At 40.3% G+C, this 72,089-nt stretch overlaps 2 protein-coding genes across 3 annotated transcripts; both read right to left on the reverse strand.

The window, feature by feature from the left end:
- Positions 1-6,179: 6,179 nt before the first annotated feature.
- Positions 6,180-51,414, reverse strand: EFNB2 (ephrin B2). The gene is made up of 6 exons (XM_059839316.1): positions 50,971-51,414; positions 50,536-50,729; positions 28,993-29,276; positions 12,499-12,591; positions 11,631-11,744; positions 6,180-10,032 (listed from the first exon to the last, which is right to left on the reverse strand). The coding sequence occupies exons 2-6, from the start codon at positions 50,661-50,663 to the stop codon at positions 9,650-9,652; spliced, it is 1,002 nt and encodes a 333-aa protein (XP_059695299.1). The 5' UTR covers positions 50,664-50,729; positions 50,971-51,414; the 3' UTR covers positions 6,180-9,649.
- A 7,410-nt stretch (positions 51,415-58,824) lies between these two features.
- ARGLU1 (arginine and glutamate rich 1) lies at positions 58,825-68,164 on the reverse strand. 2 transcript variants are annotated; one of them, XM_059839317.1, is made up of 4 exons: positions 67,558-68,161; positions 63,392-63,617; positions 60,965-61,048; positions 58,825-59,698 (listed from the first exon to the last, which is right to left on the reverse strand). In XM_059839317.1, exons 1-4 carry the CDS (start codon positions 67,911-67,913, stop codon positions 59,534-59,536), a joined length of 831 nt encoding a protein of 276 aa, XP_059695300.1. In that variant the 5' UTR covers positions 67,914-68,161; the 3' UTR covers positions 58,825-59,533. The 2 variants fall into 2 exon arrangements, 1 of the variants encoding a protein (XP_059695300.1); XR_009485428.1 differs by having other exon boundaries at positions 59,661-59,698; positions 61,476-63,617; positions 67,558-68,164.
- Between the last annotated feature and the right edge of the window lie 3,925 nt (positions 68,165-72,089).

Below are 72,089 nucleotides of genomic sequence, written 5' to 3' on the forward strand. Positions count from 1 at the left end.
CCGAAATCAGTCGGCTGCACCAACGAGAAACTTCACTTTATGCTTAAGAAGTCATGGTTGGGCCAGCCGCTGTTCCAGGAGCCGGCAGTAATGTTAAAAGTGGGAAGTGTAAAGCTTCCCGGATCTCCGTCTGCGACCCACAAACAGCCTCTCCAGAGAGGTGCCGCCCTGCGGGTCTGCAGAAGATGCTGCTGTGACAGTCACAGCTGCTTGTCCCTGCATCCGTCATTCTCATCGCCCGGGAAGCTTCCAAGGGTTTAATTAAGGCGGATCCTCCTCATTGTTCCCTGCAAAGCACGTCTGGCAGAGCGGTGCAGCAGATGAGCTGAGGCACGCCAAGAGCCCGGGATCAGCCCCCACGTGCCTCCCTCACGGGCTCTGCCCACTTCCAAGGAATCTCTCGGATTCCAAGCGGTCTCTCTCCCGGCCGTGCACAGAAAGCTGCATGGCCGAACCTCATCGCCGGCAGCTCGGAGCCCGGCCAGAGCTGGGTGAGGCTCCTGCCTTGTGCACCACGGAGCAGCTCTGCCCTTTGCGCAGGATTTATCAAAGCGCTGGGCACTGAATCCTCGCCGCCTCCTCTCCGCCTCCCTGCCAGAGCCTCGACAGCAATCCCTGCCTCCCTGCAGCTGAAAGAGAAAATAAAACCGGTCTGTCTAACTTTGGCCAGCACTGATGAGGCCTTTCTGCAGCAAAGTGTGTAGGCTTTTCAATCCATCAGTGGCGTGACACAGCTAAAGTGCAGTGGTAAGATGTCTCTCAAAAAGCTGGTGCAAAAATGAGTCTCCCAAGTCTCCTCTGGATGCTTGCAGGCACCAGACTATTAATGGTGTCTTGTGTAAAGAGGATGCTGTGGAAACATTGCAAGCAGCCAGCTACACAGGGAGACAAAAATGTTGTATAACTTGATAAATATAGTTCTGATGCTATCTTTGAAATATTTAGGCTGAGTAAAAAATCCAAAGTAAAAACGTCTGCTGGTTTGAAATGCGGCACTAGAATGGTGTGGAGGGGAGCTGGCAAAAGGGATTTATATCTCTTCTGCAGGAACAATGTCCTATTATAAATCCCTTGTGTTGTGTGTAATCACATAGGTTACACCTTTCGGTGGCCAAAGCATCCAGAATTCAGTTTTATCACTGCTCGTCATAAGGGACTGAAAGGACAAGGCTACATAAAGAAGCTGGCTGCCACCAGACTGGTTCACTGACAGTGAAACCAACAGCACTTTCTCCTCTCCAGTTTTGAGCTGACTTGAGGAAACAAACCAAAACCAAGTATTGGTTATTGCCAAAAGTCATTCTGTCTTTTTCAAATATGCTCACTCAGTTTTGCGTGGCATGTTGATAACTGCTTCTTAATTGTGCTCAAATGATGCTTTCCAAAGTGAACTGCTTACACTTTTCTGAGAAGAAATAATAACATATTTGATAAATTACAAGAAGCAAGACAAAGCAATCTGAGATATTTTTAGCTTAATGTATTGATAAATGAAAATGTAAAACCAAGTGGATTGAAACAAGCTATATTTAAATTGTATTTAGGAATTTTACTGCATGCTAGATGCAACTGCATAAATACAAAAGGAAAAGATAAAGCCATATAAAAATTCAGACTAAAGCTGATTGAAACATAAGGGGCTTACAAGAAAATACACTCTTGGTACAGGGACGGTTCCTGTGTTCCATCAGAACCTTACTTTTTTCAGGAAATGTCATCACCAGCTGAAATCCAGAGACAGGCATATAAAGAGAGGACAACCTTGGGCAACATTTGAAAAGAAGGTTTCAGGGTGAGTAACAAAAGCTTTGTCCAGAAATTAAACCTTATTTGGGAACATATGAAGCCCCAGCGAGGGCTGGTGTGATGGGCAGGTGATCAGGGCACGGCATCTGGGTGTGCAGTACGCAGGCTGAAGGAAAGCAGCTAGCATTTACTTAACAGTGGGAATTTGAGAAAAGACCTACCACATGAATTTCTACAGCTTGGACACTGTTTTGAGGCCTGGAAAATTCAGATATGCTTTGCTGGTTATGTACGAAAAGAAAACATAACACATAATGAAGGGAAAGTGTGAAGCAAAGGCAGCACACACATGATTTTTAATTCTTTCATCATTTGGATTTCCCCAAATCTCAAAATCTTTTAGTGTGACAAACAAAGGGCTCTTTTGGCCTCCTGGCCTCACATCCTCCCATATTTCTCATGGCAATGAAAGCTGAAGTGCTATTGATTCTGAATGATTACTAAATTATTCATGTGGTCATACACATCCAACAGCTGAGTTTAAAGACAGTCAGAATTAGGTATGTTGAACAAATGAAGAGATTTGGAAAGACTAGAAACATAGCATGTGGGCATGAACAGATAATGTAATAACACTGCACAGCTGACCTGCCTGTTAAGCATAAGGAATAGAACTGAAAGCAGGAGTGGGAAGGAATGAGTTTAAATATTAAAGAGAGGCCAGAAAGACTCATTAAAACATGAACAATTTTTATTACACATTTGCTAGTAATCCAACCTACTTTTAATGAACAGATACAGCAAATTGCTGACAATGTTCAATAAAATACAAAATACAATTTTTATGGCATTGATAGCAGTATTTTATAAAAGCAAGTCACTGTTGGTATGCTTTTGAGTACAATCTTCATAATATTCAGAACAACACTCTTATAAAGCATTTTCTCATAGCTGAGGGCTATAGTAAAATCTGTATGAGTATTGCTTATGCGTGTGCAATTCTGAACTGTGATAAGTAGGATCAGATATCAAACTGAACTATGCTAATTTATATCCACTGAAGGTTTGATCTAGAAGCAACTATCTTCCCGCCCTCAACAAATTCCCCATATTATTAATTTAATAATTGCACTTCTTCAGCAGTCTAAGCACATGAGGGTTTTTCATAAACTTGTGTTTATGAAAACACAAGTTGTATTCCAGCTGTCTATGACAGCTGTGCACAAAGTTCTCTGCCTTTTGGAGTTTGACTAGTCCTACAGTTCTTGCAGATCCTTGATGTCTTTTTCACAGGATCCAAGGCTACAAAAAACACTGAGTTCTGGCCTGGATTCTCCTCCCTATTTAGGCTCACTCTCCTTTTAGTGTCTAGCAGAACAACCTGACCTGATCTCCTCACCTACCTGAAACAACAACCAATCCTTATCAAACACTACACTCGCTTTTCATCTGTCAACACTTTTCTTCTGCATGTGTTTTCCACCAAAGCCTTTCCCGGAGCTGTGAAGACCCTTTTTCTCTACCTCCAGAAAGCAAGCTGCCACCTTGCTCTGATTTCTCCCTGGATTTTGTCATTGCAGATCTCCCTGAGCCTCCTCCTCAGAAAGTCACTGCCCTCTCACACACTTTCCCTCTCTTGCCTCATCCCGCTGTTCCACTGGCCTTCCTCCAGAAGCTGCCACCGGCAGCTCCACCTCCTCATCCTCACTGTGTATGGGCAGGCTCTTGCACCTCCTTCTCAAGAGGGTTTCCTATGGATTGCATTATGCCTTAATTATGCATCAAAGTATTTGCATGAATCATGCGAAAGACGGGTATTATTATTTTGTTTCATAGATGATAGCTCAGTCAGCTGAATCCAGCACCATTTGGATTATGAATAGCACAACCATTAATACACTGTGCTATATGCTCCAACATCCATTTTTTTTTCCAAAACAAATATTACTTGATTTCTGGTCTGATGCTTCATGTAATGACATACCAATTGTGTAAGGAGTTTGTTTGGTGTTTTTAAACCCTGGGCATTTTCCCCACCAACATTTGTATTGTGGCTGTGAAGATGGAGAGCGGCAGTTAGAAAGACTGAATTTTCATTGTCCTTTATTTTGCTAAGCACTACAAAATTTTAAGCTTTTCTGCAAAAAGAAAATTTATGGTGCCCATAGAATCAAAACGAGTGTGCTGCTGACTGAGTGAGCATTTGATCAATGCATCACAGCAAAGCTAAAGAGACAGGCTGAACAAGAGGTACAAGGTTTTAAACCAAGGCAGTAACATTGTTATGCTTACTTTGTGAGGCACTATTTTATATAACAGATCCTAATTCCACTCTAGATGGATAACTACTGTGAATTATAATTTTATTTTCCACTTAGTGGAGCCTATTGACTTGGACTAGCTCTTGCCAGAGAACCAGTTTTGTAATAAAGGCAGTAAATTCTGATTTTGTGCTTGTTTGATAATTAATAGTGAGGTGTCAGCAGCAGGAAAAAAATGAAAGTATTTTTTTCCTCTGCAAGTTGTAAAAGATGGGTTGTAAGATAATGACTTTATGCTGAGTGTCTAAGGCATCTTTTACTAAAATTAGTTCAGCAACTCAGTAGAGGTTCTGCTCTGTTTGGGAAGGTATGCGTGCAAGGCACTCCTGTTAACCAAGCATCCTTGGCCCCAGGCATAAATATACAGATAGTTATTACACTGGCAAAGGATTTTTCCCTCCCAGTGGAGACACAGTTTTTTAGCAACAGCAATTTTCCCTTGTTGCTAAGACAGTGGCAAAAATAGGTGCCCACAGGTGTCAGTATACATGCTAGTTATAAATATATATTATATGTTTATTATACTTGGAAAAAAGAGGCACAGCAATGAAAACACCGTGTAAACTTGACACTATTGAAGTATTTGTTTATCAACAGCTTCCAGTATTTAACAAGGATTAAAATACAAACAATAGCCTTGGCCTTAACTAAGCTAGAGCCACAACTCTAACAGATGGCTGTGCCAGACAGGCTTTCAGCACAGACCAGACCTGAGCACCTCACAGCAGATGACAACGTGGGAGCCCTCACGACAACGCACCGAGATCAGCAAGGGGAATTGCCGTGTGCAGCCATGGAGCAGGGAGTGAAACCACAACCCAGCCGAGTAGCTGTGTGCTCAGAGAGCACAAGGCTATCTCCTCTGAAGGGGCTTCCAGACTTAAATAGAGGATTAGGCCAAAGATTTACTGAGATGCCAGAGGATGCTCGCATGTTTCACTCTTATGCCTTCCGCTGGACCAAATCTCCAAGGTCATCTGTACCAGAGCCAGGAGGTTAACCTAAGTGGCACTGTGACTTTCCTTTTAAGGTCAACTTCCAGCACAGATTCTGTGAACTGGATCTCCAAAATGAGCTCCATCTGCAAGAAGTCATACTAGTTCAACCATCTCCCAGTCCAGGGCTTTCTGTACATCCCATTTCAGAGTACTTGTGCCATTGCGACACACCAAGTGTCCTAGCCATACTGTCATTTTTCTCTGATCATTCAGAAAACAAGAAATAATTTGACAAACGGGCATTGCATCACCCACACTACAAATAGCTAACTGTGAAATTTCTATGGCTAATTGGCATCTGTTGCTAAAGTGACAAATGCATATTTGCCCTCTGTAGACCTTCCCACCTGTTACTCCATGGACCATCATACCATTTATGTGCTGCTAACAAACGGAAAGGTGCTTCACTTTCAGGGTGATTGAGCTTTGTCAGAAAATGAAGGTATTATTTATTAAGTGAATTTTTTACCCTAGTGAAAATTAGGGCAGCAGAACCAGAGGAACTGTATTAAGGCTTGTGCTACCTGCACGTTGGCCCCCATCTCCCCTAGGCTGCAGTGAAAGAACCATGAAGAGATGTCTTGACTTGGCAGCACTTCCAATCCTTTGTCATCCTCCCAATGTCTTTCATCTCCTGTCCCTTCTTGCTCAGCCCTGTCACCCCAGGATCAACACTGTCCCTCCTAGGAAAAACCTTACCCAGAAAGCTTCAGGTGTTTTTTTTTTCTCTGATTCTGCCCACAGAGTACATCCACCACATAATGTCTGGGAATTATTTATGTGGTTGTAGTCTCAACTCCAAGATCATCCAAGAAACCTGGCCACTGCATCTGACTGCAGTTCACTGACTTCCAAGGGCATCGGATGCCCAGGTGTTTCCTGAAATCTGCTGATATATGGAAGAGAGAGTTTGAAAGAAGTAGGTTAACAGAAGTCAGTGTACTCTAAGAAGATTTCCTATAAACCACTAGCAATCAGGTTGGAGAGAGGGGGGAGAGGAGGAAGAGAGAGACAGGAGGAAGGCAGGCAGGCAAGCTTGGTGACATTCTTATTTTCATCCTTTAAAAAAGAAACAAATTGCAAAACTAAAGAAGAAAATACTTAGAAGGCAACATTTCCATAGGAAAAAAATATTTTATTTTTTTAAGAACAAATTCAGTTTGAAACAGATGTGGAATGTGATTTTCATAATTTTCATTTTCTGGGAACAAATTGCAATGTGGAACTAAAGCAGATTTCAAACTTATGACCGGCTAGTTTTAATACAGAATGAAACAAACAAACAAACAGAACCAAAAAAATAAAATTAAAAAAGAAAAAGAAAGAAATTATTTATAACTCAAGCATAATACTGTGTTACTTACAAACTGGACAAAGAAATTCTTAAATAAATATTCATGGTACACAATTTCAGCACAAATATGCGGCAATTTGGCAACCTTTTATATAATTTTTTTCCTCAATACAGTGCAAAGGGGAATGACACTGCCTTTAAACAAGCTGTAGCTAAATACATTGCAAAATTCAAATTTTATACAAAACATCTTGCTCAGACTTTATAAAAAACCAACATTGCTCTATATACACAATCTGGTTAAGAAAAGCCTTTTTTATCTTGTTTTCATGTGGGTTTTTTAATTATTTAAAAATGTGAATAAGGCTACTGTAACACCCCAAATCCATATACAGTAAATCTGAACCTATTTACAGCATCTTCACTTAGACATGATGGTGCAAATTCCAATTTGGGTGACTAGGGATGATCATACAAGCAAGGCATTTACAGTAACTTTTCAAAGCTGGACCAACGTCAAAGAAAGGAACAGTTGGTAGATTGTCATAATTCTGCACCAGACACAAAACAGACGCACAGTACATTTTTTTTTTAAATTGGCTGCAGGTTGCTCTTGAGCAATTAGTCTGATTTTTTTTCACAGTTTAGTATATAACTAGAATGTAGCCAACTGATGAAGCATAGCTATGATTTAATAAAAATAAGGATCAGTAAGCCCATCTTTTCCCTTCCCCTCCCCCAAAATAAAATCTTAATGACTTACAATAGAACCTTGTATGGATGGATTCATAGAAAAGAAGGGTTGTTGAAAAGAATTACATATGTACTGTAGTTAGTCACCATGGTAACCTTCCACAGAACCATGGGTTGGAATTTTTTTTGTTTTTTGTTTCTCTCTTTTGGACCAACATCTCAACATTATCTTCAGGTTCAGAAAACAAAGAGAGTGATCATTTCTATGACAAATATTTTTCTTTTCTTTCTTTTTTTTTCTTTTTTTTTTTTCTTGCAGGTGCTCACCAGAGGTCTGAGAACCCTAAAATGCTGTTGCTACATTTTCTTTCCAAATCAGAAAGCGAAGTGTTACCATAGTAACATGACTATGTTAGAAATGTCTATTTGCATATTGCATAGCACATATAAAAGTAGAGGTTTTTTTTTTTTTATTTCCTCCCTAGGGTGGGAGCTTTAGGGGAATAGCCATGCTAAAGAGAAAACTTTAACCTGAAACCCCCCTCTACGAACCTCAACAAAATCTACAGAACACATCAGCCTGTAAGGCAAGGGAAAACACCACACAGAAAATAAATGCCGGCACATCTTGTTGCTGTTAAATATGTGATGCAGTAACACTGAATTCCTGATATTTTGGACCTTACATTTTCTACTTTCCTCTTACAAGATGCTTTGGAATTTTTTTTTAAAACTTATGCTCCCACTGGTGGTTTAGGATAGCTGTTTTTTTTTTTCCAGAAGTAGTTTATTTTTTTTAAAAATGTGCACATATGCATACATATATATACATACGTATGCATATATAGTTATATATGTGTGTATATACATAGACACACACACACACATATATGGAAAATGATGACAAGTTAAGACTATGCAATTGCCGCAAATGATTTTCACATCTTCTGGTGTAGATTCTGTGCAATCTCAAAATATATATTAGTAAAAAAATCCAAATCAAAAGTAAGAAAGAATGAACAAAAGAAAAACTCTCACTTTATATCCCTTGTGTTCTATACACCTATTATAAATAAGACATATTTTCCTTTTCCATCTCAGTGTCATAATTTATTTTACTCTTACAGACTGCCAGAGGTTTGCCATATGTGCTTTAACTTTGCAACAGAGCACCAATGAACTGCTGTGTCAGTCAGTACCTACACTCACTGTGCAGGGACAGCACTACAATAAGCCAAAGTGCCAAAAGGGTCAGTCACAAAGGAATTCTGCCTTACTTTTGGAGATGAGCAAGGTTTTGTGGTTTGTTGTTTTGTTGTTTGTTTTCCCCACAACTTTATCAGTGATAGAATTATAGCTCATTTGACCCACTGGCTTATAATCATCTTGGGCACTTGGCTCTCAGTTGTTTTCTTAAATGCTTTCCCTGTGTTTAGTATAATGTGATAGTATAGCAGCTGAGTCTGCTTAAAAATCATCGAAGGCAGACTATGTTTTTGCTACAGCTTCAAAGCCGTGTATTTTATTGCCAGTACCACAACAGCCCTGCCCTAATACATCCTCAGTGGCCTGCTATTGTCTTGTCTTCTCCAGGCTTGTTGACTTACTAACAATACCCCTTTGTTCTACTGTATTGAAGGTACTATTTTTTTCTGCACACTGGTATTTGATAACCGTGAATTCCTTCAAATGCAGCCTTAACCCACTGCACATGTTATTGTGTTCCCTACTTGCCTCTTAAAACTTAGCATACCAAAGTGCTGTGCTACCTAAATGCATTTTTTTTTTCTTCCCAGCTTCTATTTCTGAGGCAGCAATATTGAATTGCAACCTCAATCAGCCCTTCCCTCCACCACCCAGTCCTGCTCTTGACTTTGTTGACAGCCTAACTTTTTGGCTGGAAGGCTCCTTACTATCAAACACAATTTTTATAAACGCATTACCCATTCGAGTGAGGCTGCTGTAGCAGATGGATGGAGTGCGGATCTCCAAACATTAATGTTCCATTAGTGATTCGGGAGGTGGAGTGAAAGGAAATCTTATGTGAAGGATGGCAGAGCCCCGGATAACAGAAACAAATGGAACAGTGACGGACTAAAAGCAAGAGAACTTTAACAAGTCTTACTTAGACACCAAGGTCTGTGTGACAAATCCAGTACGCACTGAGAGAGACACACAAAAGTCAGAAGATTGCATTTCAAGCTTGATATATCCTAGAGCACCTTCCCAGGATGCCTAGAGCTATTAACATCCACGGATTGCTCCATCTTCCCTTGGCTTTTGTACATGCCTGAATGCCCACAGCACATGGCTTTGAGGATGATGAATGTAACAAGAGTACAGCAATCAGAATGGGCATCTTCTACATAAAAGTCTTCCAGCTTTTAGTGAATACTTATTCACCGAGATAGGGATTCTACAGACTAGGTAAGCTGTCCAGCTCGCGTCGGTTCCTGGAGAAAGAGCTGTTGCCTTCTCCCCCCTGTGCTTAAGTCAATGCTAGCGCACAAGGCGTCATCACAAACCCCAACAGAAAGCATTTGACCAGTGAGTTTCCTCTACGACTCAACTGTACCACAGAGCTGGTTGTGTGTTCCTCAGACCTTGTAATAAATGTTTGCTGGACTCTGAGGAGGCATCTCTTGAACTATGTACACCGGATGTCCATAGTCGCCGCTGACCTTTTCATAGTGGGGGCAAAAGACACTGTCTGCAGTCCTTAGAGGAATGATAATGTCACTGGGCTCAGAACCATTGTTGTTGCCACTGCGTTTTGGGGTGGCTAATGTACTAAGTGATAGAGTTGTCGTGTGTTGCGGGGAATGCTTCCTGTGTCTTCTCCGGTACTTCAACAAAAGAACCACCAAAGTGATGATGATGACGATGAAAATGATGCACCCTGATGCAATCCCTGCAAATAAGGCCACCTCTGAACCCAGTATACTGGAATGCCCAGCCTTACTGCCATCTGTGCTAGATCCTGGAAAGAATGGAAATACAATAGACAAAAGTTATTGCCATCCTGTGACCCATTTATGTTGCTTAAAAATGTGTAGAGTAAGCAAGACTGGAAGAATTAACTGACAGCTAAACTTTGACAAACCAATTACCCTGTTAGATAGCTAAATGCAAACAGCCGAAGTCAGCAATCGATATAAAGCAAGACTTTGTGCCTGTTGGTCTCACTTTTGTGTTGCTCCCAAACCAGCCTGTTTCATACATCATCATCCATCAGCAGCGAGAACTGTCACTGACAAGGCAGCCTTTGATGCACACGGCATCTTTTAACAGATGCAGGCCAGCCCCAGGCACAAGAGAGGGGTGGGATAGGACTGGAAGGGAAAATAACACAGGGAAATGACAATTCTCAGAACAACTGGTACTGTTCAGTGCCACGCTGTTCCCTCTGCTATTTTATCTTTCGCATATTGATTTAAGTTAAACCATCCTTAGTGCCTCTTTACAGAGACTCCTCTTGCTTGGAAATGAAACTAAGGAGCTTGAGGCAGCATGGGAGACAGACAGAACAGTAACAGCATGTCTGTTAGTATTAACTTACATTTACTTAAAAGAAAACAATACCCCGCATTTGGTCATCAGGAAAAGCTCAACAGCCTGTTGAGTATTTGCCGCTTATCACACCATCATATTATTTTTCACAAAAATTACATGAATGCTCATTGACACTTTTTCACTTCTAAAAGTTTTAACCTATTTCCCTCTCTTGTTGTTCACTCACAATGGAAAAATGATACAGATGCTATATTCACATAATTGTTAACTCTTCCCACCAAAGCCTCTGCAGGGATCAGCTGAAGCCACTCACTGTATCAAAGATTTGCTAGCCCAGTAACTAAAGACACAGCTGGCAAGGAAAACCTGTGGCCTTTTTTGGGAAACCCAGAATCACCTTTGTCAGCAAAGTTTTGCTTTGTAGCATTACTAATTACTGAATTTTCTTCTGTACAGCTTGAGTCTTAAGAGTTAGGTTTTCTCTTGTTCACCCTATGAGTGAAATGCATCCTAAAGATATTTGTTTCGAATAATCTATTTATTTTGTTCAGATAATTATTAAAAAAAAATAAAACAAAACCCCAAAACTTTACATTTAGTAGAAGACCAGCCATACATGTCTAGACTTCATATGGTCAGCTAAAACATCAGGACATTAATTATAGATGCCCTGAAATAAACTTTATAAATGGCTGTCAAGAACCACTTGATAATGTATTATGCGGGAAGAGAAAGGGACTCGTTCATCTGCCAGAGTACTAAATGTAAGGCAGCACTGACCACTGTAAAGCTTCTTAGCAAATGTCCTATCCAAAAATTTTCCTGTAAATGAGAGACACTGTGACAAGATGTAATTAACTTCTACAGCAGAGTGGAAGAGGGGAGAGAGCAGCTGTTGCCAAAACTTGCAGCTCCCACCCACTATCCACCGGGGCAATCAGAACCGGCTTTTGCTTCATCTCACGATGAAAACATTTGCTTTTCTGGCATGTTAATGGTAAAATAAAACACATTTAGGGACAAAGGAGGAGAAGATGTTCCAGGGCAAAGTCCCACCACACCCACCTGAGTGGTCCTTCACAAAAGGGCTGGTGGTAGAACTCTTCCCGTTGGTGCCAGCTTCCTGCTCGGGGCGCTTGGTGGGATCCGTGTGCCGTGGCTGCCCTGCTGAGTTGGGATCTGCGGAGAGAAAGAGGACTCATGCAGCTTTGGCACTTGATGGTGTGGAGCCTTACAAGCTGGCTCTAGGTACCTCGTGAGACACAAATGGCTTAACAGAAGAACCTTTATGCAAAGGACTGGGAGATATAAGAACGTAATTTTCCCTTTAAAGCAAAATGGTTATATTAGTTATTTCAGGTTTAAATTGTGAGGCCATCTGCAGAAACTATAGGGTCTCCTGTAATTGGCAAGAAAAGCTTAGCAGATGACATTTCAGTTTAACTGAGGAAGTTGATTGACTACTAAACCAACTTCTACTTAGAAGAATAATTCTTTCTTCCTGCACAATAGGTTATCTATATGTGAAAAGAGACAATGAACAAAAACCTCTCTGTAATCAGAATTCATAACAAGCAAACTATAGAAATATTAGCTTCCCTCTTTTCATGTATTTTAAATAATTCTGAGCAGCAGAGTTGTGGCTTTTGTTTTTAAAATAAAAATAAAAATGACTGAAACACACTACTCCCAGGTGACCTTTCCTTCTAGGGATCTCTCCAATGAAGAGATCTTATTACACTAACCCTCCTTCTGTAGAAATCTGTCAGTAGCCGAGGAAGAGAAAATAGGCTGCGCTTTCAGACTGTAAGGGAGGAATGACCACACCAGGCTTGACTGCCTCTCTGCTCTACACTGCTAAAAGAAGCCTGAAAACTAAAAAGGACATTGAGACCGATCAAAGTGATTTCATGAAACAGCAGATGGTCTTTACCTTGTCCAACTTTCATGAGGATCTTCATGGTTTTTGTCTGGCACACCCCTCCCTCCTGGTTATCCAGGCCCTCCAAAGACCCATTTGATGTTGCTGATCAAAAATAAAAGAAAAATAAATAAAAATAAAAATAAATAAAAATCAGGAAATCAACAGGCAAAGTGATGTGAATATGAGTCTCTGAAAGCAGGGATCTTTCAATCTACCAGGACCTGTTTTTGTTGCTCAGGCTGACCTATGGAAAGTTGTGAAATGCTGAAAGCCAAACGAATGAATACACTGGTAAGCTGTACAATATATACAAATGGAGGAATGTGTTATCAAGGTTTCAAATTTACCCAGCAGCCTTTTATTTTCCTATGCACAATTGACTGACTGACTGACTTGGACAAAAACACACCATCTTGCTAAAAAGGTGATGGAGTCAGCTGAAAAGGAAGCTCTGGCAAGCTCAGAGGAGAAAAGCACTGAAAAATCACTCTTTTTTTCCCCCTCCCAACAGTATCTTTATAATCACCATGTTACACCTGCTTCCTCTATAACAAATCTCCTGCTGGAATAAGTGAACGCATACAAAAGACCCAGGTGAAAGCTAAGATTCTGAACTGATTGGAAAACCATTTAATAGTTTAAAGCACAATCTCACTTTCCTCAGCACTGAGGAGCCTCTGCGGGGGCGGGTGGCAAAGGGGAGTACGCTCCACTCTCAGGGAAACCTTTTAGCTCACACAAACCACGGGCTGCTTTCCCCTGCGTCTGCATTGTTCTGGCTTATCTAGGTGCCAGCTGCAGCCACGCGATCCGGGCGCAGGCTGACACTGCCGTGCCATGCTCCACTCCCTTGGAGAACCCACAGGGCTGAATCACGGTGCATGGGTGCGCCGCTGCCGCCCCAGCCAGCTGCTGGTTGCAAAACAGCTGCTGGCAAAGGATCCGGCAGCTCCCCAGCAGTTGGTGGTGTGGCCACTGCACTGCACTGAGCCGCTGGCCACCACGAGTGGGACACAGCAGGGGAGCAGAGAACCTACTCTGGTTCTCCTGGGGATGGAAATTTCACTGTCATTTCTTGGAGCTGTTTATCTGAAGCCCGAAATAAACTCATGAGAGGGCGCACTGGGCTGCCAACTGGAGAAAACAAACGGAAAATGCCATGCCAGGGAGCTCACTGCTTGGCTTGGCGTGGTGGTGGTGAACTGCTTAAGCAGCACATGGCTCCCTCTGCCCCTCTCCTTTCAGCCTGTGGGCTTTACACTCTTCAGGTCTTTGTTTTTAATTCTCGCTCCTTCTCTTTCACCTTCCTTGGGGATTTTCTTTCAAATGCAGTCTATGTATATTTCCTTTTTCCTTCACAATGTCTTCCTACCCCCATGGCAGTATTTTTCTTGCTCTAATCTTCTCTCTAGCCGTAAAGATATAAACCCCATACTGCTGAACCCTGCTTCCTAGCCTTTGATCTGAGTCTTGTTTTTGTTCCACTTCTGACTCTTTTGTGACCAACTCGAATTACAGCCACCATACAAACTTCCCAAACTGTGCTTTCTTTTCCTAAAACTCCCCTCTCCTAATACGGGGTCCCTCCCAGTTCCTCCTCTTGTTCCCTCCTCCCTGTAAAAACATGACAATAGCTGTATGGCAAAAAGACTTTTCAAAATACAAAAGAGCACGTTGAGTAATTTAAGATAAAAGCTGATCTGAAATGTGTCACTGCATTGCCAGGCTTGGAAAATAATGGAGACATATAGTTTTGTTTTCTTCTGTTTTTGTTTTTTTTTCCAGAGGGGGGGAAAAAAAAATCAATACCAAGAACCCATCCTGGACATAAATCAAATGTGTCTTTGCTGAAAGTGTTTTTTATGATCTATTTGCCAATGTACCAGCACAAGGACACAGAGAAAAAAATGCAGTAAATAGAAATACCAAAGCTGAGCACCGATTGAAGGTATAAATAATAAACACTGACTTTGTCTTGTGGTTTTGTTATTTGATTCTTTTTTTAATCGAGCTGAAGGGAATCACATCTCCTTAAACACCTTCTACTTGATTTTAATTGACTAGAATGCTGCTTCCTCTGAACACCAATGCCTTTTTATTCTTTAAAGGCCTACCCACTTAACCCATGGAGCAGGAGACCCCAACAGGATGCAGAGGATGCAGTCTGACCTCAGTACAGAATAAGAAAGTAAGATGAAAAACTAAAATGCAAAAATTACTTCAAATACAGACTCCAAATGGGAAGACCCAGATGTACAATGAGTCTGGTTGTGTGCCTACGCCAGCGCAATCCGCCTCGCTTGCTTGCTAAAAGAATGCTTTCAGAGCTTTGATGTCAGATGAATGAATTTGCAGAAGTATTCACTTTTTCCACAGTTCTTCTAGGGATTTTAGGAAAGCCTATGTTGTAGCTCAGAGTACAGACTGCTACGTCCTGAGGAACAGGGAATTTTCAAAGAGAAGCATTTCAGTGACAAAGCAAGTTTCCTTCTCAGCTTTTCCTGTAATTAAACTGACAATTACCCAAGGCCACTGGAGGAAATTATTTTTTGAAATTCATTAAGACTACCGAAATACAACCTTGCGTATCCCTAGTGTACCAGGAAGAAAGTGGGTAGCTTTAAACACATCGTTTAAAGCTTTGAAAAGCTTCACTGAGAAAAAGAAGTAATCTGGGACAGCAGAGAAAACACAGTTTCATACTGCTAATGCCCCTTGACAGTGCAGTGTGCAGAAGTCAAACAAGGGAATGAATACAAAATATTCCTCAAACATTTGCTGTGGTCTTTCTATATTGATCTCCAAATGAAAATTACACCCACTGTCATTTTAGCTCCTCCACTGCATCCACACCTCTGTGGGAAAATGACCCAGAACTTGCAGCTCTGCTCATGCTGAAAGGATATTAAAAAAAAAAGCGCCCCTGATATGAGTTTTGGATTTAAACACAAATGTAACATAAGTTTCTGGTATCCAAAATAGAAATGTTATTCTCCAGTGTGTTTATATAATCAGATTTGAAATTTTCCATCCAATTTATTCTTATATACATATACATACACATACACACACACACACACACACACACATATATATATATATATATATATATATATATATATATAAAAGAACAAGGTTTTTTTACATTTTGGTCTAAATATGGATGCATTTTAAAGTCAACTACTTAGATGAGTTTCCATACAAAGCCCTCTGCTAAGAAGACTAAATACTTAAATATTAACACTAATAAGCGTAACTAATGATTAATATGAAGTTTCTCATTAGTATTAGTATGTTCACAGGATCCCACACTTCACTTTCTATTAATACAGCAATACATAGGAACGTAGAACTAAGTAAAATGTTGCTAAACAGGCAGCAAAATATTTTAAAATCTTTTGATGGTTAAACACCTCTGATTTTCTGAGACCTGTCCCGCTCCACTGGTGTCAACTGCAAAACTAATAATTACAGCCAAAACCACATTAAATTATTCAACAGTTTGTCTATATCTAAAAAACCCCACATATAATTGTGCTGAAATCTCTACTAATTTTAAGACTTTCTAACAAAACTGTAATAACTTATAGGCCATTTTTACAGTAGTTTATCAGACACCGTCTGTCTGCCTTCCTTGAATACAACACCAGCTGCCATTTTATAAGGAATGCAAGTTTAGCTTTTCAACATTCAGAAAACACTTACCTGTAATGAAATTATGGTTTAAGAGTCTTGCTGATACATACCTACTTTAGAGAAGCTAGTATACATTTGCAGGTTCATAACACACTACTTTAACATACTCTCCTCCATACACACGGGAGAAATTAGATTATTCAGAGCAAAAAACCTCATTCTGATCTGCCTCCCTCTCTTTGAAATACATGAATTGTATAAAAACAAACAAAACCCCCAACAAAACAAACAAACAAATAAAAAAGGCTGGAACTCATGTAAATCAACGTATAATGTTTTACATTTATTTGCTTTTAAAACTCCACAAGTGCTGTTTATTGTACAAAGTGCATTAGTCATAAATGCAGAGGCAGGGAGTCAGTGAGCATAGCAGAGTCAGCTGACAAGAACAGTTCCTGGCTATGATTCTTATACAGTCCCCATGGAGAGGAAGTAATATTACATTTTAATATGTCTTCATTTGATTGTTATTACTCTGCCTCCCAGGAGGCTACACCACTGCATGGATCATGGCTGTTTTCAACCTACCAGGTTGGTAACATTGCTCTAATCAGACAGAGAATTAAGCTGCTGGATTTGTGCCTGTATATAGCTTTTCATTCACAAAGAGATTAGAAATGAAGGCACAGTCACAAAAATTCAACTTCCTTCACTCCTAAAAACACACATTAGTTACAAAATGAAAAAACGCCATCACAATTACTTAAAACACCAGCAGACAAAAATCTCAGCCTTTTAATTCTGCTACAGTTATTACCCACAGTTTCATGTTTTAGGATTATGAAAAACATTGCCTATTTGCAAATTAAATGACATATGCTTTGAACCAAGACAACTTTAAAACACATCTGTTTCTAGAGCTTGAACATAAAATGGACTACATAACTGATGAGAGAAATGATCATTGTATTTAATTTTCCTGTGAAAACTAAATGGACCTTAAACCACAGACTATAGGAATAAATGAGTGATGTCAACTGATGGGCAAGGGCAAAATTGATTTTGTCCCTCCTTAGTGTGCTGGACAAAAAAAGTCATTTGGCAATATATTAAAAACACATCTCCGATGAGGTCATGAAGAATTAATTGCTGCTGATGTGGATCTGTTAATAGCAAATTGAGAATTACAAGTTTTTCAGGGGCAGATCAGTACTATCCAATAGTACTAATTTTCACAGTTTTTGTTCATAAAATACTGCTTGAATACTGCATCAGAAAATAAATTTCTCAAAATCAGAATAAAATAAAATCAAATAATATTACTCATTTCCACTTTTCCCCTGCTGTGAGAAGAATGAAAAAAACAGCAGCAAAAAACCACACGAGCTTAAGATCCAACAGTAGTAAGAAGTTATTCTTAAAACAAAGTTGCACTCCATCTCACACGCACTCTCAGGATTACTAAACACATGTAAAACTTTTGAGTTTTTTATTTTATCAAGTAATAGAACACTATTTTGGCCAGGCATCATTGTTTGTGCTCTGCTTTCATCTGCTTTTGGTCCTTTTAATGATCGTCTTAGTAAAGCACTGAATAATACTTCTTCTTTTCCATAAATTTAGATAATTTATGGGAGAGGTTTAGGAACACCAGAAATCACACACTGCAAAACCACAAATCACTGATCACAACAGGGAGGTTGTTTCGAAACTACCCACGGACGAAAGAACAAGATAGCTAAGAGAATAGAAAGAGTGTTTTTATTAAATGAAATTTAATTCTGCCCCCCAGTAACAATGCCAGATCTGCATGGACATCTGAAACAACAACAAAAAAAAATTGTTCAGGCCTCTCACCAAACAGGTAAGTTTGGCACACATGACTCTGGGCGAGCTGAAGAATGTTTAGAGAGAAGAGAAATACACTAGTTTCAAATACTAGCAACATTAGTTGCTAGTTGCTTTCCCTTCTCTTGTAGTGATGAAAAGATTTGACACTGAAACCTTCACTTTTTAAAAAAAATTAAACTGTCTTCTGAAATTTAACCATCAGCAGTCCCCAACCTGGACCGTAAGTACTAAAATGTAAATACATTATGAACAGTTGAATGGAGTGCTGTTATGTGTTGACTGTGTTTTTAATCAACAGACAATAAAATCAAAACTTTCTACTGATCTTTTAGAGACAAAGAAATGATCCTAAAAAAACCCCAAAACCAACAAATAAAAAACCTGCTGAATTTGCTCTATATAATTTAGGACCCCAAGCTGTATAAAAGGAGCTTACCAATAATTTTGCTTTTTTCTCATGTCTGGTTTTTTATTTGCAAAGGCAAGGTGACAGAATTTTGAGGAGTTTCTCAGCCTAAAAACCATTAAAAAAACCTCTTATTCTACCTTACTCCACACATTCCTAATTAAGATAGGTTTGTTTTCCCTTAAACTAGGGCTCATCGAGTGTTTATAAATACTCCTGATGCCAGCCTTTTTTCCCCTCTATCCACATGTGAGGTAGAACTTCAACGAGAGGGAAAGGACAAGAATTCTCTATTCTTTTTTTTTACTCTGCTTTCTTGCTTTTTAAATTAAGTCCTATACTGCGTGTCTCAGGATTTATATATAAAGAAGATGCACAAATAATATTCTCTACAGCAAGTAAGCAGCAATGCCCTCTCCAGTCAAGCTAAAACCAGAACAAAATAAAGCAAAATAAAGAACAGGCCTCCTTTTGCCAGGAAGAAGCAAAGGCTCTGCAGCGAACCTTTGTAATTCACTTTTCTAACCACTGCTCTGAAATGTGTCTTGTCCAGCTGCGAATAGCAGGACTTGTGGAACTTAGATGGGACTCATGATACAAGGGTATTTATATAATTCCCCATAAAAGTCTCCATTTGTATTCTTATGTTAAGAGAGGGACAGATTCTATTACTGTTTCAATGTTTTTTTGAGGATGCAATGTGGAGGACACAATCAAGACAGAGCCAGCCAATCAGTTTTGTACTGTAATATACTTTGGTATACACCAGCTGTATGATACCAGGGACATCTCTGGAAATCCAGAGACTCTCCTTCCCACATCTCATGTCATCCAACAGCACAAAACAGGGACAGAATTGTAAAGTTTCTTACCATCAGAATTATTTTATTAATTCCAGGGAGGCATGGCACCAAGTAAGAAAAATATATGTAGTTAAAAAAAAAAGTTGCTTATGTCAACAAAGTCTTTCCATAAAGGGAAAAAGAGACAGTGAGAGAGCTGGAAAATATAAATAAAAGCTGTGAATTCTGACTGGTTACTGCTGCCTACCATTTTAAAAACACCACCACTTTCTCACTGAGTTAAGGAATACCACAGCTAAAGTGTACTGAACAGTAAACTATTTGCTGAATTATTATCCATTACTGAAGGTCACAGGTTCCACCCACCCACAACAAAATTCTACTTGCTTCACTGCTGTCAAGTGCAGTGCCCCTTTCCAAAACTCCCTGGGAGTGATTTAGAGATTATATAAAAACAAACCAGAAAAGCATCTCAATACTGTATCACTATGAACAACAAATCTTTCATTACAGTTAAGTATTTCTAAAAGAATTTCAGTTCTATATTTCACATACTCTGAGAAATGTTGTCAGATAATGATCCACTGCACACATGGTTGCTTCTAGTTTACATAAACAAATTATATATTTGTGAGTGCTGAAGTAACTGTGGCAGATGTAAGCCCACTAATTATGATGTATTTAGTGTATACCCAAAAGTATGCATCTAAAACAGATTACTAGTTAGTTGACTTCACCATCCACAAACAGGTATTTTACGCAAATCTATCCTCTCTCCCAGCACGCTACTGAGAAAAGCTTGTCATGGATGGGGAGAAGTGTCTCCCACTACCACAGCAAGCTTTGCCTAACAGTTCAGCTGAACAGAACTAATGGAATTAGTTAGCATTCAAGTTACACTGATTGTTGCTAATGACAAGAGGGCTTGCTGGAAACAAAAGCAGAGGGTTTAACATTAAATGAGGACCTACTTTCTATATCATACAAATTCAACCTCGCTCTACAAGGATGTTCAGCTGCCTTGAAAATCTCTGTTTTTTGTCTGTGGCACTTGGAAAAGAAAGGGTTATAGTGAAAGTTCATATTAAATAAATAACAAACCTCTTGCTCATTCTACTGTCACTAATTGCATGCAATGATATTAATGACCCAGTAATTGCTATACGAGTAGCACTGAAGTGGAAAACATCATTTTGAGGCAGAGTTCATCTCTAGGTGGTAGGACTTCACCAGTGACTGAGTTAATGCCTAGTGACAGTTTAGAATATAACACTACAGATGAGAAAATGTGCCAGTCTCATGGTTATAACAGTTTAGATGGACATGATGTTATTTGCTTTGACCACACAGAGTCTAGGAGTAACCCCAATAAAGTACCACAGTCAGACTTTGCCCTGTAGATGAACCTCATTCCTTTCAGGGGAGATGCTCTGTACTATAACAATCTAGAGCAATTTTCCACATGTTTGCTTCAATAAAAGAATACCTTCATCTCCTGCTTTTACATGTAGCACAACAAAAGTGCACTTTATTGCAAAACACAAAAAGCTATTTACATCATCTAACTATCCTTCAGCAACACAGAGTTTGGCACCTTAGTACTGAGATCAATTATGATACTATTGGATGACTGTACACTTGGCAAAGATGATCAGAAGTTAAGCACTGTTTTGACTGCAGTATGCTTATGTTTGTGTTTAGAGCCGTAAAATACCCACAAAGTAAACCTTAATGAGGGAACATTGCAGAAATTAAGCAATCTGAATTTCCAAGGTTCTACAGGATCTCCTGTTCAAATACTTGCCATTAAGAAATTAAGAGGTTTAGCTTCTTTAGAAATTATCACATAGGCACATCTTGGTTCATTTTAAGAAACTCCAGTGGGATATGCTAATTCTGCCAGTGTTTGGAATTTTGAAAAGTCACACTAGACAGGCGAACGGATACTTTTAATACTTATGTTCATCCAGTTTTTAAAAATTCACTGAGGTTTTAACACTGTAGCATTATTTATTTGTTTGGTTTTTTCTTTTTTCCTGTTGCAATGAAAATTATTTTGCTGATGTCTTGATTCTGCTACTGAACCTGCTGTGGCAGCCTCTGGATGGCATTTGGAATCAACTTTCAGCAAAGGCTGGGGCCAAACACATGGAAAGCAACTCTGCAAAAAGGCTGTGAGGGTCCTGGAGGACACCAAGCTGACCATGAGGCAGACGTGCCCTCATGGCAAAGGAAGCAAACAGCTCTTGGGCTCGATCTGTAACTGGCAGCTGGTTTGGGGAGATGGTTTGGTGATCCTTCCACCCCACTCTGAACTGGTGAGGCCACACCTGCCGAGATGGGGGCAGTCACAGGCTCCTCAAGACAAGACAGATATGGACTCACTGGAGCAAGTGCAGCAAATGCTCACGGAGATGATGAACGAATGGGAGCACCTGCATAGGAGGAGGGGCTGCATCCTTGGGGATACTCAAAACTCAGCTGGACACAGTTCTGGGCAACTGGCTGCAGGTGGGCCTGCCTTATCAAAGGTCTGAGCAGGGGATTAGATGAGCTCCAGAGCTGCCATTCAAACCAATCCATTTCTGGGATTCTGCAATCAGCTGGGCTGTTGTGGTCTAATGCATTTATGTGCTAACATGAAAGACTTGAAAAACAAATAATTTTTAAGTTTTCTTGCCAGGATCTGGATTCAGAACTCTGTTTCTCTCACAGTAGCCCAGTGAGCACATAAGGACTATTCTGCTGCTGCATTTTAGTGATTTTTGCTGCCTTCATCTACCGAACAGAAAACAGATAAATCACGCTAACAAAGATCCAAACATGCTTTTAAAAACCAGCCTTATCGGCTTAATACGGACTCTTCTCCAAGAACAGCTAAGACTACCTTAAGCCTAATCCTGCTTTTACTTCCAGAAAAATTTGCATGATTTCCTTGGGACTGAAAAAACAAACTGGAAGACTGCCCATTAGGGCTTAGTTTTATAGTCTGATTTATCAGAAATAAATCCTGAAATATTCTTCATTCAAGGTTTCCAGGATGGACTAAAGTCAGGGAAGAAAATCCAAACTGATATTTAACCCTGGTTTACAACCATTCCAGCCTTTTGTTTTAGCTAATGCAGCTCTCAGACAAAAGTAATTTCCCTCCGTTCCAGCTACGCAAAGACTTTAATGAGGCAAACAATTTTGAGTCTTTAAAATGAGTTTCATTAAAGTCTTTATATATCCTTATGCAGCTCCTCATCTTTAATTTTAGGACTTGAAATACTGCAATATGTAACACATATGATACAAACAACCATATAAAATAAAGAACAATCATTCCACCTTATGAGCTAAATGATCATCACCGAACTTACATACAAAATAGAAATTAAATGTGTTTAAGTGTGGTAGTGCACTCTCAAGTTTCAGTTTAGACAGATACTTTCTTCATGCTTTCCTCATAGCATGGCACATCATTCCAATACACACACCCCTGATTTAAACAGTTACTCATATCCTGAATATAAAGGATAAAATACACACTCAGCACATTCTTCTTCTGCATGTAGTCCTGTTAAGGATGTTTATGCAAATCTAAGAACATACACATTTTGGAGAAGATCGGGGTATAAGCTTTTTTTTTTTTGCAAAGCACTACAAATACTACATACATAAAGACTTCTAAGGGAGAACACAGTATCTTTCTCTGTGAATGTATTGTATTTCCTGTATTTATAAACTGTTTCTGAGGAACTATGAAAGCGAGATATAAAAATAGCAACTAAAACTATTAAACAGCTTCTTATGAAATTTTAAAATCTGTTCAATTCATGAGTATTTCCTGAATATATTTTCTTCCAGTCTGAACAATTATTCTTCATTTTCATCTGATTCCATATCTATTCAGAATACTTGCGGAGGTGTGGGGGAAGATAACTGTATTTTTTTCACAACATGCTGAGAATTAACAAACTGAGAATTCCTATCTTTCATTTCCTTCCCTTAGGAATAGAGACATAATAACAGATTTCCTGCTGAACTATCTCTGTCTACTTTAAAGGAGATAAACGATTGGTATTGCCTAGGTAATGGCACCGAATATGAACAAAGTCCATCAATATAAAATAGCCTTATTCTCTTACAAGACCTGTGTGGTCTGGGACAAAACCCCAAAGGACTATGACTCCATTAATCCTGCAGGTCTTAGACTCTGTTAGAAATCTGAAGCTGCACAGACAGTGATTTTTCTCTCTAATAATATTATTTGTATAAGCTGTATTTATATTTCATTCAACAAGAGCTAAGTGGTATTGCTGATACATCCCTTAAAAGACTCTTCAGCAAAGTCAAAGACTGACCTCTGGATATCATTTTACACTGAGAAATTATTTATCTAATTTTCTGAGGAAGGAGGAGGAGAACGGAAAGAAAAAAGTGATCTTTGTACACATGGAATCAGAGTGACGATTATCGCACTGGCTTTCATTAACACCATCACCACCACCACCAAAAAAAAACCCAAACCAGTAAACCAGTAGATTTCTGGACCACAGAGTCTTTAACAGAAACCAGGAAAAATGTCTTTGCTGCAAAAATAAAGGGATTGAATTTCTGAAACAGTATTTGTTCCTGTTTTGGCTAGTTTGGCATTAACAAAGGAAAACCTGTTTACTGTACCCTTTTGGGCAGCTTCCACTAGGTGATCTGGAGGTTGCAGGGGGCTGCAGGCTGAAATATGCCTCAGAATTTGAGAATTTTTCAGAATGCCCAGCCAGACAGATTAGCCAGCACTTAAACTGGTCAGAATACTAAAATAACATTTTAATGTAAATCTGTTTGGCCATGCAAAGAGATTTATTCTTCCCAGCTGGGCCATATTTCAGGGCACAATCTATATTGTCCTTTAATATGTTCTTCCTCAGACAGTTATTGCCCTTTAATTGTAACAGAATGACAAAGTGAAAACATAAAAAGCCTTGTGATTTTTTTCAAACACAGCTAATGCTGAAGTTTCAGAATGACTGTTTTGATTTTAAAAGCCACAGTACTATTACAGCAGTTATCCAAAATATAGTGCTACTAGCCAGTATAAACCTTTAAATCAGTCAGGGATCAAATATATATAAATATATGTTTTTTAATTTAAGCCAGAAGCCAATTATGTAAGTGGGTCATTTGAAAAAAAGTTGACAAAAAAACATTTAAGGAAAGCTGCATATTCAATTTTGCCAACGTCAAAGCCAATGAGCATCATTAGCTCAGCAAGCTCAGCTAATGAGGTCCAGGCAGAGCAAGTCTTATAGAGGAATCTTTCAGAGAACCATTCTGTAGCCCCTCCCCAAGTCCCAAGTCACTCTACTACAAATTTGGAACAGGTGAAGCCTTCATTGCAGGTGGCTTATTTTTTAATGTTGATGATGTCAGCCCATAAACTTCACTTATGCAAAAGAAGAGATGGCATGAAATATGTGCTTGCTTGGCCAAACTACCTAAGGAGTTTGACAGTGGCTTGGAGGCAGGTGGCACTGCTCCCTTCCCTCTGGCACAGCTTCCCACAGGCTTCCCCCAGAGCTCCCTCAGCACAAACCCAGTGTATCTCCAGGTGCTCTAGGCCCTCTGACTAAAGGCCGAGTTTATTGGGAAGGGTTCAGGATGACTCCTGTACACCAAGAGTAAACATCTTTGGTATATGAAATGCACTTGAACTATGCTAATGCTTCTCTCTCACAAACAAGAAATCTGCATCTGAGAGGGGTATTGAAGCAATGACACCAGGACCCAACTACTTGCAGATCAAGTACTGAGTGTCTCCTCAAGAGTGAGAATATACTCACTGCTTTTTCTGAGCAATTCATAACAGCAGAAAATTATTCCCCAACCATGCAAAGACATAAAAGGACTTTTTAATGCAAAGATCAGAGCTGCAAATCTTCACACCCTTATGCTCAAATTTGCCCTTCACCTAGATATTTATGCTGTTGGGCATGATGTATCTTCCTTCGTGCATGTGATTAAGGACTTCCTTAGAGACTTATGATATGTTAGCTAAATGGTCACATATTTTAGGATAATCAAACATTAATACTTCTGAGATCTCAAGTACATTTGACCTTCTCCAGTTCTGCTGAAAAGAAATCAGGTAACTGTAGGAAAATGAATCTATTCATTTCCCAGGAACGAAAAATTGATGATAGCAAAGAAGAGAAAAGCAAGGACACTGTTACATCATTTATTCACTTTCACAATACCATTCAGTATCATCTTTCCAATTACTGCTGTTCATAGAATTAACTCTTTGGATACTGATAGTCATATTGAGGAATATCTTGCAAAGAAATGGGTTACTTTTTTTTTTTTTATTTATTAAAGTACCACTAATTGTGAAAACAGATATGAGAAACTTACCCACATTTTTACTTTTTAAAAAATTGGGAATTGTGAAATGAGAAGATTTTATATGCCTAGGCTTAGGAAAGCACTGAATAGAAAAGATCTCCTTCTGCTATATTTTTCATGAATACATCTGGATGATATAAAAATTATGGCTTGAAGAATTCCTGTACAATCATATGTCTCTAAAGGGCTCAGAAAGCTGCTTCATCCTGTGTTGCAATACCTCATCCCAAAATGACTAACCCCCTAAAATGAATAGAGATTTTACTGTTTAATACAGCTCCAAAAACGACATACTATTACCTTAGAAAAACAAACTCTGTTTTCAAATAATGGCAAGATGATAAAGGTGCATGACAATGCACAAAACATTTAAAGGGCTGACAACAGCCTGCCAGCATAAACAGCGTGAGATTAGGCTGTAGGCGCAGCCACAGCAAACGCTGCAAAGATGCTGAGTTCAGTGAGCTCTTGTGTTAGGTTTGTTTGATGCCACTTAGTTGAGGGAATGCAAGATCCTAAAATACTTTAAAATCGAAAGCTGGCATATAAAATGCATCATTGCCTTCATTTCACAGCTTTTCCACCCCTCAAAAAAACCCAACAAAACAAGCAAGGCAAAACAGAGGGACGGAAGAAAGGATGGAAGGAAGGACGAAGGAAGGAAGGAAGGAAGGACGGAAGGAAGGATGAAGGAAGGAAGGAAGGACAGAAGGAAGGATGGAAGGAAAAGAAAGAATTACAGGTCTGTGAATAGGAATGTATGCAAACAATTTAAAGCCTGATTTGCATACATGACTAAGATGCATTTTATTGCTTATAAAAATGACAGCAACTGTCCCGACTACTAGAACTTGCACTGACAAGGCTGTGTCATGAGCTTTTGAATACCAACTAATAAAACCCTATCTAGCTCCAGTACTCTCTAAAATGGTGTCCTAGTTGAGCACTGGCCTAGTTTTCTACGGCTCTTAGTGCTTCTGAGACCAGCATTGCTGAGTTTATTGTTTTCTCCTTGAATGACAGGAAGGTGAGGGTTTTAGCTTCAGGATGGCTGGGTTTTCAAGGGTGGGGTGCTTTTTTGTCCAGCCTGTTAAAATGTATGGGTACCCTTGCTGAAGCTCAGTCAGTGTGCTGGCAAGAGAGTGATAAGTTAGCCATTTGTTTATGCCACAATGAGTAGGAAAAATAATACCCTGAGGCACTCCAGTATTACTGCTAGGCCAGAGAGGCATTAGACTGAAGGCTGAGTAAGTTCTTTCAACCAAGCTATGCTGTAATCTTCCAGGAAATGCAACGTCTATTATGTCTTATTGCTATAATGAAATAATTATACAAAACTAATGAAAATGAGACGTACTTAATAATTCTCTGGGTAAATCCATGACATAGATATGACAGAACTGACAGTGCATCAGAAAGCTCCATTTGTGCCCATAATTTTCAGGTAATAATTGTAACAGTGCCATTTGTTCCACTACAGTTGGTCTTCTGTGGATGTTTTTAAAAGCAGCACTAAATAATGAGCACATTTCCTCATTTATGCCAAATATTAGAGCATGGTCATTTTTATGCTACACATTTTCACAGGAGTTACTATCTCTCTGTCCTACTAACTATCTCTCAACATGTAATTTTGTTGCTTTCACCCTAGTAAATATCTGACTGAATTTCAGTGGGAAGTTTGTCAAAGTTAATATTGTTTAAGTGGCATCACATTTTTATATACTCCCCAGCTAAACAGAGAATGTGCCCATATTTATCAATCTTTTAAAACAAAAAAAAATGGTGGTTTGTATCTCCTGTAACTCCTACCTAGTAATTTCTAAAACTAGTAATTAATATTAATAATGCAGTGAATTCTTACTTAAGCTTCTGTGACATATAACCTTGTTTTATACATTACCATGTACCATTATGGATATAACTGGGAAGTGAGCATTAATTTATACTGAATTAATTTCCATTTCCATTTCAAAAGTACTTGATCAGAGCACTTTTAAAACTGCCAATATTTTAAGATCAGAAATTGAGAAATAATTGCACTGGCAGACATCACACAAAACAATTATCAATCCTCCAGTTTCCAGGGAGGTGGCAGAAATATGTTCAGGGACTTAATCTTTTAGCAGGACCTGTTGTGACAGGACATGGATAAATGGTCTTAAACTAGCAGAGGGTAGATTTAGACCAGGTAAGGTGAATAAATGTTTTACAGCGAGTGTGTGGAACACAGGAACATGATGCCTAGAGGGGTGGTAGATGCTCCATACCTGGGAATAGAGGTCTGGGCAACCTGATCTAGTTAAAGATGTACCAGCACATTGAATGGGGTTTAGACTAGATGAATTTTCAAAGGTCCCTTCCGACCCAAATTATTCTACGATTCTGTGAAATAAGACACATAAGTATCTAACTTCTTTGTAACTGCAGAAAAGCCAGGTATTTGCAGAATTTGTTCCATCACCTAATAACTGCAGATACTTGCTCAAGACTTCAAAAGTGCCCATGGGGCTAAATGAGATCCACAGGGCGTAATATTACAATGACAAAACCTAAACTAATGTAAATTGTTGTTATACTGCTGAGGTCTCAGCTTATGCTAACTCCTGATTCACATCATTAACTTCACACATCATAAGTAATTTGAATCACTGAACAGAGTGGCTACCTCCAGACTTGCTTTCAGCCATAAATCCCTGATCAGAAACTCACACAAAGTTGGTACTGCTGCACAGAAGCCTGTGCCATACATAAATGTTTAGCAAGCCAGGACCATGAGAAAGGATAAAATTCAAGACCATGCTAGTTTAGGTTTTATCCAAGAACTCTCCTAGCTACTGTATGGACATAGTAGGTGTGTTTTGAGGACAGGCATGTTCAATTACAAGCCCTTACCAGTAACCCTTGTACTGACAAAACTGGCACCAAAGTGGCCAAAAGATGCTTCCTGTGAGAGTTCCCAGAGCACCTGGAGCAATGGCTAGCCAGGATGCCTCATCTGAGCACAGCTGGGTCACCCTACTCTTACTCCTGGTGTAAGAGAAGCCAAGGACAAAGCCGACAGCACGGCACAGGGCTGTGAGCAGGAGCCACAGCACAGTTTAGCTGCACACAACTTCTAATGCAAACACAGGACACAATACCGTGCATGAAAAAAAACCAAAAAGAAAAAAAAAAAAAAAAAGCCTTTTACAGGCATAGAAGTACAATTGAATGTGGTTTACACAAACCAAGGAAAAAAGAGACAGAGACCCTTTGGAAATCAGAAACAATATTGAAAATATGCTGGCAAGAAATCATTTTCAGATAAAAATACATAAACCCATTCATATGCCTCTTAGTTTTCTTGTAATACACAAGACAGCATGCAAAATAAGGACCAACTATATTTAAAAGAATGAACAACTGAAAGTTTGAACTTACATATGACGTAATAATCTTTGTTCTTCTGAAATTCCAGGCCCCAGAGATTAGGACTGAACTCTTGAAACTTGATGGTAAACTTAACATCTTGATCTGGCTTGGCACAGTTAAGTAGAGGTGTATTGTCCTTTTTAATAGCACAGCTATCTGCTTGGTCTTTATCAACCATGTAGACCTTATAATATTCATATTGGCCAATAGTTTTAGAGTCCACCTTTGGGCATATAATATCCAGTTTGTCTCCAATTTGTGGATATAGTACCAATCCTTGTCCAGGAAGGAATCTAAAAGGAAGGAAATAAAAAGGGGGGATGGGGGAAGAGAAGAAGAGATAAAATTTGAGATACTTAATAAAATTGCATGCAGAAAAGTAGCAACTGCAGTGAACAGACAGGAATAAACAGTTTCCAAAACCGAAATGACAGACTGAGCAAACCAAATCTTAATAGTTTGGGCTTGATTCAATATCAACAAGATGTTTATTTAGATCTTGGAAATTATAGATGGATTGAGTCCTTATCCCAGTTTTGGGCACACTAGCAGATTTTACATCTCTCTCTGGCAGGCACTGCTGTTTCTTGTACTGCATTTAGCCATGCAGAGCAGCTAATACAATACCTGGTGAGCTATGATTCTGTTTTTCTGTTTTGCTAGTATTTCTACTAGTCTTGCACATATTTTGCTAATTTTGAATATGGGATAATACCAAAAATAATCTTTCATCCCCCTTGAACAGCTATGTGGGACATGAAAAAATGTAAGACTTTAACAATATATCAAGATGCTGATAAATACTGTTAAATTACTAGTGTAACACAAAGGAACACCAGACACTCAACCAGGACCGTGCTTACAGATCTCTGCAATGGACAGAGATCTACCCAATCCATGGACCACACATGCTTCTGGGAAAAACACTTATATCCAGGACAGCGTGACCATTCCCCTACAATGATTTCTCTTCACAAATTCCACCAGTACTGTCATTATTTTTTGTGCTAGTAGTTGAAGACAGGTATGCTTTTTTGTGTATGGGAAGACTTCTTACACAAACTGGCAGTGAGCTTTAATATTTGCAGTTAGACACAGTATTTTGTCTTTCCTACTCATATTAATTAACAGGCAAACATGACCATTTCTCCATAGAAGAAAAACATAAAAAATTACTTATAGTATTGATTCATGCACAAAATGAGGAGTCATGTTCTCACAAGGACAAAAGCCACAGAAGGTTTGTTTGTTTCTCTCTCCATTAAGACATATTTATTTCAATTAAGGCCAAGAAGTGCATGTTTTAGAACAACAGCCAGAAACACAACCAATGTACTAGAATGCACAGACCTAAAAGACTTTCTTTCCTCTTTTTCCTGCCTGCCAGCATTTTCCAAAGATCTTCCTTAATGGCGAATTGGCCTGAAAAACCAAGTAAAACAATTCCTGTCTAATGAACACCCTTCTCCAAGTGCTAATATTTAAACAGCACACGTAGTAAATCTAGCTTATTCACAGGCAGCCTTCCTGGAAACTTTAAATTAGAGTATCAAGGCCCACGCAGAACAAAACTGAAAGCACCGGTGACCTCCAACCTCTGGCTTGGCCAAAGGAGCCACCAGCATGAAGTACTGGTGGGGGAGAACCCACTAAATTAAAGGATGATGCAACGCCCCAAATTTCGAATCCATCATTTACAACTGCTTGCTCCACACAATTCAAGTTTATGGTCTGTGTTAATTGAGCACGATTATTTTCACTCACAAAGCCAGTGTAAGAATTATATTTGTTATGAAGCAGCACGTAGCAGGACAAAGACATGTAATTACAGATTTAGGGAACTAGAACAATGAAATGTTATGGCAAGAAAAGCGACTGTTGATGTATAAATCACTGCGCTCTTTTGTGCTGTGCAGTGTAATTCCCAGACTGCAGAAACTGGGTTTGGCCACGGCTGTTCAAACTGAGATTTAAGTGGAGACAGGGCAAAGCTGCGCCTCCTCCTCCCGTTTTCAGACATGCCAAAGGAATGCAGCGACTATCACCTCCAGAAAGCTGAAATGGTCAAAGAAATGGAAAGGTGGGAACGTGCCCTCGGAGTTACCAGCCTGCTGAAGGACCACCAGAAGTGTGTGTAGATATGGCACCTAGGGATGTGGTTTAGTGGTGAACACAGCAGTACTGGGTTAACAGCTCGACTTGATGGTCTTACAGGTCTATTCCAACCTGAATGATTCTATGATCCCATGACTGAGGAGGATCCCAGCCAGCAAATATTCCCAAGAGAGCAGCATGTACTCTGATTTTGGCTCTCCTCAGGGATTAACTCTGACCAGGTAAAAGCAAAGGGACAGAGTTTCCAAGCCAACCTGCGTCACCTGTGACTGACTCTACCACTTTGTCTGACCACAGCCCCGTTTTAACTTTGCTCCTGTGCAGCACTGCTGTATCAGGAAGATGACAATCGCTCATATTCCCCCATCTGCATGCCAGGACAAAGGGTGGCCACTGTATGATCCCACTGCTGCAAATACTTCTTGCCAGCAATTCTTCATATAACAGGACTATGTAATAGGAAACATTTGAGATTTCAAAGGACTGAATCTTTGCTTGCAAATTAATCAAGTTAGATTCCCATACATAACAAATATGAAATTCTTAAGGTTAGATAAATGTACCTGTCCATCATTATCAATAATATAACCTAAAATCTGCCCTGAGAAAAAAAAGACACTGATTCTAATTTTAGACTTTGTGTATATACATGTAATAGCCACAGCATATGTTCTCCATGCAAACTCTGAGCACAAACAGGATGGGTTGAGAGATGGTATGACAGGCAATCCTCAGAAACATCGACAGAAAGAGGGCACACTTGTGAGCCTTAGTTTCAGCCAGGAATTGTCCCATAAAAGGTAGAGGACAGAACTGTTCCCAACAGACAGTTAAAACTACATTTTACAAGAGCTTTAAATGAATGCACTTGTTAGACTTTATGGCAGGGAATATTCTTGCTATGGCTCTGAAGTCTGTACAGTTTTAGAACTAAACTCAGTAAATCTCCTTCTACTTGAGTGTCTGAACTTGTAGGATCTAACGCTGATGGGATTAGAGAAGAAAAAAGGCTTAAAACGCAAGGATTAATCTGAGAACTTGATTGTATTGAAATTTTTCCACACTATGCAGTTTTGATCATGACCTTTGCTAGGAGAGATATTTTTCCAATTTACTTTCCTTATTTTCTTACAACAACAAAGCCCAAATACGGATGGAGTTAATAAAAAAGTTTCCCCTCATGCATTTCAGTTCAACCCCAAAACTTAGAGTGGCTGATTAGTCGTAGGCATGATTATTATCCCTGCATTTGTGTAGTACTTTTCCTACTGTACTTTTTATAAAGACTTTAAATAAATAATTTGCTGCGTACTAAGCATTTTTTGAAGCTATTTATGAAATGTCAGGAGGATTAAGACTACTGTTTTATGATCCCATTTTTGAAGACCTTCTATTTGAAAAAAAAAAAAGAAAAAAGAAAGGACAATGTACATTCAGCCTTGGTGGAGATTAAAAAGCATCAGGATTAATTCTGAGTCTTCATTTTTGCAAGTGTTGATGTTGCCTTAAGGATTCCAAAGTAGCATCAAGACTGATGAAATGTTTGCAGGACAGTGTCTATAAAAATTAACAAAATGGCTTTAAAGTCTGATCAAAATGCGCTTTCAACTAATTAGCAAGTAGTTGTTTTTTCTTCCACATCAAAAAAAAAGATATAATAAAGATGAAGCAAGGTGTTTCCATCATCCTGGGACTGATCCTGTGGAGGCTGTTACTTCAATGGTGGCTTGGGACAGTGACACGCTCTCCAAGTAGTCAGGATAGTGACAGCATTGGAACCACTGCTTTCTATAACTTTCTGCATTTCAGCTCTAAGTATGACTTACTGCAAAACTTACATACCAACACAGGCCCCTGGACCCCAACAAAAATTTAAGAGAAAAGCTTAGCAAGCTTCCCAACTCATTTCTGTCAGCAGTCAGATACAGAGAGACTCTTGGAGCATTTGAAAAATCCTGCTCACAATAAATAATCCTGGCGCCTGCTGTGAGAAAGCACAGAAAAATATATTAAGTACCATATAAGCTGTATGATGAAATTCATGCACTTTCTGTCTGGCACTTTTCGATACAGATGGCATTTTTACTGTCAGCCCAAAACTGGTGCATTGTGGGCGACATTTGACATCTGTGCAAAAGCCCATGGATGTGAATCCCTCCCACATGTCCAACTAGTCATGCAGCTCATCAAATAACAACACCTTGCAGAGTTCCCAAACCTTTTTTAGGATAATTATTGTACTTGACCAAAAAGTCAAGAGACACAAACAGAAATTAGGAACAGAGTGGTTCATTCCTGGCTCACACTTTATCTACCACACTCATTTTGAGTCTCAGCAGCAGCTGCTGGCAGTAATGCAACCTTACTTGTCAAAGTCTTCAAGAAGTTAAATTTGATTGCAAAATTTTATATATATATTTTAAAAAGAATATTAGTTTCCAAAGAATTTCTTAAGAATGTACTTATTGTTTAGAGAAACAAACTTAGCCCGTTCAACCATATTAATTTACAAAGGAATTTTTGCTTAATGATAACTACTCAAACCTGCCTAACCTCATAACAGCAAACTCTCAAATAAAAAAAAAAAGTAGAACTTAACCTACCTACACTCTCATTCACTGAGAATATTCTATAATTTCTTAGTATGCAGAAATTTCTGAAATTGCAATACTATCTACAGAAAAAAATCTTAGAGAAATAAATTCTTAAGAGATTTTGATATTCAGTATTGAGTGATGTAACCAAGTGTTTTGTCACGGTTTTTCCAACTTGCGAAACTATACACATACATATATGTACATATACTGTGAATATATATATGCACACTTAGCTTTAACTATATTCTAGTAATTATAAAATAAGTATGATTTTAGAAAGTGTTAGCGTGTTAGTACTTGACACAAGGCTTGTATATTTAACTGGGGAGGCAGTGCCAAATTTCAGTGCTTTAATAACTTACCCAAACTAATTGGTGTAGGCAGTTAGCTTTAAATTAGTGTCACAAAAATAATCCTAAAAATGTGAACAATCAAGACACTTCTTAAAATGCAGCCTGAAACCTACTGTTGGGGAATCCACATGCTTAACTTTATGAAGTTTTAACTACAAGCCTGACTCTAAAGTTATTAATTCAAAAGTTTATTAAGGAAATATCATGAATACTAATAACACAGTATGTTAGTCCGTTACTTATAAAACTGCAAACTGAAACAGAATACAGAATTACATTCCACATACAAGTCCTTACTGTCTAAAAAGAATGTTTTTTAATTAGTCGATGTATTAATCATCTGACTTTTGAGAAAACAACAACATTCATATTTCAAATATTACTTAGTCCACAGGAGAGATATTTAAGCAAGGCTAAAGTCCTACCAGCTTGATGCAAAGCAAATACAATTTTCAGGAAAAGACTAGTGATTTCAGTGAAGTAGCAGAAAAACAGTTTCCTGTTTCCCAAAAACACTGCACTGCACAAAATCCAAAAATAAAGACCAGAGCTCTCTGCAAAAGCTCTACACAAAACCTTCACGATAGTTTTTGTCATATTCAATACCATATATAAAAATATGCATGTGCATATAAGGTATACACCTGGCTGTAAATGTTTTTTGTGCAGAAGCAGTGATTTTATAGGACTCATCTCTCTCCACTTAAAGAGATTAAGTGAACATTAATTCAATGAGAACAGGATCAGTAACTGCTGTGGACAGACAGAAAAACAAGCTTCATCAAAAAAAGATTAATGTGGAGTCTGTCTTAAAATGGGTACATAATTTTATGAGGAAAAAAGGCACTATGCTTCTGCAAAATCTTTACAAGAAAAAATACCATAGTGTGACACAGCAAGATGACAGACTGGCTTTATACACAGACTAGCAAATGAAACTTTGAGTGCAAAAAAAGTATAGCATTTTATATTATTAAAATTCTTTTAAGTGAGTTTTGGAAGCTACTTTTCTTTACCAGTGCAGTCTTATTAAATCATTTTAATACTACAGGAAAGTTTTATACAACATGCTAAACAGGGATGTTTTTAAATTTAAATAAAATTGAAGAAGTTTAATCTGCTAACCTTTATTTATATGTAACATTTTTCCACACAGTTAATGAAACAATTTATGTAAGGAATGGTTGCTGGCATTAATGGGACTTGCAGGCTAGAAACTAAAAGGAATTCAAACAAATAAATAAACAAATATATTCACGCTCATCCCTTAAGATCTTTAATGGCAAGTACCACATTATACAAAGCCAAATTATAAAATATTACAACATGAGTTGGTAAAGCAGCAAGTCCTGTATTTCTCACTTCTACTGTAAGGGAAAAACCTATGTTCAGGCTCCCCTGAAATAAACCCGCAGTAAACTCCTCAGTGCTTTGAAACAGTTCCCTGAAATCATAGCTGATGATCTCCATCCTAGGATTTGGGGTACCTTATTCTCCTCACTCTTCCTCACCTCTAAAAGAGCCCATCTTCTTTCAGACTACCTGGGCCAAATGCTTGCAGTGCACTGAAAAAGGGAATGGTAAAGGTTTTATGTTGTTTCAATCACAACACTGGACACGTCAGCAGTGCCACCATTTCATGTGCCACAAGCAGCCACGCAAATGGGCACTGTTCTTGGAGCCTTTTTCTGGACCTATTCTTACTGACATCGGTTTCAGGATTTCCATTTACTTCAGTAGAGTAAAAAGATGCAGTATGTTTTCAAGTGAAATCTTAATAACCAACACAAGAATGATTCTGTAGCATTATTGTGTTTTCTCAAAAGTTTTAGTGGACAGGGAATTAGGAACATGTATGGAATTTTAGCCATTTCATTCATCCATTCATTGCACTACCTTTAGCAAAGTACTAGAGGAAAGCATTTAAAATACAAGGGATTTCTAATACGTGTAAACCAAGGATAGGCTTAGAGTGCACATGCTTCTCTCTGAAGTAAATATTCTTTTGCACGGACCTGCTGGATTTGACAGTCAAATTGTACCATCACATCACAGTTCTGAAGGCACAGAGCTTCTACTGTACAGAGATACCCACAGACACCATTCGTCTTCAAACACATCAGAAAATGCCCTAGCTGGTCACAAGCTTCCTTCAACAAATAACTCTTATGACTAGTGCTGCTGCAGAAATACAGACACTTTTTTATTCCACTCAGCTTAGAATCACCCAAAGTCTAAAGGTGCCTTGCACTTGGGAGAGCACAAACTCTGTAGCCAAGAGGTGATATTTGGCAAAAGCGTATCCCTTTCACCCTTTACATATATGGAAGGTCACCTGCAACCCAGAACTAAGCACATCTTATTGGAGACACTCAAGGAGAAAATGTGTCTCCTTAAAAGCTGTACGAGGTTACAGATCTGATCTCGTTCTTCATACAAAGTAAGTAAGCCAAAGCAAATGCTGCAGACTCCCTTTCAAGGCTACCCCAATCCTGGGTTCCAGCAGAGGCAGGTCACTTTGCAGTCCTTCTCCAAGGAATCATGTTGTCTCCGGCTGGGATTATGTCATCTCAGGTTGACCACAAATGCAGGGGCACCGAGAGCCCTCTTTTCCCAGCCCACCACGTGGATCCAAGGCAGCATCCTGCCTTCAGCCACCTCGTGTACAGCTGCCAGAAGGGTTTTGCTGTTAGGCAGTGTATCTGTTTCAATGGGATGTCACCTCTACATACAAGAGGTGGTTCAGTTTTGCTAGAAAGTTGCCCTTTCCCTTCTTGCTTTGGCTCTCACTCACAGAAAAAAAGCAAAAAACCCACTTACGTAACTAAAACCTTCAAACCAACTTGGGTTTTACCCCTCCATCCCCATTAAATCCAAAAAGGAATGCTTGTTTTCCCCATGTAAAAGTCAGTCATGTTCTTCCCTGCCTTAAAAAACCTCCGAGAGAAAACACTTATTTGCCTTTTCCTGTGTAATGGGTTTTTTGCACAAGAATGAGAAACTTGGCCCAGAACATTTACCGCAAGGGTAAGGCCTGAAATGTTGCAAAGATACACAATCCAATCCTTTACTAAATCTAAGGATTTAAAATATAAATATATATATATATATATATATATATAAAAAATATTTTATATTCCGTTTTCATATATGACCTCCACATAAGGCACTATTAATAGCAATTAACTTTTTGTATTATATGCAGAAAGCCATTACTGCTCTACTTAAAGCACCAGAGAATTCTGATCCATTTACTAAATCAATTCCTGTTACCACAAAAGAACCACTAATGTGCTTCACGACAGTCTTTTAAGTAAGGAGCAAAAAAAAAAAAAAAAAAAAAAAAAAGGATGAGTATGACCAATGTTCTATTTCAAAGTGTATTATATTAACATTTCATCAGCATTTACAGAAATATGAACCTCACAACAGTGCTGGACTTACTCAGCTTCAGCAAATGGAATCATTGCTCACTTGCTCTCATACAAAAGCACAGAAACACACAGGCACATTCTCCTTCTTATTTCATTTCATTTCAACAGAAATGTGCTTTCTGTGTAGAGTTTAAAAACTGCAAGTGGCGAGAGTGGAAAACAGCAGCCAGTCTGTATAAATGGCTTACTCTGAGAAATTTCTGAAAGAAAAAACACTCAGTAGGTGCATTGTAATTAGTTGCTCTTTCTAGTTACCTCTTGACAAATGACACATGTGGGTCTGGATGAGAGCCCAACTCTTGACCCATGCCACCACTACACACTTTAGTACTTCAAGCAGAAACCCCTAGCCTCAGCATTCTTTTCATTTCGCTTTTTCCAGAAACGTGGTGCTAAGTAATGAACAACATGAGAATCAGAGATGATTAGCAAAGCTGGAATTCTTTCAGAAGTGCTTCATATAGCTACGTCCTAAATATATCTGAGGAAAGTTTCCTGCCTTTGATTCCTTCCAAATATGTAGCATGTTTCAGGGCTCCATTCAAGGACAGAAGTACATGGAAATATACAGGACAAACACTACGTCCACAACACTTAATGATACACTTTGACAACTTTTGTAAGCCTTTCAAACAGAAGATATTCTTGAGATCATTACTTTAATACGGCAATTATAAGCCTATTGAGAAATGCAACTTTTGCCACAAAAAGTACCCATAAAAATAAACATTTTTTTTTGGATAGCACTTTACTGCCCCCTTTTGCACTTTAACATTAGAACAGGTTTCAGTGTGAACATACATCTGAGGAAGAGTGTGAAGATACAGGGTAAAACTACAGGGCATCATTTTTAGTCACTAATACACTCTCAGGCACTGCTTTAGGGACATCTTCCACTTCCCTACACTACAAACAAATGAAACATCTAGCTTTCATTGTCCTTAATCTTGCATGGGAGAGATCAGTAATGGATGGTTTAAATTGCTGCCTTCCATTGCAATCTGAATGTTTATGGGTGACTGGAAAAGAGGGGGATATTGCTCATTAACACTTGTTGTCTCTAGCATAATTTTCTAAAGCAAAGATCATCTGCAACTTGAATTCGGTTTATTCATCTGGATGACAAAGGGCTTTCCAGTCTGAGGCCATGCATATGTTAGCAATGCCTGAACTAAAAGGATGGGTGTATCCTTTAGAACAAAACTACACAAACTGGCAGGCAAGAATATTTCCATGAAAGGTGAAGACAAGAAGCCTAGACATTCAAATACCCTGCAAGCCTAGAGGCATAAACCCGTTCTGCAACTCTGCACTGCAATTACAGTCACTACAGAATCGATGTATGTCTGTGTGTGTCCACATGGATCTGCAAAAGGTAATAAATCTATAGTCTAGTGCCCAGTTATTTACAAAATACTAATTCATTATGACAGAGCCAGAGGGGGACCCATCCTGTACCAACCCTCGGCTTCCAATTGAAAAAGTCCATGTGCTGCTGTGTACACTTACATTTAAACTTAATCCATTTTCCTCTGTCATCCTACAATTACAATACAAGTCACAATAATATTAAATTTCAGTGCCTACAGCATTGCACAATTGAACCATTACTGTAATGAAAACTGACTCCCTTTGATATTAACACTGGTGTTTTCTCTCATTTGCTAGCCATGAAATACAGGAAGAGACCAATGTTGTTTTAATTAAAGAATTGTTGTTCAAAATATGCTACTGGGAATATTAAAGTAGTTCTTTGCTCCTATGGCAAAGATAATCAGGTATTTATATGGTTTGAATTTTGGGAAAAAAATAAAAAAGAAAGTAGAATTAAAAAAATCTGTGCCATGAACTCAACCTAACACAAAACCGTTGCTGCTCTACTTGACTTGTGCTCACAGAGGCAGGGTGTGCCAAACCCAAGAGATGACACTTTACTGAAAAGATGCAGAGCAGTAGTTAGCATGGAACAGAAAGCCAAACCAAACCATGTGTGCTTCTTACACAAGTCACTACAGCCTTTGCTTTTAGAAAGCTAACAGAGAGCAGCTGGCATTTGCCAAAGAACTACTTTTTGAAAAGTGCAAACCAGATTGTTCTATTGCTGTGCTATTCTGTGCTCTTCTCTAGAAGAGAACAGAACCATTCCTGCTAGAAAAACAAACGTCTTATGTCAGCCACAATATAAGGATGCCAACCAAAGTTTGCAGTCTTCCTTCTCTTAACTACAGTTTGCTCACACCTGTACAGTCTTGTCTCAAGACATGCTCCAAGCAAAGTCTATAAAAGAGGGCGGGGACTGTCTTGTTAGTTGATGAGACATTAATAATCGGTGATTGTATCTCCAATTCAAAGACAGAATTTCATCTACTTTGCAGTTGTTAGAAAATGTATTATTGCATACCATTTGCCTGAATAAGTAAACACTGGAAGTAGAACAAATTGTTAACTCACAACTTTCAGGAAGTTATACCAAATCAGTAGCAGAATTGTATAACAAACAAACCTTTTTTGGCAAATCATTTTTATGCCAAGGAGAAAATGACCTTGAGCATAAATCCAAATGGGAGACCTATAATCAGTCTGCACTTGCTTCTTACATTAAACTCAAGAATCAGCCACTTGCAAGCACAAAGATCCTATGTTCTTACATGAAGTACCAACTTTTCCAAGGTTTGACTGATGTGTAGAAGCAGAGTAAGACCAGGTGGCCACAGCCACCTTCAAGGCAGTAGTAATATGTGACCTATGAAGAAACAGATTTTGGCCCACTACAACATTTGAGCCTCTGAAATGAAGCCTAACAGACTCCTGAGTAGTTTAAAAAAATTCTGTAAAGATCCAAAATGTGTATTTGACACAACTGGCATCCCTGCCCCAGATGGAAGAATCCATTGGAGGGGCTCAGCAGAAAGCTGGGGCTAACAGGAGATCCAGCCACTCAGTTTTAAGCCACTGCCCTGCACTGATGAGACACAGACATTTGGTTCAGCCCCTACTGCAGGGAGGCTCAGCCAGTCCACCCCTCACAAACCAGGCCCTCAGGTCACTCTCAGTGATCAGTTTGGCATTACACCAAACAATGAGCTAAAAAATGCACAGAAGACTCAGTTGAAGCAGGGCTACCTGTGCAGCCAGACTCCAGAGGCACAGCTGACAGACCCGCTTGAGCTCCCAGCTGGCACAAGGGACACACTGACTACTGACAAGCTATATATCTTTTTCCAAATGCAGACAGGGATGTAGCTTCTGACATCATTTTCTGATTTTTAAATAGGGAACAAAGCTTTGGAGAGATCTGTATTTGTCCAACCCCAAAAAACCTCTAACACTGGCCTTGGTTCAAGACAGCTCATGCTTAATTCGTCCTGCTTCAGCAAAAATATTCAGCATTCAGCACATGCTCGACATGAGCTTTTCTGAATAAGGACAGTTTCCCAAGTCAGGCTGGAGGAGCACAGTGCAGTCTTGCTTGCCTTGGTGTCACACACTGATCCACAGAATGGAAGACTACAATACACTTCAAATCTAATATGTGGCTTTTGATTTTCTTCAAAAGGTGCCTGAAAACTGTCTGACACAAAGAATGATTACACCTTCTCAATATTTTTTTCAGGCATTGAAGTAATCTACGCCAATGTGACTTTCCCTGTTCAGCTAATCTGTTCAGCTCAGAAAAACACCCTGGAAAAAGAAACCCCCCAAAAACCTGAAGGTAAAGTGTTGCGCAGTGATTAAGCTAGCCAGCTTCTGAACTAAACTGAAATTAATTAAACATGAAGAAAGCAACTGAAGTGTGGACAGAGAATTCTATGGGACTGCAAATCCTCAAAAGGAGTCAAGATGTTCCCAACTCCAAATTTACACTTTCATCTAGTCAGGTATAGAAACCAACTGCTGCTCAGGCAGTAGGTAAGCAGATGGCAAGCACCAAGCAAAAATGAAACTGTGAAACGATGCACCACTGACGAGGAGTCAGAAGAAGCACAGTTATGTGTGCTTCCACCAGTGCTCACTGCATAGGTTCCTTAAACAAACTGCTTCAAACTTGGAGAACATCAAAAGCCAGATGGGTCTTCCTGAATGAATCTGCAGGCAAGGAGCCAGGATTCCCGTTTGCTGCAGAAATAGGCCTGGACTTGATTTGAGTCTTCTTAGCTCTGACAGGCTGGAGTCTGGCAGAACTCCCAATCCAAAATAAAACAGCATTCAAGTGAGACTGGGTTTTAACTAACAATAATAATAACGATAATAAAATTTCAAATCACCCTTATTAGCTTTAGAACACTTTTCTCTTTACAGTGCAGTGTCCACCTTCCCCACTGCTGTTCTCTGGTTTGGGTATATAAATAAAAGCCCTATTCAAACAGAAGCTAGGAAAACAGTGAGAAGCAATTTGCAGCATCACAAATTTTTCAGCCTAACATAATTTCACCATCTAACCTATCCTGCTGTGTAAAACAAGCCAAATAATTTCTTGTTTTCCGTTGACACATGTAAAACTTGACTTTCTTTTAAAGCGTACAAAGCTCTGATCCTACCAAATAAAGTTTTCTAAGTCCTATTTTAGCCATCACTCATGAGACATTTTAAAAGAACACCTCAGGTAGGAAACCCATCTTATAGTTATATATATGTCATACATCAGGAATGATTCACCTAGCAACACAATCCTCTACCAAGCTTTATCTTTTTTGGCTTGGAACTTATGTTTAAAACCAGAAGAAAGCATAGAGTATTACATCAAAGTTTAAATCAGCTGCATTATAATTATCATGCTGATACCTCAATAAACACTGGGTGTTGGCTGGCCAGGATTGCCAAAAAAGATAGAGGTCCTGCCCTTATTTGCTGTCTTTGACAATGTATATAATCACATCAAAGGAAAGTTCTCTGCATCACAGCTAACAGAAAAAAAAATAATCTGTATGTTCTCTTTCCTAGAGTAAAATGAAAGATTTTTTTCATAACAAGAAAATTTAAATTTTGCCCAAAATGAAAAATAATTTTAATGTAAAGCCCTTTCAGGCTTGTAGGACTTGCAGTACTCACTGAAATCACTGGAGGTATTTTCATGAAGTTGAATGAGCACCTGATAGGCTAAGATTAAGCCTGAATTTACAGGGACAAAAATGATTACAATATTAAAAAAAAAACAAAAAACTCAACCCAGATAATTCAAAATTACACTGAAGACACTTTGAGTTTAGGAAATTTCTGTGTGCATGTTTTATCTTTTTTGGGTCTTAAGTCTATCTGGGGGTGGAGAAGCAATGCAAAACTGGTTTTTGTTCTGCCATTTTGTTTTCCTACCTGGCTTCCAGAAACATACTGAGCTCAATGTACATGTTTTCTCTCCAGTGTTGGGTTTTTTTTTTCCCGTTTAAGGAACAGGAGTGAAATTTAAAAATCTCTGTTTTAAATATACCTTCAAGCTTCTATCAGTGAAAACTCCTTAAGGCGAGAGGAACCTGGAGGGGAAAGACTCTGGATGCAGGGAGAGCTGGGGTCCAGGATGCCCTTGGTAGATGGTTCCCCAATTCTCCCTGTGCCCTGCCAAACCTGTCCAGCCTTATCTGGGACATTTCTGAAATGTGACATGACAGGCAGGTTCGAAAGCTAAACGTTGGATAATGGTGGGCAAACAAAGGACATCGGTTTTTGCATTATTTCTTTAATTATTTTAACCCTTGTTCGAACAGAAAGCATAAGGCCAGAGTAATTCAGCTTCCCCCTTTGTCATTTGCCTGCCATAAATATGCACCAGTCTGCATTTGAAAAGCTGAAGGAGGCTGCAAGCTTGCTGGACATTTATCATGCTCTGTTCCCTGTTAACAAGCAAATACTTTAGTTGAATGGCCCATTAGCAATCATTGTCAAATGCAGAATGCAAGGTGCTTGAATGTGACCGGCCTGTAAATTAGATGAGGTTGCCCCTGTGCTTTGGAGAATTTCAGCAAATGAATTGGATCTTTTGCTATAGATTTGTGGAGGTTAAGTTTCAACACAGGAAACCCATCTGACCACTTCAGGGCCTGTGAATTCTGCCAATCCGTTCGGCTCTCTATATGCACTTGTTTATTTTTCATTTGTTAAATCACATCAGCAGCTTGACAGTTTGGGGTCTGGAATCCCCTTTTCAGTCAGAATTGTGAAGATATCCAGCATACTATGGGATAGGGTAAGAATGATAAAGTCAAGCATGTAATTAACATACTTATATAAAAAAAACCTGGAATAATCAAGCAAACAAACAAAAAACCCCCAAACCCAATCCACTTTAAAAGTGTCCAAGCCACTGCCAAACAAACAGCATGAATTCCATTTTGCCGAGCTCATCCCAGGCTCATTCCCAGTAAAGAAAGACACAACTGTTATTGTAGGCTTCAGTGTTTTTTCCCCTTGTGTCTAGACTGCGCCTAACAAATGCAGAGTGCTTTCTTCTCCCCCCTTCGCAGACAAATGAACAGGCAATAAAGTAGATATTTCTGATTTGAATCGTACCCCTGATTTGCAATGTAATGCTGACTTTAAGTTGTGGGCGTTAAGGGTTGGCAGTTGGGTAGAAAAGCAAGTATTAACTATTTAAAGGCTCTTTAAGAGAAAAAGCAAGAAAAAACACATCCAAGTAGCTGCACTAGGAGAGGTATATATCGCTACCTTTACAGCTGCAGATCACTTAAAATAAATGATTAAACAATAGCTATATTGTCTGCCGGCTAAACTCAAGGGGCTGACAGCAAACTCATCCCAGTGATTGTAAGTTGGCTGGGGAGGAGGGGGGGGGGGGGAAGGCAGATGCTTATCTCATTCATTTCTAGATTTCAGCCAGCCTTTCGGAAATAAACACCACCTAGAGACTGAGCCAGAAACATTTGGTTATCTGCAGCTTGACTGGTAAACAGGAATGGATGCTGGTTTGTTTGTGGTTGTTCGGTTTTTTTGGTTTTTCAGGGTTTTTTTTCTTTTATATTTTTGCAGAATGGGAAACACAAGAGATGCTGAAGTATCACCTGGCCTAGGCACAGACAATGAAGCATGTTTATCTTGGCTGCTCCCATGGAGTGTGAGATGGAGACCACAAACTAAAACACAGCTGAAATCAAAAGCTCTCTGTTTTCCTTCCAGATAACCCCAATACTACCTCTCCCCTCTGTTCTCTGTGCCTTGCCAGCATGCTCCTGCCCGAAGCCCAAATAGATTAAGGCAACAAATCCCAAGTGCAGCCAATTCTTCAGAAAGGCTGCTGCTAGGGCAGGAGTTAAAAACGAGAATCTTCCACACCTCACAACTGCAGCCATCCCGAGTTTTAATCGGCCCCCATCTCGGCAAAAAGCAGTAAATGAAATCTATCTTTACCATATTATACACCACCAATGAGCAAGAACTGAGCAGCTTTTCTTCACCGCTCCAACCACCCCAAGCCACAAGTAGGCCTTTCATAGTTCCTAATCCCGGCCCCCAAGTTTTGTGTGGTTTTCACATAATACCTTACAGCCCGGAGCAAGGCCCTTAGTTTATAACACCCCTTTCAGAGACGTGTCATTTCTAACATCAAGCTAATCTATATGTTGCCATGGCATCACCCTTTATCTGCCTTTACATCTTATGAACTGCATGGATTTACCACATTATTTTTATCTGAAAGACAGAAAATGGTGGTTTTATTGCCATACAATCAGATTACTGCTGCTAGTTTCTCTATGCCTTTTTACCATACTTCAATCAAAAGGGATCAGTTTCTTTATACTCTGCCCTTGATTTACATTACATCTGTAAAGACCTAGTCTGGGTTGTAATCCCCTTATTAACTATGACCAGGGTTGATTTGCCTAAAAATAAAAGCAAATTGTGTCAGACCTTTTCACTTTGTTTTTGATTCGGAACTACAAAATGGATTACTAAAGAAATCTTCAGAGTTCACACGGCTGGTATAGTACTGAATTTAAAATGAGAATTAAACAAGTTAAACATGGGAGCTGTGTCAACGGTTTACATTTTCCATCATGGGAGAAAGGCTGAACTGCATTTGTCTTTGTGCTCTCTGGCTTTAAGGAGACAATGAAGCCACAGGAGATTTTTCCAAGCTCTTCTAACACTGTCCATTTGCCATCCTCCCTTCCTCTGCTTTTTCATGCAACTCCCCCACAAACTCTTCTCCCTTGCTGCTCCCTTCCCCACACCCCCCCCCACAAAAACTTCCCCTCCTTCAAGACAACAGTGTGTTAGTTAAAAGTCTATGTACTGTGGCACTCAGTATTTTAATCAAAATATTTCAAGCAGTTTAACATTCCTATGTAAGTTTCCACAACGCCTCACAAAGAATGAGCTCATAAGCAAATCCATGTAGATGTATGATAAATGACCAGAAAAACAGGTTTCTTTATGTCAGCAGCCAAGGCAGACAGACATTAGGCACACATGAATAACATTTTAATCACTATTTTTTTCTCAGAAGAACACTTTCTTCTCATTTGCAACAAGCAATTTCAAGTACTGCAGGTTTGCACGATGCATGAAGACCAGATCATAGAGGAAAAAAGGTCCCCAAGGAGGGCTGCCTGTGGCTGCTGCGCAGGGCTGAAAGGCCTGTCTATGCCAGCGTGTCGGAGCAGCCACCTCTGCTCCTGATTTCCCATGCCAGGAGCCTTGGCCGAATTTGAGAGGACCCAGAGTGTCACACCTCAAGCAATGTGATCTCCTTACAATAAAACACAAAAGAGGGGGGGAAAAAAAAAAAAAAGAAAAAAAAAAAGGAAGGAAAAAAAAAACGCAGGAAGGCATTCTCGTGTGTGGGAAGAAGGAGAACTTAAGTGATTTTAGCATGACTTTTAGTCACAGCCTTTCTAAAGGCAATTACTTCATTAAACCAAGTGAAATAACGTAGCACAGCTTACAGATAACACGCTTTAACATAATTACTATAAATAATATAGCAATTATACTCTAGGTATAAAAGGCTGGGGAAAATAACCAGCTCAAGAAATCGGCCTTCAGTTTATTCTGAAATCATTTTGCTAATTCACCTGTGCTTCAGAGACCTGGCTACAAATGCTAGAACTATCAAATGGACTGACTGGAAGCCACCACTTGCTCCATCTATTAGCACGCCAAGTGTCAACAGCTATGTTTTGGGTACAGTTTAGGAGCATGTGTTAAAACAATTTTAACCTTCCACTCCTGTTTCTTCAGCTTGAAGCTGTAATTGCATAGGTTAGAAAGTGGAGTCCCACAGCACAGGACTCCCAAATAAATTCCTGTCTAGCTGAGAGCCTCCCAAACATGTTGTGTGATATCGTTTTAGCAAGCTCTTTGTGCTCTGGCTGGCTTGCCTGTCCTGTGAAACAAGGGCTGTCCATTACCTACAGTTTATCATCCTGACAAAATGTGAGGAATGTGGATGTGAAAGCACTAACAATTCCACCCCTGGTGCTTTCTCCTTTTTTTCCCCTCTGTATTAAAACCGACAAGATTAACCCAAATGCAAACTGCAGAGCATAGTTCAAGGGGCTATTCAATCGGTAGTGAATGTGCATTTGTTTACCTACAAAAATAAGAATTTCAGATACAATGAGAAGCAGACTAGTCTATACGCTACTGAATAGAACATTTAGCAGGGTCATCAATTGTAGTTTATTTTATCAGTTTCTGACATGTTAGCATTCATTCAGAGGCAGGCTGTGAAATATCCCATATATAACTGGTTATCAGAGGGAGAGAAAAACAGCTATATAATCTAACTTAATCAGTGTCAAAGGCACCACTTATGAGGATAACCTTCCACATGTCACTAAGGAGACCCGCCTTGATCGCTGGCCTATAGCACGCAGGGAAATAGTGACGCTTAGATATAAGCGATGCTTTTTTGAATGAGATTTCTCTACTGCTTCACTGAAAGGTAGTCCATAACATTACTCGTGGTCCTGCGTGTCAAAGGCAGTGCAGAGCCCTTGTGAGGTGAAACTGAGGTAATCCATGCTATCTGCATACATTGCTTGTCTTGGCAGAAATAATACAGGCAGAAAGTCTCCTGTTAAAAGAAGCGGAGTTAAACCTACAGTAGGTTTAACTCCTGTCAACAGGAGTTAAACCTACAGTAATTTTTCCTGTATTTTCAAGATCAGGTGATCTAAAAGTTCTTCAGATGATAAGTCCATAAAGAATGCCAAGACCATCTACAACAACGATGTTTAACCTGCCAAGCAATACAGTTTTTACAGTTATAATTATTTTATGGAGGTCACTTCAATCTCATGATTTGGTCAAGGCAATAAAGCAGATCTCTAAAAAGGTAAGGGGGGACAGGGAGGGGAGCTCTGTGTTCAAATAGCTACTGCATGCTCTCCATTCCAGCCACCTGCTAGAAATCATAACCTCCAGACTTCAGTGCAAAACCAATTCAGTTTATATGTTTACCTTAACCTAAAATTTACGATTTCATACTTTATATTAACCTAACAAGTTCTCCCACTTTACTGCCTACCTGTTCAGCAGATTTTTGCCTTGAGACTGTCAATAGAGTTAAACACACACCTTCCCTGAATAAATTAACCAGCATCAAAGATAGGTATTATTTCAAATCTAGAAAGGAGCTTTATTATTACACCATGCCAAGATCTATTCAACAGCCTCACTTCCCAAGCTAACAATCAGCTTGAATCCAGAGTAAGGACAACCTTCTCTAAGGAGAAATTATTCAGGATCCTTCAGGCAAACAAGTGTGAGAAGAATTAGTAAGAAATTCTGCTTGGAGAAGAAGAGCTGCCTCCCCAGCAGCAGTGTCAGGAATGCATTTGCAAGCCTCCTCAAACTCCAGGCCTCCAAGAGGCCTATAAATCACTAGCCCCAGCAATTGAAAAGACTAATTTTAATAGTGTACTTCTTCACTGTGGTGATTAAGCCTCAATGAATCACTCAAGAAAATTCAATTACATCAGCAACACAACCTATTTTTAAGCGTGCGTTTAAGTTGAAAAAGTAATTAGATATTATCATTAGATCTACCATTAACAACATTCAAACCTTTTTTGTAATCAAACAGTTTAGAATTAACTAAATGGAAACACAAGTCGTGTTTGACAAAAGAAGCATATCCCCAGGCTCCGTGAGATGGGCTGAATTCAGCTGCTCGGATGCTTTCGTTTCACCGATGGCTAATAAAAGCGATCAAGGTAAGTTAAAAAAGAAGCGAGAGCAGGTTGGGGCTGGCAGAGGAGAGCCCCGAGCCGCCGGCTCTTCTGCTTTGGAAGAGTGACCTCTGTAGGCATAAACCCAGCGAGGCCTGGGATGCAAAAGCATTCCCCTTCCTCCTAGGCCGAGCCAAGGCTGTTTTCCACCAGCACAGCAGGCCCACTCCTGCAATGCAACCCCGGCTCTCAGCCTTTGCCTTTCGAGAGCCTAAACAGCCTTATAAAGCCCGCTTTATAACCGGCCAGGCCGCTTTATCCTCCCAAGTGACGCCGTGCCTTTCTTAAGCCAAAGAAAGGCTTCAGCTGTGCAACACCATGCAAGCGCTGAGCCAGTGACTGGAGGTAAATTTTAACAGGCTTCCCACCTGATGCATATACAAAATAAGTATTTGTCAATCAATATTACAAATAAAGACTCTGAACTGAGCAGTCCAGCGTGCTCCTGCCAGTTTCTTTTTTTTTTTAGTTCTTTTTCTTTAAGAAAGATTAGGAAACTTCTCGGTAAAGAGAAACAGAGCAAGTATTAAAAAATAATGCAGGCAGAAATCTACAGTGATTTTTTCATTTAGTGAAAGCAACAGTAGATGATGACTGTAAGGCAAGGTAGCTTGGTAAACTTGAGATGCTACTCCTAATTCAAACTTTGAAATCTTCACTAAACTCTTAGAGATCCTGCCACCTGCGCAGGATTAATCCCTGATCCAGGAAATACTCCATTCATACTTGTCTCATCACCACCTAACATTTCCTCTACAAACTCCCCCGGGAAAACAAGACATGTACTTAGCGGAGTTAATGGGAAATGCTAAATTCAATTAAAATTAAATCATATGCAATGTGTTAAACATATATAACTGAAGATGGAGCATGCAGATAAAAAAATATTTTAACCCATTTCTGCTTTAAAATTTCCTTAACTCATTAGAGTCTACTTCTCCCTATCGTGATTTTTGTTCTCCAAACTAGTGATTCTAATCACAAAAGTTCAGAGGCTCTCTCAAGTGAACAAAGCCAACTTCCATTTTGTATGTCAAAAATCCAAGGAGACAAAAGAGAAGTGTAAGTAGCTTTACATCACTGCCTCAGAGTTTTCTTTAGTAGAGCAGCCCACTTTTTGAAAAGTTCCTCTTTCTAAAAGCAATAATTTTGTAAGTTTAAGTAAAGAGATTGCTTTTTTTTTTTTTTTTTTTTTTTTTTAGAGAACGCATCTCTTCTAAGAGTGAGCTTTAAAAGTGAGGTCCTGGGAACGCATACACATTTTCGCTTGGGTTTGTTAATGAAGAATGACACTATATGGTTGTGTGATGGGTAATGCTTAGTTCATTACTCACTGACATGTGCCTTGATACCATCAACTCCACAACCAAATTTAGCCCTGTTATAAGCAGATGTAACTTCGCTGGAGTCAATGGGATGAGTTTGCATCTGCAGACGGAGAAGTTGGAGAGTATCACCCTTTCCTGGCAACTCAGCGCAGCCCGGTTCCTCCGCTGCTCCAGCCCGGGCGAGCCCGGACTTTGCCCGCAGATTTTATCCTGCCACCGCCGCACCACTCCCCAGCCCGCTACCGGTCCGCCGCCCCGGTCCTCCCTCCTCCCTCCCGAGACCCTCCCGCCGGGGACAAGGGGCGACGGGGCAGCTCCGCCGTCACACGAAACACCCGCCCCGCCGCCCCGGGAAGAGCCGGATCCCGCTGCCGGCCACGGCCGGAGCCCCCGCCGCCTCTCAGCGCTGGTGCACTCCGCCCCGTCCCCGTGTCTCCCGCCGGCCGCGGCCGACCTGCGACACCGTCCCGTCCCTCCCCCGCGCACGGAGGACAGCGCCGATCCCCGGAGAGACGGCGGGCGGGAGCGGGATGGAAACTTACTTGGGGTTAGAGGAATTCCAATATATGGGGTCTAAAACGATGGACCGCGCCAGTGCAGTTCTGCATAAAACCATCACGGCTCCCCAGCAGTACTTCCAGGCGGAGGCATCTCGCCTCCGCGCTGCCATGGTCGCAGGCGGCACCGAGTCCCTCCCCGGAGCCTCGCCAACTCCGCCGTGCGCCTTCCCACGCACCTGAGCGGCAACAGCAGGGTGGGTGCCCGGTATCCCAACAGCCGGGATGATTGACAGGAAAAAAAAGAATTATAAAAAAAAAATTAAAAAAATCAATAAGAGTCGACGATGCACTTGGCGAGAGCTGCAAGCAGATCTACTGAGTCATGTATGCCACTCGCATGTAGGAATAGCTCCTCTGAGGTCAGATCCAAGCTACCTCCGAAGTAACAGCAATAGCAAAAAAAAAAAAAGCAAACACCTTAGTCCTTCCTCTTAGTGGTGGTCTCCCGGCTGCCTTGGAAGATGCCACTCAAACTGCCAACTCCCATTTGGATCCAGAGCGCCATACGCGTTCACAGTGTCTAAGGCCCGTGTGAAAAGGAGTAAAACAACAAAATAAATTAAAAAGAGGTAAAATAAAGGGCGGCGGGAGAAATAAAAGGGGGAAAGGACACAGCTTCGGCGGGCGGCTCCTCTTGTATGTCTCTCACTGCTCCCCGCAGTTTGCAATCCGCACGGGCACCAGCTCGGGCTGTTTCGGGCAGCTCGGAAGCAACCGCGAGTCAATAAATCCACTCCGAGTCAGCTCCCCCAGTCCCGGGGAGGCGCATCCGCAGGGCTCCGGCTTCCCCGAGGGGCACTGCTGTCCTTGTCACCGGCAAAGACCAGGGAGCGGAGCAAGGAAAGAAACAGGGACGGACAATAATGATTACAAAAATAAAAAATAAACCAAACCAAAACGGGGGGGGCGGGGGGGGGGTCGCAGCGTCAAATCGTCCCTCTCCCGTTGCGCGACCTGCAGTGCGCGCCGCGGCAGCTGAGAAGGAGGAACGACGGGCGCGGGACTTGCGCTGATGCGCAACCCACCGCGGAGGAGAAGGAATGGAGCGAGGGAAGAGAAGCGGCGCCAGCCACTGTGGTTCCCAGCGCGGCGCTTCCGACCTCCGATACCGCCGCTGCGAGTCCCCGGCGCAGGAGCGCGGCCGGCGGCAGCGCGCTGCCGTAGCCATATAAGCGCGGCCCCGCTGCCCCGCCGCCGCCGCTCATAGGGCCGCCGGCGGGCCGCCGCGCTGGTTGGGCGCCGCGCCTGTCACTTACCGCCGAGCGGAGGGCGGGGCCGCGCCGAGCCCGGCCGAGCGGGCCGGCAGGTAACACCCCCGGCACGGCCCAGCCCAGCCCGGCCCGGCCCGGCCCGGCCCGGCCCCGCCGCGCCACGGGCGGCCGCTGCCCGGCGTGCGGGGAGAGTCCACTCGCTCTGACTCACACCGGGGCTGTGCGGGAGGCGCGGCGGGCCCAGATAGAGCGAAATCAGGGGGAAAAAAATGAAATTAAATCACTAAACCCCAGCCTTTGCTAAACTGTTTCCCGAGTACGCTGCCGTTCAAAGACCGGGAGCAGCGGCAGGGCCGGGAGGCACGGGGCTCCCCCTCGCCCTTCCCGCCGCTGCGAGCGCAGCCCCCCGGGGGAGCGCGGTGCAGGCGCTGCGCGGCAGAGGCCACCCCCGCGGCGCGGGAAAGGGCCGGACCATGTTCTCACTGGCGCGGAGCTCCGTGCACAACTTTCTGCGGGTTCCTTACTGGGAAGGAGGCCCAGGGGTGCTTCCGCGCTAGCTTCCCACCAGCCCCTTCCCACGGCTTCTGTGAGTTTTTTAAGTTTGTCTGGTTGCACGACAATTTGCCACGGGCCGTCACTGAATAAAGAAGAGTCGGACACGCGGAGCCCTTCAGAGGGATGCAGAACGGCGGACAACGGATGCGGGGCTCCGGGGCCGACTGCGGATTCCCTCGTCTTTCTCTGGCGATTGCTCAGAGACTCTTTTTTGCCCTCTAGATTTTCGTGGGGAGGGGGTTCGGACACATTTAGTTTCCAGACGCCGCGTATCACAACGGCATGGCACCTTGCCCTTTTATTTCACTCTATCATTAATTTCTGACCAGAGGCAGCTACCTGCGGGCAGCACGGGAAATGCTTTCTCCGCGGCCTCGCAGGTCCCCCGGGAGGTGCAGAGGGCGCCGGGGGGTCGCGGGTGCTCCCGACGCCGCGCTCGGTGCCCGATACGCCGCTGCTCCCGCGGCACTTCCACGGGGCCACAGCTCCCACTAGCGGCCAGCGGTTGCCCTCCGCAGGGGGAGCGGTCCCCCGCGGCTGTCCCCTCCGCAGCTCCCCCGCGTCCTGCCCGCTCCGCCGCTCACATGGTTCCACCGCAAAAGTCACCGACAAAAGCCAAACGGGGCGGCGGTACCGCTGCCCCGGGAGGTAGTACCGGGCTGGGGAGGCGGCACACGCGAGGGGTCTGCGACAAGAGCTGTACGGAGGCTAAACAGGGGTGGTGTATATGGCATAGTCGCTCTTGTGAAATTAAGGGGGTTACCGAATTTCTTCCAGTAGGGATTTCTTGCCAAAATAATATCTGCAGAAAGGATTAAAAGTTAAATCCCAGTAAATTACCGCGCTCTTTTCTGCCATTTCCCTACCTATTAGTCGAGGCATGCAAAGAACATCCTACTAAAAACCCTAATAAAGAGCCAATTTCGCATAATTTTGTTCCTGAGGAAATATGTGTATTCACTTAAAAATCGGCTTCGTGATGGTGGTACTCGTCCGACTTTTAGACGAAAGCCAAGAAGCTCTTATAAGGAAAACAACTGGCACTGTAATTTATTTCCTGGATAAATTTTGGAACTCCGTGTTCTTTTTCGACCCCTTTTAAACTAAATGGGTGTTTCAGCCTGGCAGAGCCCGCTACTCCCGCTCGCAATAGAGAGGAAAGAAATTGGAAGCGCGCTCGAAGCCCCACAGATGTTGAGTTAATTGTGTTCGGTAGTTCTCTAATGAAATCTACCACTCAAGAAAACAAGGAAATCAGTTTGCTTTTCACACAAAACATCGAATACGTTTTAAGTAAACTGCTTAATTAAATTTAATTTGCAGTGAGGAAGGAATTGCAGATCCGGCGACGCAATTTGGTGGAAAAGGATCTGATTCCCGGGACGGAAACTTAGCACTCAAGTGGGAGCTTAGGTATCTATGCACATCGAGGGGCATCAAAGGAGAACTTCACCAGTGAGGGGAGGAAAGTACTTAATTATTAAACTTTTAAACAAATGTGTGGTGTGTAGCCGTCGTGAGGCAATGTAAACACGGAGCCTGATAAATGCTTCCAGCAACAGAGACGTGTAAAATAGGTCTACCTCAATTTTGTGATGCTGCTGCTTCTGTTTGTTTGGAAGCAAAAGGTTACGAGCGGTGTTTTGTAGAAGTGGTGAGTAAACTGTGACCTCTAACTCTTCGTATCCTTGCTTTAAGTAAACCAGAGGAAATGAAGAGCCCTGGTATTGTCTGAAAATATCCTCTCGTAGCTAAATATATCACACGGCTCCTATTGTCCAGTGCCTAATCATTTTTACGCAAATACAGCTGTTTTACTCTACTGTCCAGCATCCTACCGATGCACACTCTAAGAGTATAAAAATCCAAGTTAATTAAATAATTTTTAAGTAAAAACCAAGACGAAACTGCGTGCTTCCTTCCGAGATAACCTAATCAACAAAGATTAAGATATCCAAAGAAACGCGGGCTCGGTGGCTATTCTGCTCAGGTCACCCTTTTTGGCCGAGGAGCCGGTCCCTGCGGTTGGGTCGGGCCGCAGGGCCCTTCCAGAGCCGCAGAGTTACGGACGGTTCCGAGCAGGGTCGGGCCGGGCCGGGTCAGGAGGCGGGGGCCGGGGCCGGGCAGGGGCAGGCGGAGCTCGGAGGGGCTGCGGCGGAGCGGAGCCCCTGGGCAGCCGCGCTGCGACCGCAATCCTTCCCCGGTCCCGACCCCTGCGGCCGCTGCATCGGCCTCCAAGCTTTCCGCCTCCGAGAAGCGCCTCGGACACGGGAGAAATGTGAGAGTAAAGGCTGGGGACTGGGGTTTCAAAGCAAAATCGCCGACGAGTGCTCGGAAGTTAGAAAAGGGTTTCGGGCGCCGCTCCTCTGGGGGCTATTTCAGGAGGAGGTCCCGGCAGACATTTCGGGTTTCGCAAGGAGCGCGGTTTCCTGACAGACGAACGCACAAGGAACAGGCTTCTGGGGGAAATCCTGCCCCGGCCTGGGGAGCGGCGCCGCCGTCCCACGGCGCCCGCGCGGCCCGGCTCGGCGGACGGGGATGGACGCACAAATGGACGGATGGGTGGATGAGCGCTGCCAGCGAGCAGGTGAGACCTGCCTATCCCTTGCCTTCACGGAAAAACTGGGACTTTGCTGTTTGTGCCTTTGTGCTTAAACCTTTATTCCTGTACCTCACACTAGCTTAAAAGAAACCCAACAAAACTGTTCATCACTGAATAACCTCTTTCACCTTCTTTCCAACAGTGATGTCAGCAATAACTATGTAGATACGGGCTCTAGTACTACAAAATCTATAATGAAGGGCAGATAATCTGAATGGGAACAGGATTGGGCCCACAATCCCTGATTCTCTTTTAAACATCAGCCTAAACATGAAATTTTTGAAGTGGAAAAGCTCACAATAATTCATCGTTATATGAAAATGCACCAGTTTTGAAAGTCAAAAAGATATAACTCAATGGATACACTTACTTCTAAATTCAATAAAGAGAAATGATCATGACTGATGCTTATTCACTTAAATGGATTGTTTACCGTTTGTACAAAAGGCCAAGTGTACCAGGTACCTGCAACAGCTCTTAATACACAATTCACACTGCAACAGTGCATTTTCTGCACTTATGGTAGAGTAAGTACACGTCTAGATGTTAATTTGCCTTCACCAGGTCTGTTTTAGAACTGTAGTTTTGATCAACATAACTTCTTAGAAAATGAGTTTGGCTTCTCCTATTTACACCCATATGTAATTCAAGCAGCCTTGTAATAAATATCAGAGAAGACGTTCATACATCCAAACCATGCCTTTTAATTGTGTTTGACTTGACTTATGCTGATTCTCTGTACCACTCATTGAAAACAAAAATATTTACATTATTTTATGGTCTGTGATATGAGAGGTAGGAAAAATGAACTGGGATCAAACTTCTGCTACACAACAGGCCTTTTATTTTCAAAGGGGATCTATGTCCTTTGGAGCAGAGCTGATGCTGAGCTAGCAAAACCCTTGATTCTAAATGTCAGTCCATGGAAGATGATTGTACACATGAGGTTTAGTACAGAAATGTCAACAGAAACACCCTTCTGCAGGCTAACAAAATGGTGGGATGGAAAGAGTGGAATAACCCTGAAATGCACATGTGACAATACCTGCATGAGAATGGAACAGAGGGACATGAAAGTCATGGTTCAGCTCCTGCTAGACTGGCCCGTCAGCCTGAAACCATACTGACCTGGGCACTTCAACCATATCCTCCTGCCTTGGAATGAGCCTTGGGCACACAGCTCCACAGCTCTCTTCTGAAATAGATTCCCTCTGTAACACAACTTGGAAGGTGCTTATTGACTTCAGTTTCACCTGCACTTGCACTGAGTTGAGACAGAGCTAAGACCCCAAATGCTCTGTAAATGTTTAATGAAATACTGCATGCAGTTAAAAGAGAATAATAACCAACATCTCCATATTTGGTGTACATGCAAAAAACGGCAGAAACTCAATCCCGAGAGCATGTTAACAGCATCGCAAAGAGGGGGATATCAGCTTCAGGTCAGGAAGGACAATAGATAGGGTGAGGTGTATGAGGTGGCACATAGCTCAAGAGAAAAGGAGACATTCAAAGGTAAATCCTTCTTTTTCAAGACAAGATAGGAATGGATGAAATATTGATTACTTTAGTGAGATTATACATACGAATGCAGTTGCTTGGCAGTTTAGACATCTCACTAATGTAATTGTCTCTGCTTTGCTAAGCTGCACGGATGCTGTCCCTCCAATACATTTCTCAGGAGTCAGCTTTCCACTTGGGCTTGGAAAAATGATGATAAATGAACATGCAAAGTTCAAAGGGCCGTTTAGCAAATCACCAAAGTAGGAGCACATGTTTAACGTGCTGTTCTAAGGCCTTCCACGCTCCTACTTTTGCTAGATAGATGCACTGTTTCATATTAAAATAATTATCCAGGACATTTATGAACAATAAATGGGAGAACTAAGATCTCGTCTGTTACCATATAAGGGAAATGAATACTGCTCAAGGTAGGTGGCAGCAAAATTACCTACCTGCCTCCCTGGGGTGGTCAACACACAAAATCCCAGAACAACCTAAAACTTGTCTAACCAAAATTTGAAGTTCAAACTTTAAACTGTAATAAAATAATAATTAAACACCGAACACAATCACCAACAGCATTTTCTCTATGCAGACACGTGCAGGGAGCTCACGGTTTAAACACTTCATGTCAGTCTATGTTCCTACATGCTTTGTGTTAAAAGGGTGTGAAGTCCTATGGGAATACAAGAAGATCCCGAGTTCTTACCATCAAATGTCAACTTGCCCTGTTTCCAAACTATATGCATCTATATTTTTCTAGAAATCAACAGTATCTCTGAAGTCCTACAATATTTTTAAAAAGAAAACCCTACATCAATGGAAACATAACACTCACCCACACCAGGTCTACGAAGATCTAAGACACAGAGAATGCCTTAGGAAAGAAAAGAGACAGCAGATTCCCACTGAACTTCTACCCCAACAGAGGAAATCAAGCCAAACCAAAGCAAAGACCTAATTGAACTGCTTTTCGTTTTTTTTTGGAGGGCAGGGGAAAGAAAAACAGATGGAAGGAGGAGCAATCTCATTAGGAATGGGCATTTTGTCCAAAAGAGGATCCTAGAGGTGGGACTGAAAATAACCTGGTAACATCTAAGCCTACACAATGTTAAATGCAGAGAACAAATGTTGCCATTTAGCAGCAGATTATGTGATGCACAACAAAATGCTTCATACCACAGCTGCATGTATGATCACTTAGCTTCTTGCTTTTAGAAGAGGAAACAAAACTGCATAGGTCTGTTTTGAGTATTGATTTTTAATAGCTTGTTTCTCATAAGGGAACAGGGGATGTTTTCTGCTTTAGAAATACAGGTATCAGTTGATCTTTAAATACAGCCTGCTCCTGCCAACAGGGCATGTACATAATTTATTTGGGTTCAGCTTTTGTTTTTATGCATTAAGCAACTTTCAACCTTCTTCTGTCATACAATATATAGACAAATTTAAGTACAGTAATAGTGTAGGTATTTTACCATCTTCACATTTTCTTGACATACTGGACAAAGCGATACACATCCGTCTGCCCCCAAGCCCCAGTTTCAGACAAAGGTGGTTGAATATTGCTTTCAGTGGCACATTCAACTTGCTCCCACATTTAATTTGCTAAGTCTACAGAAACAGACCTTTTGGGAATATCAGGAATTATTTCCAACATTGTCCAGTGACATTCAAATGCTCAGGCAACTACTGGTAACTGTCATTTTATGGTTACTACAGATGTTGCACGCTGACAGGAAAAAGAAAGTTTTAGAACTGGACAAGCTATAGTAATCTAGATTTTGGTAGAGGAATTACATACAAAAATGGGGAGTTAATATATATAGTTTTCAATCTGTAGTTTCACTTTTCAAAATAAAACCTGTATATATAAATGGATAATATTCAAGATCTGTATAACAGTTGCTTTCTGGCTAAAACAAAATATTTAGACAGAATCTCACTTTCTGTTTTTCCGTTCAAATATACTAGCCAGTCCAGTCCTTGGGGAGAAAAAACTTCAATTTTTAAATCCTTTAGGATCCATCAGATTCATTATATATGCTAATGACTTTAACTTATATAATATATTATATTATGAGGTGAGCTGAAGGGGTTTAGATATCAGAAGTATCGGTCTGGATGCAGTAAGCCAAACAGCCGTTAAAACATGGTACTACAGCGGAAATAAGTCTCTGTCAGAATAAAAACCAACATTCATAAAAACAGCAGCAGCCATCAATAACATTCACAACTGCAGGGATTTTTTACTGTGTGTGATTTTGCATTATAAGTAGAAGCCACAACAGTTTAAAGCAAAATTTAAAAAAATATTACTATAGTCTTGAATTTAATAATGTGAATTGTCACTCTTATAGCTGTTTATAGAAGTGTACTAAAAAAATTTACTTAAACATATGAATTTAAGACTTTCACTTTATTCAGCAAATTGGTTTATTTACACAATGGGGAACGCTGGTTGAATGCTGTCAATGTAATAAAAACAAATCTAACAGAGACAATACTGAACTCTCTCTATGTATTCATAGCAGAAATGACAAACTATTTCCTTACCTGTATCAGGAACATCAAGCGCAACAATGGGACAGTATCATAGGACACTGATTTAACAATAAACCACAGAGGTCCAGTAATACTATGGCAATTTACTCATGTATTTACTGACTTTAAAATAAAAATATTAAAAGTCAGCAATACCCAGTAAAAAGTTCTGTCAATTGTCAGAGTCAAACTCTGATGAGTAGGTCAGTAAAACCTTATCAGATCATCCACAGTTCATAAAGTGACATGAGTTGCTTCAGACCACCAACACAAAAACAAAATTGATGAAAACAGATTATCCTCTAAAAGGCAATGATGATCTGATAAGGATTTAACTTAATGGAAGTTTAAAAAAAATAAGAATTGCAGAGCACAGCCCCTATTAGAACAAGCTAACTTTCCAACTTTCAAAAAAGACAAAAAAAAAATTTGAGAGAAAGAAAAAAAAAAAACCAAAAAACACTTCAACATGAAGCTACCATACGAAGTTTTTGTTTGTTTTCCTTTTTTTTTGTTGTTTTTTTGTTTGTTTCTTTTTTACTTTTAAAGAGTTCAGAGTTGAAATTTAATCCTGGCTTTTTAGGGAGAAGGACAGTTTTGGCCTAGACTTTCCTTTGCCCAGGATAATTTTTTGCTCTTCCTTTTGCTGACGCTGTCTCTCTTGTTCTAGTTTCATCCTCTCCTCATGAATCTTTCTTTGTTCTTCAACAATTTTCAATTGTTCTTCAGCCTATATAGGAAAATGGTAAAATTTAGGCCAGCATATTTTGTAGTCATAAAAGCAATTTACAAGTCCATACTAACTTCCTAACAGGTCAAATCCTGCATAAGTATGTAAGCAATTCTGCCTGAGCTGGGTACCATAGTTGGTTTCAGTGAAACCATTTATAAAATGGTTATTTGAATTGAGTTTAAAAGAAACACTGAGAACTTTCTATAACTAGTGTATCGAAATCTTGAGTGCATACATGCCAAGTTTTTCAGCATTGCTTTGCAAACAACACATTACATTTTAATTAAGGAAGACATTAGATACATACAGAAATTGTCCCAACACTTGTCACATGTAAGCTAAAGTAACATACACATATAATGAAGTCACATATCTTCAGGCTGAGGTCTTCCTGATCTAAAACCCATCTAAAAACCCCTCCTAATCCAAAACCATCTTCACTTGATTTGCAACTAGTCAATCCTTACATTGATCTATGGTTTTTACAGCTCTCCCAGTGGTCTTCTAAAGGTGCTTATTTAGTTCATTACATCAGTCAATACTTTAAATTTTCCATTTGTCCTGTTTCTACTGTAAGAGGTTAAGAAAAGGGTAAAACAGAAAGAAATCTAAAGCAGATGTAGTTCAAGCAAAAAGATTTAAGAAGCCTCATTTTTATATGAAAGAGGCGTAATTACTTGGGCAATTGAAACTGACAGAGTTCAATCGGGATTTAGAAGCAGCTTAGTTTGTCTTATCATCAACTGATTAGAATCAGATAAATCATATTGAATGTTTTCATGTGGCAAGCACCTGATTTAAAAGGGCTTAAGAAGACCAACGTAAGTTAGACCTTCCTAGCTCACACATCTTAAGCTTATGCTGAAAGTCCCTTTCAGCACTTCTTCATCAACATTATACTAGAATCAAATCTAGTTTGTACTTGTCCCACTCAACAAAACAGAATTAGTCAGACAAAGCTGAACATGCTGGCAAACTTATTTCAACCCTCCCCATGAGATATAGTTAAAATGTACTTTTTAAATTCTGAAGGCAGCAATTTCCCCTCTAAATTAACTGCATCTGAACTATTTTACCAGCCTAGTGTTACTGCTAAGGATCTGGTCTTTCATGCTCAGGGGAAGGAGAGCAATGTTACTGATGGAACCAGCAATATGCCAGTTAAACTCTAGAAAAGGTTGATTTGTTTATTTTAATTGTGTTGCAGATCTGGCAGAGACACCTGTATTTTCCTACAGAACAGTTAACTACACCTTCACATACCAGTTTAGCTTGTGCTTCTGCAATTTTTCGATTATTCTCTTCTAGTATTCGCTCTAGTTCCTCACGCTTTGCACGCTCTTCTTCCTAAAGGGGAGGACAGGGCAAGATGTTAGTAAAGTAAAATATTCATTTCTGCATGTTCACTAATCTTTCTCAGAATTCTTTTGTGAACTGACTTAAAGTGGCAGCTTTACAGCCACCCATTTTGCCTCACAACGGTAAACTGTGCAGCCACTAAAACTGGTTTCTAGCACTCAATTTAAATCATCCCGCCCAGTCCAAACAGCAACCAACTAAACCCTCCCTAATCATAGAATCCTGACAATTTATTACTAGAATTTTAATATCACACAAATCAACAAGGACAACTACAAAAACTGGATAGTATTTACCAAATTAAAAAGTAATATAGAAAATATAAATAAAGTGAATAGTTTGTCTCACCAATTAAGTATACCTACGTATTCTTTACCTATACTCCTTTAATCAGCATTAAAAGTTGAATATTTACTGTCTTGTCCAGTGTCCTGCAGAGTGTGCTCCTCGGCTGCCATACGCGCCAGCTTCCTCTTTAAAATGATTTGTACTGTTAGCTTGGCAATACCTGCATCAGCAGCTCAACCATTTATAAAGAAACAACATACAAGGAAGGCTGAGCTGAGGAATGCAGATGTTTATGGTAAGAAGGAACAAAAATATGTAAATCATTCCTAAGGCAAACAGTTAATAAGAAAAATACATTTACTGTTAGTGAAAAATACAAATGGTAATCCATACTTCATGGAGCTATGGGCTTCTTTCATGGGGAGAATGGACTTAACATTCAGTATTTTGACAATTTTAAGACAGCTGAAACTGTCTGCAGTATGAACTTGGAATTCAGGAGTCCAGGGAAGGCAAGATCAGGAAATAAAGCCTTGTAATTGTTGTTTTCTTGGTGAATTTTATGGAACTCTGTTATGCAACTCAAATATGAAGACTGCGTGAAAAATTTTGAAGTGTTTCAGTTCACATAATATATATCCAAATTATTTTTATATTTGGAGGATTTAAAGTTAGCCAGAAGTTTGTGTCTGTGTAAGAAAAAAAAGTTAATACGAACAAAGCAAGCATATGAAAACTTCTTACTATGACTAGTAACCAGCTACTAGCTAGCACACTTCACTCCAGGCACGGAGGTTCATTCTGCATTACAAGGAACTGGTGGGACTTCTCCACATGATGAAGATATCAAAAATACTTTTTTTAAAAAAACAAGTCATCCATCTGATCAAATGAAAACCTCTACATATGAAGAATTAGCTGACTACAAACACGTAAATTCAACTGAAACTCTGATAATAAAGTCTGAATTTGCAAGAAAAGTATAATTTATTTATTCTTTTTGGTATTTATTGTAACTCAGCATTCCATTTGTTTCCATTTAATTTGATACTATGTGACTGACAAGTCACATCTAGTATGAAGGGGAAAGCTGCAATGCTACTGTCTCTCCTTTCGCAAGCCAATCAAAACATTAATTTAAAATAAACTGTGTAGGACGTAGAGAGTGAAAAAAGCATTTAACACTTATGACTGTTTAGCACAAATTTCCTCTATGGTTTGAAGTTTGTCTTGAAATTTCTGGATCCTGGAATGATTGGTGCAGGCAGGCATCAAAGCCTTTAGTAGCAAATTACTGTCTCACAGAAAGACATTTTCAGCTTCTGCTCCAGCTGCTGATTAAAAAACAAAACAAAACAACAAAAAAAGGCCCCAAAAACCCAAGTCACACGTTCAGCTTGACTTCAGACAAGGGCAACCTGCTCTTTTATAACTTCTAGGGAGAAAAAAAGGAGTTGTTAGTAGTTATTAAAAATGGATATAATGATTTGGACAGAGATCCTTCGTGAAGACGTGGATGGGCTTATGCTCGAAGTCCCAGAATTAGTCCAATGTATGCTCAAGGAAAATGTTCATTTTAAATGAAGAATAAGAAACCTATTTGTTAAAGACAGGTACTGCAGCTCACTGCTGGACCCTGCTTTTTGCCTGGCTGAAGGCAAAAGCCTCTTACAGTCTAGGTAAACAAAATGAAACAAATGAAGGATACATAATTACATATTTTTTAAGACCCTTCCCCAAAATGAAAGGACTGCTGATAAATCCTGCAGCCATGGCAAAAGTTTCAAACAATTCTGAAATATATGTAGGTCAGTTCCATTAAGAATCAAGTATCCTTGTTCAGGTTTTAGGAGAGTAACTGTTTAAATATCAGTGAGCTCCTCTGAATAGGCTAGAAATTAAGTTTCGCAGCAATGCAAGTTTATATGAGAAGGGAATTAGATTTGCTGTATTCCATCTCTTTGTGAACCGAACAGGAGGCACAAACCGACACTGAAAGTTTTGCCATGGACTGTCTCTACTTTCCAAACGACCGAGCGTTACCTCTCTGGCTTTTTGTGCTGCAAGTTCAGCTTGTCGCTGTCGCTCGAGTTCTTCGAGCAACTGTTTTTCCATGATGCGCTTAGCCTCCTCCACCCTGCGGAGAACCTCTCGCTCAATCTCATCCTTTCTTTTCTCCAACTCTTCTTCTACGCGTTTAGCTACAAGTTCTTCCACCCTTCGAGCAGTTTCTTCCTCTATGAGTTTCTCTTCAATTTCTTGTTGACGACTGCAAAATGCAAACATGAGGATTACATTTTTAATCAATAACGTTGGCACTGAAACGAACTCCTTCAACACGCAGCATCAGCATTGCTACTCAAAAACTTTCACACATAGATTATATATTTAAAGAATATTTTGCCCTACATTTAAAGAAAGTGAATATTCAGGCAGTGCTCCTATTACAGGGAATCCATTCAAACCATTCCATATTTAGTATCTTTCTAAATAACAGACTAAATTGAGGACAACTATCATTCTACTCCTTGATCACAACTGGGGGGGGGGGGGGGGGAAGAAAAAACCCAACCCAAACCAACAACTACAACACCATGTCCCCCTCCTCCAAAAAATCCAAACCCCACCCAACTTTGACCATCGTTCACCCTTCAGGAGTTCATACGGTCTCAATTTTAAGCCACATATAGCAATAATATCCTGTAAAATGTTGCCTTACAGCCACCACCTTTAGAGGCACCAAACTATCTCCAGTATCTTAAAACAGAAGAAATAAAATTTGTGATTTCAAACTTGTGATTTTACCTAGAATTCCAAGTGTTATACCTATAATCTAGTTATCCAAACATTTACCTTAACAAATTTCAGTAACTTCAGAACTTTTTTTTTTTTTTTTTTTGCAGAACTCTGTTTCTACCATAATGATCAAAAATAAATTATATCAATACCAAGAACTAAATAAATCCTTGCAAACTGCATCTTTCCATTTTCTGAATCTTGGAAATATTTTCAAATGTCTTGTCTTTATTTTAGTTGAGCAGCAGTATTATCACTCAGCCTGATCACTGTTTTAATTTTTCATTAAAAATGATACAAAAATCAGGTAAATTTGCAGGTTAATTACCACACACAGAAAAAACTCCAGGTAGTAATCACAAGTGCAACATGGCATTTAGATAGCCAAGGATGAACAACAGTGAATACTCCATATTTCATGTAGCACAATTCATCTGGAGTTATTATGGGCTTTGGGGAGAAGACTCTTGGTTTTAAACTTGATATTGAACTTCTGTTTCAAATATTCCATGAAGTACAGAATAATCTTATGAAACTTTTCTACTGTTCTGGCCTGCCAGCAACACAAATCCAAGATTTAGAAGAACAACTACTGTTGTAGTATCTTAATACCCTGTCATTTTCAGAATGACTGCATTTCCCTATCTCATTTGGAAAATTTTCCTAATCTATCTTATTTGAAAAACAACTTATTTTAAAAAGTTACATAATTTACCAACTTTTAGATGACCCACAGCACAACTTGCAAATATGCAGTAGGAGATGTGAAGTATGGATTACTTATCTAGATAACCATGGAAAATATAAAGGTGAAAGGCTCCCTATTTCCCCTAGTCATGTGTCATGTTTTCAAAACTACTGAGCTATGTGGATCTACTACACTTACTGAACTAATGGATCTCCTTCAATAGAAAGTTTTGGAATCCCCAACTCAATAATTTGGCCAGAGAACACCAATTTTAATCTTACAATCCTCAAGAGATAGCAAATTTAGCTGGGAACCCATTACACCAGCATTCATTTTTCCAAAATGGACACAAAATATCTTGAAGTGATTTTTATCAGAAAAAAAAACCCAAAGCAAGGTAAGGCAAACAAAAAACCTAGACCACTCCCAGAAAAATGCATCAACCCCACTCAAATAAATATGATTTTATTTTAAAAGGTTTCCCTTCCCTTTTCTTCAGCAGTGAGTACTCTCACCATCCTGAACCAATACTGCTTGGTAAACATAAGGGGCTAGAGTTCCAGAGAAATAAATTGTCATTAAGTTCATATTCTCATGTTTTATTAAACTATCATAGCTTTACATTTAACATCAGGAAATCTAGAAAAAAAGTTAGCTAATTGAATAAAGAGTGCATAGTTGCAAAAATACCATGGCAATCATGTCTGAAATAGATTTTCAAATATCCTCAGCAATTGATGATGCACTCAAATTAAGCACTGTGCCTGCACATGTTCCATTCTTCTCACTCCAACAAACTCCATTCAAATTTAATTAAATGAATCAAATGTATTTTTAGACTTATAGGCAATGATATTACAATGGCTTAGATCTTACTAAGAAAATAAAATTATAAGCACAGATATAAATCTCAGTGATTTATTCTGTAGCATACCAACTATTTTTTTTTAAATCACATGAACTTACAGGATTTTACCATTTTATCATCCTGGCCTACTGAGTTATGATTCCAGAGCAACAGATAAGTTACTAATGTAAAAACTATTTTTTGTATGATCCGTTTACTTCTTCAAGACTAATTGTATGAAATCTGCAGAAAAGAAACAACTTACATTTTACCAAATTTCTGAGGGGAAAAAAGTCATACCTGCAAGGCAAGGAAATGAGCACTATAGGAAAGGGCTAAAGTTAGGCTGTGTATTGAGATTTGAACAAGACATGAGAAGAAGAAAGTCAGTTCCAATGTATGAAATGTCCACTAATGGAAGTACTTCTTTCCTTATCTAACATGAATCTATACTAATATACCTAACACAATTTACAGATGGCTTACTAAAGTACCATACTTTTCTACTCTAAGTTTTATTGCCTTTTTTTTTTTTCAAGTGTGATGTAGAAGTATCAAAATTTCATACCCTTTTTCAATACTGGTTCATTCTTTTCCAATACTGGTTCTTCCTCAAATGTCTACTATTCTGTAGCAAGTATTGCTGAAATATCAAATTCCTTCTATAGAGACTTCATGAGCTTTTTAAAATTTCAAAGCTAACTTACATAGAAAATTTACTTACACATGAACTAAACCAGCTCCTAAGTACTAGAATAAACTACTAATTCTATTCTCAAATTCTTAAGCACATTCCAGTTCTTCACTGTAGATATGCACACAATATTTTTCTTAATTTAGGTACTGAATGAAATTCTAAACCACAAAACTAGGATCAGTATGTCAAAATATGTCAGTTTTCACATGTTTGTGCTACTGTGGAAGTTTCTGACTGTCAAAACTCTGAAGTTAGCAAAGGTGATTATCTTCAAAGGAAAATAAAAGTGACAGCTTGGGGTCACCAAGCCCAACAACGACAACTAGTATTTCCTGAGAATGATATGGCTTAAGTACAGCTCCATCTAAGAATTAACAGCACCACTTGGCTTCATATGTACAAAGAAATGCTTTTTCTGGATAAGGTGGTCCAATGAGCAAAGGTAGTGTTCAAAAAAAAAGAATCACCTGATTACAAACCATTCTCCTCTCTGCTGCATAAAGGTCTGTTTTATAACTTTATATGCTGCTAAACATATTAATGCGTCCCCATCGGTTATTAAAATAATATTTCTATCTGCAGACTTAATAAATAACCACACTCCCCATAAGCATAGCATAAACTGAAAAAAGGGCAAGGTTTTAAATGAAACAAGTCCCCGGATCTCACTGTCCCATTTGGAAAGAAAGTAATCCCACAGTGTTAATCTAGCAGCTGCATAGTTTCTTGAAACCCTCACTCGAGCACCTCCAGTTGCCTCCGCTCGACGCGTAACAAGCTCCACGCCACGAAGGGGAGGGGCGGGTGTGCGGCAGTGCAGCACAAAGCCTCAGGAGCGCCGAGGCCTCCGGCGCACAGGGAAGTTTAGGAGCAGTGCAGCAGGGAGAGACCAGCGACGGCGGACGGGAAGCGGGCAGAGACGGCGAGAGGGAGGAGGCGTGCGGGGGGCTCGCACCCGAGTGGGCGGCTCCTAACGCACCTGAGGGAGCCGAGCTTGGAGAAAGGGGCGGATGGCGGGAAAACAGGCATTGGTCCGGCCTCAGCAAGGGCCCAAACGCCTGCAGCCAGCCGCAGGCGGCCCTAGCCCACAGAGAAGGCGCGGAGAAAGGGGCACCGAGCACTTCCCTTCCTCCCCCATCCCTCACCACCCCCCTCGTCCCCAGCGCAGGCCCGGGGCTCACATTTTCCGCTGCCGCTCGAACTCCGCTTTTTTCTCCTCCTCCTCCCGCTTCTGTTTTTCGTCCAGGCTGCTGCGCTTGCTCACCGTGCGCCCGAAGATGTCGATACGGTCGGGGGGGGAGGAGGCGCGGTCGCGGTCCCGGTCCCGGTCGCGCCGGGAGGAGGGGGCCGTATTAGAGCGCGAGCGGGAGCGGGACTCCCGGCGCCGGTTCCGCTTGCTCTCCCGGGACTTGGAGCGCTTCCGTGCCCGCTCCTTTTCTCGAGATCGGGACCGCGATCGGCTCCGGTTCTTCTTGTTGTGCTTGGAGCTCTTGGTGTGCTTGGAGCGGGATGAGCTCCGGCTGCGGGACCGACCCATCCCGGCAGAGGAGAGAAGAGGCCGCGCCGGTGACCGCTCGACCACCCCCGCCCCCTTTGCTAGCGGCGCCTGGGAGAGGTGCGAGGAGGCTCTGCGCGCATCAGCACCGCCCTGGCGGGCCCTTCGTCTTCTCCCTTTCCACCGCTTTGCGCTGCGAGGAAAAGGAACAGGCCCCGGGAGCGGGAGCGAGTCCGGACGCAGCCAAGATGGCGGCCCTAGCTGAGCAGTGACTCTCCTCTGCCGCCCCACAATGCACCGCGCCGTGCTCGAGCCCTTCGCTCCCCTCCCCGCCGCCTCCGGCGCCGAGCCGGATGAGCACGAGAGCACTCGGCAATATTCGGCAGCCAATGGCGAGGGCCGCTCGGAGCGGGCCCCTCGGCGGAGGTGGCGGAGAGGGCGCCGGCCGGGGGGGTCTTCTCAGAGAGAGTTGCTGTGTTGCCTTTGATTGAAAGTTCTCTCAAACATTGATTATCTTATTTTTATTTTGTTTTGATACCGGGAACAGAGAGAATTATCACTGCAGGTGAAGGAAGTTGCGAAAAACACTTAGAGCTGCCACTAAATTGTGAAAATGAGTTTTTGAATCCTCTGTTGCACCACAGTGAAGACCCCCCCGTTAAAGGCAGAGAATCGCCTGAGATTCCTAAATGATCACTGGTCGAAAGGAACCACGAAAGTCCGAGGGGTCGTAAACAACCAGAAAGTTTTATCAGTGAATTACACACTTGGCAAAGAAATCAGTATGTTAGTCCCTGACCTACTGTATAAGCACACGGCAGTGGGTTTTGAATAAAGGAGCAGGGTGAAAGGGAAGAGAGGAATTAAAAGAGGGAAAGAAGAATTAAAGAAGGAAAGATGAAAAAGAGGTCATCAATCCTGGTTCCAGCGTCGACCCAGCTGAGGGGATGTCTGTCCAGCCGTGTAGGTCTGGCCGAAGAAATGCCCAGGGTGCCAGGGATCTGTTTCCTGGTGGTTTCACTGTGGTACAGGGAAGGGCTGTCTTGGTCATATTTAAATATATTTACCTGTAGACATTATTGTCCATTGTTAACTACAGGTGTGTAGGCATAGGAGAGTATGAACTCAGTGGTATCCAGGTCAGGAAGAGAGTATGAACTCAGAGGTTCTATAGGCATCTGTGAAGGATGGTTTTATCCCAGTTCTGCCATGTAATTGTTAGCCGTTTCTGCAATGACAGAATTTGGAAACTGGTGTTATTCTTTATTTCAGTAAACTGGTGCAATCTATGGATAGTTAACCTCATTCTTTACTTTTAGCTCCTTGATATCTTTCACAACTTGTATGCCTTTTTTTCTTTTCAATAGGTCTGCATTTTTTCTAAGTACTTTTACTAAGCTCGCAGAACATTCCTGTAGCCACTGGACATAATCCAATCTCACTAAAAGGTCTTTTCTTCTAATCATTTGATTGCCTTGCCTTCTTTTTCTCGAAGGAAGACTTTCTTATTTTGAAATTCAGTCTATCTAGTGCCAAAAATAAATCAAATAGAAGCATCTTTCTGACGAGTCACTGTGCAAGTAACAGTGGAGTAATGGACATGGTGAAACCTGCACGGCAGGAATTCCAGTGCCACAGGCCCTGGGCACTCTTGTTTGTCCCTAGCCCGGGAGAAGCATATGCAACAGGTAACTAAGGAAGTTGATAATCGGACCTTTTAGCCCCTGACCGGGTAGGTGAGTTTCTAGCTGGCACCTTTCCTGCAGCGACTTGTCTACAAATGTGTACTGGAGCTTTTAAATTCACATGGTGCATCAGGTTCTGGATGAAAAATGGATCATAATTTTTTTAGTAGTATGTGTCATAGTGGATGTATTAAACTTGACCTGAAATGTAGCAGGGAGGAAGGGGCAGAATTAATAATTTTACAGTCACTTATAACTATAAATGGGTTTTAAAAATATTTATCATAAACTGAGTTTTTTCTTGATAAGTCAGTATAACCTGGACCTGTATTTATTGTTATTTTATTCTTATTTGGTAATATTGACTCATCAGAACTATAAAACGTAATATGCAATATTTTGTGAGAACAATTAATTATGATATATTGTGTAGAATTAAGGAATTATATAGATTAATGCAAGAATTTTCCTCAATTCATTATTGCATTGTTCCATGTAATTTTTTTAAAGTTTCCAAATTAATAAGAACATAAGATTTTTAATACCTGTAATAGCTTAAGGTCATTAGTCTATTTACTTTGTTATTTATGAGGACTAAATTCTAGTGCTTCTGGAAAAAACTTCTTGTCCTCTTAAAAAACCATTTCCAATATTCATAATAGATGAAAAATTATCAGAAGAACATTTCTATCATTTCTTTTTAGGTTAAAGTTTGGTAGTTGTTTGATTGCTGTTTTTTTTTTTTTTTTTTTTTAATTATATCACCTTATTTTTCCTAGCCTAATAGTGGTAAAATGTTTAATAGTAGTAAAATATTAATATTTAGGTGTTTTTTTCCAGATATAATTACAATTGATATGGAATTACAGTACCAAAAGGAACTTTTTAGTAAATATTTAATTTGAAAACTTTGTTTAATTACATAATTTAATTTCTTGTTTTCAATTAATTAAAAAAGAAGATGGTAATTTCCCTTGTAAGTTTCCATTAAAATTTTTCAATATTTGATTAAAGTGATGCAATTTCTTTTTATTAAATAATGTTAGAATTTTGAAGTTTTTAATCCCATGTATTTGTTTTATTCCCAGTTTGTAAGACATACTGAATTTCCATGTACTTGTGTTTTTGCATTTTTTTCCATTTTAATGTATCTCAGTATATTAAAATGCATAATTTGCTTCTTAAAACGGTTGCCTTGGAGTTGGAAAATACCTTATTTGACAGCCAAATGGTGGCATAATTAAAGCACCTCACCCTTCTTTACCTTGGCTACTGTCATCACATGAAATCTCTCAACCCATAGGCATTTGGGGGTAGCTCCATGGTGATACTGTGTTCTCGTAATCTCCAAATTGTACCTGCTCCTGCTTGCACCACCACTTCTGTCATTAGCTGGGTCAAGAGGGATCTTGGGAGATTAAAGGTGGATTATTTTGGGTTGTGCTAGTGTGGCACAGCTGGATGTGAGATCTTTGCAATAGGTCTAAAATAGAAGAACTCTGGAGGGCAAGCAGGGGAAGAAAGCAAGAGCATAATAGGATAAGGTGTTTGGTATGTAATTTGCTGTCATCTGGTATAGTCTGCCTCACAATAGTAAGAGGGCAGAAGTAGCACAGAAGAGCTAAGGAGGAAAACGTGGTTTAGATGTGTATTGGTTCTTTCAAAGTAGCTGTTTCAGCCAGAGTTTATTTATTACAAGGTCAGAAACTCTGAATACAGGTGGGGAGGTTTTAATTTTTATTTTTTATTCTAGGTGAATCAGCGCTGGGATTCATGTCACGCAGATCACAGAAGCTGTACAGGAGTAGAAGTTGTATCACTTAGACACTTTTGAGTGATTTTTTTTTTTTTACCTAATGCTGGGGTTGCATTTTGTCCTTATGCATTTTCTGTCAGGCGCTTTGTTTCTCTTTGAGCAGCTCTGTGGAGTTCTGAGCTGCTAAGCTGCAGAGGTAGGGAGATGAAGCACCCGGGAGACTGGCAGAACAGCTGTGAGGAAGGCATGGCAGGAGCATGGAACAGTTGGCAGAAAGAGAAATATTCTTTCTAAAACTTGAGAGAATAAGTCACCAAAGCTCTGCTTCAAAGGATTGTCAAAAAGGGGAAAATCACTTTAACTGAAAGAATGTAGAGGAAATGCTGTAAAATGAGAAATTAAATAAATGGAAAGAGTTTTCACATGGTACCTATAAAGGAAAGTTGAGTAGTTTGTATGCATAAGTATAGTTATTAGGTAAAATAACTATTTTCCTCTTTTCCATATGTTCAGATGATAATCATGTCCTTGGAAATGAGCAATACTGTACAGAATGCTGTTTGTTGAAAGTGTTTTGTAGTTTGAATATGCAAAAAGGCGCAGCTTGAGTAATCAGGACTAGTGTGTGTATATACAAGATTCAAATTAATTTAAAACAATATCTGGTTTCTTTCCCATGTGGATTTAGTTTTAGAAAATAAATAAAATTGCCAAATTTAGATCAATGTGGGAATTTTAAAATTAATTATCAATGTGGGAATTTAAAAATTACATTAA

Source organism: Haemorhous mexicanus, chromosome 2, assembly GCF_027477595.1.
Source record: "Haemorhous mexicanus isolate bHaeMex1 chromosome 2, bHaeMex1.pri, whole genome shotgun sequence".
NCBI lineage: Eukaryota > Metazoa > Chordata > Aves > Passeriformes > Fringillidae > Haemorhous > Haemorhous mexicanus.

What these genes read in the sequence shown, in the direction of transcription:
- ARGLU1 (XM_059839317.1), bottom strand. Translation starts at nt 67,913, where the DNA reads ATGGGTCGGTCCCGCAGCCGGAGCTCATCCCGCTCCAAGCACACCAAG. An exon ending in CAGCACAAAAAGCCAGAGAG is followed by an intron (nt 61,049 to 63,391) that starts GTAACGCTCGGT and finishes CCTCCCCTTTAG; the next exon opens with GAAGAAGAGCGTGCAAAGCG. An exon ending in CAGAAGCACAAGCTAAACTG is followed by an intron (nt 59,699 to 60,964) that starts GTATGTGAAGGT and finishes TTTCCTATATAG; the next exon opens with GCTGAAGAACAATTGAAAAT.
- EFNB2 (XM_059839316.1), bottom strand. Translation starts at nt 50,663, where the DNA reads ATGGCAGCGCGGAGGCGAGATGCCTCCGCCTGGAAGTACTGCTGGGGA. An exon ending in TGGAATTCCTCTAACCCCAA is followed by an intron (nt 29,277 to 50,535) that starts GTAAGTTTCCAT and finishes CCTTCCTTTTAG; the next exon opens with ATTCCTTCCTGGACAAGGAT. An exon ending in CCTCATGAAAGTTGGACAAG is followed by an intron (nt 11,745 to 12,498) that starts GTAAAGACCATC and finishes TTCTCTCCGCAG; the next exon opens with ATCCCAACTCAGCAGGGCAG.